The 60902-nt window shown below is 48.7% G+C and overlaps 3 protein-coding genes across 4 annotated transcripts; 1 reads left to right on the top strand and 2 right to left on the bottom strand.

Annotated features, from left to right (window-relative positions):
• The first annotated feature begins 2192 nt into the window (after positions 1-2192).
• On the top strand, positions 2193-13268 carry LOC123463398. Its single transcript, XM_045158474.1, has 6 exons — positions 2193-2496; positions 8598-8787; positions 9652-9847; positions 9941-10007; positions 12424-12541; positions 13115-13268. The coding sequence occupies exons 1-6, from the start codon at positions 2426-2428 to the stop codon at positions 13157-13159; spliced, it is 687 nt and encodes a 228-aa protein (XP_045014409.1). The 5' UTR covers positions 2193-2425; the 3' UTR covers positions 13160-13268.
• Positions 3572-10429, bottom strand: Vsig8 (V-set and immunoglobulin domain containing 8). The gene is made up of 7 exons (XM_004671102.2): positions 10334-10429; positions 7061-7236; positions 6420-6621; positions 6095-6316; positions 5234-5353; positions 4720-4921; positions 3572-3857 (listed from the first exon to the last, which is right to left on the bottom strand). The coding sequence occupies exons 1-7, from the start codon at positions 10380-10382 to the stop codon at positions 3572-3574; spliced, it is 1257 nt and encodes a 418-aa protein (XP_004671159.1). The 5' UTR covers positions 10383-10429.
• An 8410-nt stretch (positions 13269-21678) lies between the features above and the next one.
• Cfap45 (cilia and flagella associated protein 45) lies at positions 21679-56930 on the bottom strand. Of its 2 annotated transcripts, none has more exons than XM_045132543.1 (12): positions 56882-56930; positions 50091-50216; positions 47427-47569; positions 45104-45248; positions 44593-44763; positions 43335-43513; positions 40120-40249; positions 28845-28991; positions 26628-26741; positions 25891-26084; positions 22242-22466; positions 21679-21871 (listed from the first exon to the last, which is right to left on the bottom strand). In XM_045132543.1, the coding sequence occupies exons 1-12, from the start codon at positions 56882-56884 to the stop codon at positions 21793-21795; spliced, it is 1656 nt and encodes a 551-aa protein (XP_044988478.1). In that variant the 5' UTR covers positions 56885-56930; the 3' UTR covers positions 21679-21792. The 2 variants fall into 2 exon arrangements, with proteins under 2 accessions (XP_044988478.1, XP_012807313.1); XM_012951859.2 differs by lacking the exon at positions 56882-56930 and adding an exon at positions 56561-56825.
• Positions 56931-60902: the final 3972 nt, after the last annotated feature.

Raw genomic sequence — 60902 nt, 5'->3', positions numbered from 1 at the left:
TACCTCTGCAAGACCCAAAACTCCTTTGTTTCCAGTAAATGGAGGAAAAAGCCACTCCCTTGCCCTGCACCCAAAAAAAAAAAAAAAAGAGAGAGAGAGAGAGAGAGAGTTTATGCCTAGAGCAGAGGAGGCGCAATGGTCAGCATGCATGGTCAGGTCACTCTCAGAGGAAGATGCAGGAAAGTCATTAGGATTCTGCCTTACTCCTGGGCTTCAGAGTAGAGAGGATGACTTCCTCTAGGTTGAGGAGGGGAATCAGAGCTTCTGAGGCAGGGAGGACTTGGAAGTATTTCTAGAATAGATTCCCTACTGTCAGATGCACTGGGGGGCAAATTCATGAAAATCCTGTGCATGCCAACTTAGGTTTCTAATGGCTCAGAAGAATGGCCTTGGTTCCCAAGGAGATGTCACTTATGTAAATAATTTTTCCAGTGACTACAGGAGCTAGAATTCAGAACTGCGAAGCTGAGAAGAGGTGCAAAAGGCAGAACTAAGAAGAGGAACAGAGACAAGGGACTATTTGTGCTATTTGTGTCCCTGGTAAAAGACAGTAATCGGGACAATCTTGAGATTTCTGTCCTAAGGCAGCATTTATATCCAGCTTTCTGCTTGCCCGGCACTCTAGTTTGGATTAGTGTCTGCCAGAGTCCTGTGTGCTGATGGCTTTATTCTCACTCTGTGACAGTACTGGGAGATGGTGGGACCTTTAGGAGGTGAGGCTACTGATAGGAAGTTAGGTCATTTGGGGCATGCCCTTGAAAGGAACTTCTGGGACCCCAGACCTCCTCTTGCCTTTTCTCTTTGCTTCCCAGATGCCACATACACTGTCTTGCCAAAGGCTTAAAGGCAAGGAAGCTACGCAACCACGAACTGAAATCTCTGAAACCTCGAGCCAAAATAAACCTTTCCTCTTTTTAAATGTATTATCTCAGGAACTCTATCACAGTGATGCAGAGCTGACGAACACACCTGATGACACGGCCCACCTCAATTTTGCAAGCCAGCTATTCAGTGCAGCACACATTGGCAAGTAAATAAATTATATCAAAGCAAGTGTGTTTAGTATTAAAAGCTCACCACTTCTTGATGACCTTACTACAGATCTCTGTTTACTTACTTCTACTGGGACTGAATTGTGGAAATACTGCACAACGGTGTACCATCAAACATTGCTCCCAGCTCTATGCCACTAACTAACCTCATGTTGATAGGAGTATTTATGTTACAGAGCTTAAGAAAAATGCTACAAATAAGAGCTTCCCTGACCACCAGGGCGCCCCTCTCCCAAAGCCACAGTTCAACATTCATCAATCACTACAGGTGTCCTCCATCCCTGAGCAGGTTGCATGCCGGAGAAATGAACAAAAGAGACCCAAGTGTCCTTTCAGTGAAATCAATGGCTGAGGCAGAAGCTTCCCTCCCTTCTGGCCTGGGGATGGGGGTCAGGGATGGCTGCTGTCCCCGTTGTGCACTGAGGAACTTCCTTGGCATCCCAGTGACTCACATTATCAGGAAGCTGTTACAAGAGTCTCTCGGAGATCTCTCTTGCTGCTTTTTAATGGGCTTTTCTCGCCCAGAGCCTCGCTCTTCTCACCCATCAAGCGAAGGCTGAGTCTAAGAGTGGCTCCCTGGCTCCCAGACAGGGGAAGATGATGTCACTTGACACAACCTGTAAGCCAGCTGGCTGCCTCTGCCCCTCCCCACCTTGCAGGGGGCGGAGCTGCTGGGAGAACCTTCCCATCATCAGTCACCAGCCTTCAGGCGAAAGTGTGCCAGGCTCCAGGCCCTGCTCAAGATCTGTTAATAAGTCACCTGGGAGGCGCTCATTAACCAGACCAAGTAAATGAGATGATAGGTGGTTCCTGGGGCCCCCACTCCCCCCACCACACACACACACACACACATTTAACTCCCTTTCCTCTGAAACCCTCTCCAGCCCCCAGGCATCTCTGGTCTCCCTTGCCCCACCATTTTCTCTCATTTCTCCTCCCAAGCCCTGTCAAGGCAGAGTCAGCAATGCCACCACCCCTTTACAAATCCCACGTCATCTCAGGGGTTTCCCAGTTGTGTAGTATTACCAAGCAGGGTAATTTGATCCCTGGCCACACCCACTTCATGCTGCCCGAGTAGAGGCAGGAAGAATTCGGAAGGACAGCTTCTTCTCAAGAGAAGAAAACGGGAGACAGGTCTACACTCTCACCATACAGGAGGCTGAGAGAGGCAGACAGAACTATCTTGAAGGAGAATGCATGCCTGAAGACTCCTCTACCCCTAACACGGGACAGGTGTCCAGCTGTGTGCCTGTTACAACTGCCCTGCATGAAGGACAATCCAGCAGACGCAGCTGAATTGGAAAGGATGCTTGGGGCTCTCTCAAGTAGATCTTGGACCAAGAGATACTTGCTACACGTGTTCAACAGAAGATATGCTCTCTTCAATCGGCGGTGAGATGGAAGTGGACTATCTCTCACCACCAATGCTACAGGAAGAATTCAGGTATCACAGAAAGAGTCTGGTGCCCGGAAGTCAAATATTCCTAAGCTAAATCCTGAATTATTACCTTGGTTGTCTTGGTTAAGATACCTAATTCCCCCGAGCCTCATTTTCCCATCTGTACTGCCCAGCCTCACAGAGCTAAGTAAGAGAAGAATAGAATAGGGTACTTTAAAGCACCCAGCACTTGGTACCTAACAAAACAATTTCCTCATCAAAGGAGGGCTGAGGGGTTCTTTCCACCCCGCAGAGTCTGACTCTGGACCCAGAAGAAAGGCATACACCTGGGAGAAATAAAGAAGCCGAGATCAGGTAGATAGGGGAGAAGAAAGGTGGATTCAGAAACATTGGGAGGCCATCTGTAACAGCTCCCTTTTTCCTCCTATGGAATGAAAAGAAGTCGTGGTTTGGATTTTAAAGTCCAACCTGAGGGACCTCGGTTTCCCCATGTGTATTGTGGAAGGAGTAGGACTGGATGCCCCCTTCCAACTCTGACTTTCCGTTTAAGAAAAGGAAAGGTTACGGCAGGTTTAAGGCTGGGCAGCTGGGAGCAACCGTGGGGTCCCTGAACTGGGCCCTCCGCCTCATGCCCAACCCTCCCTGGAACCCCGGACAGTCACCTCGGTGTCGTCTTAAAGCTTCTTTATTGTGCTAACAGCGTTGCTTCGGAGCTCAGATCTTACACAGACAACAATTCAGTCCAGATCCCCCTACATACACACCCGCCCCGGGCTGGGAGCCCTCTGCCCTGGCTGGGGACACCAGGCCTGCGCCTCTGCTCAAATGGATACCGACCGGCCGCCTCCTCCTTCCTTCCTTCCTTCCTTCCCTCCCCTTGGCACTGGAGATTTGCAGTGCCCCCGAGGTGCGGGAGGGGTCAGACCCACCTTCCTTCCCCGCCCACCTCCCCCCTCCCCACTTTCGAGGAGGAGGCTCCGTCTCCCCGCACGGTCCCGAGGGACATCCCTGGGCACCCCCGAGCGGCGGGGCAGCGCGGAGGGAGCGAGGCCGGCGCCCGCCCCGCCCGTCCCCGGCTGCGGGCAGAGAGCTCCCACCCGCCCGCCGGCGCCGCGCGCGCTCACACCAGGAGCCCGTCCTTGCACGGCTGCTGCACCGGGCCACGGTCGTCGGCGCAGCCCGCCGGCTCGGCGCTCTTGACCTTGACGTAGACCGGGGAGGGGCCCGCTTCGCAGGCCGCGGAGGCGGCGCGGGGCACGAGGGCCACGTCCTCGGGGCCGCCGCAGGGCGGAGGCGCGTACTTGCGGCGCAGGGAGCGGCTGACGTTCTGCGTCGGGTACCCCAGGAGCTGGGTGACGCGGCTGCCGCGCCCGCTGGCCTTGCACCCGGGCGCCACGGCGTCCACTCTGCGGAAAACAACAGGCGGGCGGGTGAGCGGGCTCCTCCACGGCGCGGCGTTGGCACGGCCTGGGCAGAGCTGGGGGCTCTTGGCAACCTCTAGCGTCCCCGCGCCTCCCTCCTGCGGCCCCCTCGCCTCTCTCGGCCTCACACCTACTACTGTCCTCCCTGCACTTTCCAGGGCCACCACCCCGGCCCTCCAGTCGGGACTGGTCCCAGGCCGGCGCCCCCTCTCCCCCGTCCTTTTCCGGCGGCGTTTTCGCTGAACCTCCGCCTCCCACCTGGAGGGAGCCGTGCAGAACGGGGAACCGTCCATCCCCGCCCCCCATCTCCTTTCCAAAACTGACTCTGACCGTGCGTCCCTCGCCTCCTGCCTTCTCCATCGCTGCAAACTCTGTCCCCGAAGCATTGCAATCATTAGCACTGCTACACTTGGTCTACTTTTATTTCTAGTTTGTTTCTTCTAATATAAGTTATTAGCACTATCGGGTATCGTTAACTCTAATTCTTAAATACTCAAGTCGGAGTTCTCACCGGCGCAGTACAGGGAGGGGGAAGGGTGGGGAAACAATGGGCCCTGCCCTGCACGAGCTTACAGTCTAGGCCAGACAGACGGAGGGGCGCACAGATGGGAGGAGAAGGGAGGGCGGGGGAGCGGAGGTAAAGACCGGGAGTGGGGAGGGGAGGAGAGAGAAAAGCCATGCGGCGAGTGGCAGGTCGACATGCTGCGGTCCCAGCACTCCGTGGCGATGGCGGGCAGGTTTGGGGTGGGGTTCCCAGCCGGCCGGTGGCAGGCAGGGGTGAAGAGGGCAGGGCGCCGGTCCCCTGCCGCAGCAGCAGCAGCAGCATGCAGCATGCATCAGGTTTTACCTGATCTCACTAGACAAGTCGCCGCCGCAGGCCCCGCCGCCGACCCCGTCTCTGACCCCGTAGCCGAAGGCACCTCGGGAGCCGACAGTCCCGCTGCCTCCGCAGCATAAACAGACGAGACCCCAGATGCCCAACGCCAGGCAGGCCAGCATGAGCAAGGAGCCCAGCACGCCTCCGACGATCATGCCTACACGCTGGGAGTCTGCGGAGAGAAGTTAGAGGCGGCAGTCAGGCTTACAGCAGCCTGGGCCTGTGCCAAGGGAAAAGGTCTGTCTATGGGAAAGAGGGAGAGGAACCCAAGGGGATCTTGGCAACCTGGGACATCCAGTGAGGAAAGAAATGAACATGGGGAGAGGCAAGTGAACCATGTCTGCACAGGTGTTCCCCAGGAATTCCAGCAACCTTAGAGGCCTATACTCATAACCAGAGAGCTGAGGCTGCCTGCTGTGTAATCTTCCCAGCTTGTCCAACCTCCCTCCCCCCCGCCCCCCCCCCGGGGGGCTGCTGTATTTACCTGAGACCTTCACCTCCACCACACAGACGCTGTAGCCCACATGGTTGGCCACTGTGCACTGATACAACCCATTGTCCTCTCCAGAGACACTCTTCAACAACAGGTCCCCATTGTTCAGGCCTGAAATTGGAGGAGGGTCAGAGGGGCATGGTAAAGGAGCAAAATCTGGCCTCTGAGAGCTCCCACCCAGCCTCGGGCCCTTGGGGTGGGGAATGGGACCCCACTTTGAAAGGCAAGTCTACTCCACTCTCAGTTGAGTCACACTACCCCTTAAGACAGAGGGAGGCAGGGAAGGACCCCTCTCCCAACAACAAAACAGAGACACCATTCATTCGCCGGGCCCTCAGGGGGGTGTATGCCCCTTTCTGAACTTTGGTCTCCTCATTTGTACAGTGAAGACAGGACAGACCAGAGAAACTCTAAGGTACTGTCTAGCTCTGTTATTCTTTGATCGTGGATATTTATTATCCAGCTTCCCTATGTGCTTGGGGCCTCACACACCTCATCCATCCGATCCTCACAGGCCCATGAAAGACGGTGGTTATTAGTGTTCCCTTTTCATGTGGCACAGAGCTATTTGCATCAGGATTGCAACCAGTCAGTGTCTCCTCAAGGATTCAAGCCCAGCTCTACCTCAGACACCGGTTCTTTCCAAATTAAGCATGCTAGTTCTGGCTGATTCCCCCACTTACACAGGCTCTTCTTCCCTCAATAGCAGTTTCTGAGACACCCATCTCCCACAGAGGTTCCAGATTTGCCTTGGTACCACTGGTAAGACCAAGAAGTCCCCAATCCCAGCAGTCCCCCATAACCTCTGATGCTCCACTTATCTTCACCCTGTCCCGGCTGGAGCCTTCTCACCTTGACTAATGGAGCCGTGGAAGGATTCTTGGTAGGAGAGTTCTGAATGGAAACTGTGCTGGGAGTGGTAGGATCCAGCTCGGTAGGGGTGGGTATGCCCACTGATCTTGGCCCACTTGTAGGAGAGGGGCTGAGAACCTCCGTTGGCAAAGCACTTCAGCACCACGTCATTGCCCTTTGACATGTGGCCTTCAGCCCAGCACATGGGTACCGCAGGACGTGCTGCAACAAGGCAGACAGTTGTAAGCCAAGACCCAGAGGCAGAGCCAAGCTCCCAGGAGCCAAGCTGCTCTTGGCTCTGGAGCCCAGAGTAATCTGGTCATACCTTGGACAGTGACAATGACCTTCCGGGTGGCCATGGTGGTCTTCTTCACCCGGCACTCGTAAGTGGCCGTGTCAGATACCTGCAGGTTCATGAGGTTGATGGAAGCATCATACTGGCTGGGGTCCGAGGCTGCAAAGCGGACCCTCTGCTGCAGGTGGGGGAGGTTGCCGTGACTAATCCTCTTGTCCTGGTAACTAAGGAACTGTGAAGAGGGGGAAGCAGGTGGTGAGACAAGCTGAGCCAAGGAGGCACGTGTTTGGGGGTAATTTGCTAAACTTTTTCTGAGACAATTTGATCAGCTGAAAAAATGGGAATGATGACACCTGACTCCCTAGCCTCTTAGGCAGTGGGTGAAAGTTGGTGAAATTAGCACTTTGTAAAATACAATGGTCAGAGTGGAAGCTGCTAAAGGGCAAGGACCACACCTCATGTTCCCCCTGAAGTGGGGGAGAAGGGGTGGAATGACTGGCTTGATTCCCAGTGGAATTGCTCTAATCCCTGTTGCCTCATTCCCTGAGAGGCCTTAAGGTATGGGGGAGTTCAAAGTTTTGGTTCCTTATCTGCCTTTCTTCCATCTGAAGGCGTTGGCTTTTCAACAAGCAAGCATCATGAACTAGACAGAACCTGCACCCAGCACTCACCACATTCTCTCGATGCGAGGGTTCTGAGTTGACCTGCATCCACTCAATGTCCAGCCCATTGGGACCATAGTCCTCAGGGTCCAGTATGTAGGGGCAGCCTAGCCTCACATTGTCACCTTCTGCCAGATACATGACTTCCTGGCCATCCCCGTTGATCCTCACAGCAGACAGCAGTGCTGGAGAAAAGGGCGTGGGTGGGGGGACAGAACTTGAGTCATCAGTTTCTGCCTCCACCACTCTTTCAGCTGCCACCCAGGGCTCAGCGGGGCTTCCGTAGAGAGCAAGGGCTTCTCATGTGCATGTGTGTGTGTGTGTGTATGTGTGTGTGTGTGTGTGTGCGTGTTTTGCTAGTTTATTCATGTAGCACTGTCTGCATCATTGAGAACTCGTGTATAGTCTAGGATTGTGTGGGTGTACATCTGAACACTTTAATATTCACATAGTACTTATGTATGCTTGTACATCTCATGATTGTGTGTTTGCATATGTAAATATGCATCATGTGTTTATGAGGATTAGTAGCTGCAAAGGTATTCATGCACATGACCATATAGGAGATCTGCTTATATCTTATGAGCCTTGTATGAGAATACAGGTCATTGCAGACTGTGTGTCCTTCTCCTTTATGTGACTGCATCATGTCTCCGGTGTAACCACTCCTATGTGTTTGCTCCCACTGGGGCCCCTCCTGCCACTGAGTCAGAGGCAGGAGGCCAGGGTTTGAAGCCAGGATCAGGAAGCTCAGGACTGAGCTCCTCTCCCTCCCTACCCTGAAGCCTCAGGCAAACACTGGGCCCGACCGGTTAGACCTAGAGAAGGATAAGGGGGGATGAATGAAGGGCCTCACCCTAGACACTCAGCTCCCTGCCCCAGTCTCTTGCAGCACTCCTCCAGCCCCTCATCTTTCTCAGTCTTTTTGATTCAGCATGCCCTTTTGAGTTCCAGCTACAAATCTCAACAGTCATTGTTTTCTGCCCCGAAATTCAGGACCCCTTGCTGGCTTAGAGTCTCTATATTTCTCAGTCTCTCTCTTTCTCTCTCCCTCCTTCCCTCCCTCCCTCTCTCTCTGTCTCTCTCTCTCAAACATGCACACACAATTAAAGTGTCATGGGCAAAACAATCAGACACACAACACACTCAAGTCTTCAAATTGCAAATAAATACCAATGCAGCATGCCCGCAACACACACACACACACACACACACACACACACACACACACACACACACACACGTCGACTGTGAGATCTCTACAAACAGTACATACTAAACCAGAAGACACGCCCACTGCACGCTCCTATGGTTTCATGCGTGTCCATTCAAGACCAGACAGATCTACAGAAGCCCTGAGTGTCAGGTGTAGCCTGGCTCTCGAGAGGCCAGCAAGGGCTGTTTGGTTTCCTCTAACCTTTCAGAAATCACTGAACCCACCCCTCAGATCCTTGGCTAGGCCATCAGCTCCGTCCTAACCTGCTAGAACTTCAAGTTGGCTGGCTGGGACTCTTAACGGGACCTGACGATACCTCCTTCACCCCAGGCCAAGAGAAAGCAAGCTCATTCCCAAGATAAGGATCCTGATGCCATCTGCCAGATCCTGGGGCAGCAAGAAGCAAGCCAGGGATGAGCCAGCACTCCTAAGAGTGGAGGCTCCACCCTGGAAGCATCTCACAGCAGGGCGGAGACTCTTTGCTCACTGTGAGGAGGCCAGCCAGACGCCAGACGAGGGGGTAAGTATTCAGGGAAAGGGGCTTGAGGAGGAGAGAAAGGCTAGGAGAAAAGTGCCTCCACCCTGCGCTAGGCTGAGTTTCTGCAGTTGTCCTAAGCTGGGGAGCCTCACCCCAGCTTCTCAAATCTCCTCAGAAGCTTTCTCAGCCTCCTCCCAACCCTTTCACAGCTCCTCCCTCTCCTTGGGAAGTTGTTCCTGGCATTGCACTCCGGTTTATCTTGCTGTGGCACGAGGGAAGTACTTCCAGGGAATAGGAGAGGAAGACTAAAGAGAGGGAAGAACATCAGGGTGGAAGAGTTCTCGATGGAGAGAGGCTGGAGAAAGAGGGACACTGGGAAGTCAGGGGGCCTCTCCAAGAAGACTATAGTGATTGTCTCGTACAAGGTCACCGGGGCTGGCAAGCCAGTGGGGGGGTGGATGTCACCCCAAGTAATAGTGCCTGTTCTCAGCTGAGAAATCCATTTGGGATTTTCAGGCTGCCTTCAGACTGGAAGGTGAGAGAGGGAAGAGAAGAGAGAAAAGGTAGTGCAGAGAGAGTCTTGGTGCATAAACCCATTCAGCAGGCATGTGGCTCACACACCCTGGACACTGCACACATAGATGCCCCAGCTGCCCTAGCACGGCCAGGGCTTTCTGAGCAGCAAAGGATGGCTTCCCACCAGAAATACGCCCAGTCACACACACACATGAACACAGGTTAAAGCAGTCTCACCCCTGTTCCTAGGCTCCTTCTCACATCCTTCATCTGAAATCCAGACTGGACCCAAGAGCTATTTTCAGCAGTGCCCAACACAGTGCCCCTTGCTGAGACTTGCCCAACCTGGGCAGGCAACCACAGTATCCAAACCTGAGCTTTGCCTTCTAGGAGCGCCCCAGAGAGGTGAAGAGGCTCAGACAGTTTCCATCCATCCTGTGGCCACCACCACCTTCTCCAGCTTCATCCTGGAGGAGGTGTGACCCAGGAGCTCTCCCAGCACAGGGGACCCAGAGCAGAAATCTCAGGCCTGGGTTCTTCTCACGGGCCATGAGGAAGCCACCCCGCAGAATGAGCCCCTTTCAAGGCAAGCAACCCTTGTGCCCCACGCTCTGCCTCGGGAGAGCTGGCCCTCCCACTGGGAACAGCACCCAGACTGATGAAAATTGATCCTTTCCAGGCTCCTCCTCAGCCCCCACCCAGAGCTGCTGCTCACCTGGCTCCTACCCCACCCGCACCTCCTGCAGGTAACTCTGTATCTGCAAGCAATCCCTGTCTCCACAGGCAGGGCAGCTGCCTGTGTGTGTGCGCGCGCCCCGCAGGCTGTCCATCATTGTGAAGACCTGTTCCAGGACTTCTGCACACGACACCGTCCCGTGCTTTCAGGCACAGGGTCTCCTGGAGAAATCACCCTTGGTGACATCCATCTCTGGGTGACAGCAGGGTGAAGGGTGGGCAGGTCCTGCCAGGACCTCTCAGACCACCTTCGAGGCTCCTCTGTGAGCCTTCACTACCCTTTTCCCTGCCCGTGTAGCCTCATGCTGGGCATCCCTGCCCCTGCCCAGCCCCATACCTGGGCTCAGGCACACGAGTAGAAGGTGGAATGCTCCTGGAACTCCCATGTCTCTAGGCTTGGTGTTTCCTCCGCCTGGGTTGGGCTCCTGTGGGCTGCTGGTGGTGGGTGGAAGGGGCAGGTGGAGGGAGGGGGAGCGGAGGGCCCAGACGCTGCCCGGGGTGGCAGGAAGGTGCAGTGAGTGCCAGGCCGGGGAGCAGCCGGAGTTATTTCTACAGGAGGGAGGGGGCCTGGTCTCCGCCTTGGGGAGGAGCCCGAGTAGCCCTAATTAGCGGGGTGACAGGATAGCCTACCCAGGCATTACCCAGCCCTCACCCAAGCTCTTCCCTGTCCCAAGAGTGGTGCAGGGTGGCCAGCGGGACGTGTAATTAGGCACCTGTTAAACCTCCACTTCCTCCTGGCCACATCCTCAGGGTGACAACAGTCGCCCCATTTTACAGCGTCCACTGAGCTCCCCTCACCACTCATTTGTTGCCTCCTTCCCTGGGGGAAGTGGGGAAGAGGAAGAAGACACCAGGTTTGGTGAGGAAGGATGGGCAGTCCTTAAAGGGTTAACACTGACCCAGGTTGTGGGGGAACAGGAGCCTGACATACTCCCCTAGTACAAGCCCCAGGCTTTCAGATCTCAAATCCTCCAAGCATCCCTGGCCCTCCAGGGTAGTCCCTCCAGGTCGGCTCTGTGAGACTGTACACCAGAAAAGGGCCTTCTCCTTGTGTTGGAACCTGGGCCTGGAGGACGGACCCAGAAAACGGACCTAGGAATGCAGCTTTCCTTGGCCTTCCCAAGGAAGTGGGGCCTCCTGGGCTTAAGAAGGAGGGGAAAGACATGTGCCTGAACAGGGTCTTCTCCTTCTCTTGTTGAGGTAGTCATCTCCAGGTGCCATGCTGGGACCCCCTAAGAGCAGGAGGTGCTGGGGAATCCAGACCCCTACCTCCCACACAAATCTAAATCAATTAGTTCGGGCTGGAGAGATGGCTTAGTGGTTAAGGCACTTGCCTGCAAAGCGAAAGGACCCAGGTTCAATCCCCTAAGACCCATGCAAGCCAGCTGCACAAGGTGGCGCATGCATCTAGAGTTTGTTTGCAGGGACTGAAGGCCCTGGTGTGCCCATTCTTTCTCTCTCTCTCTCTCTGTCTCTCTCTCTCTCCCTCTGTAAGAAAGAGGAAAGAAAGAAAGAAAGAAAGAAAGAAAGAAAGAAAGAAAGAAAGAAAGAAGGGAGGGAGGGAGGGAGGGAGGGAGGGAGGGAGGGAGGGAGGGAGGGAGGGAGGAGGGAGGGAAGAGGGAGGGAGGGAGGATGGAGGGAGGGAGGGTGGAGGGAGGGAGGAAGAGGAGGAGGAAGAAGAGGAAAAAAGAAAGAAAAGAAAAAAGGAAAAGGAAAGACAGAAAGAAGTGGGAGGCATGGTGAGGTGAGGGACTGTTCTGGGCGAGGGAATGTTGGGGAGAGCAGGGCAGGGGGTCATACATGTGTGTACTCCCTCTCAGTCCCTCTGTGTACTTTCTTCATGGACTACTTGTGGTCCCGGTTGCTGTGGCTAGGCCTTAAAAGCGTTAATACAGATGCAGTATTAACAGGGGTCACTATCTCCTTGAGACCAAAGGATCCTCATAGCCTGGACTGTCTATGTGTGACTAGGGCACCAGTGACTAGGCCAGTACAGTTCTGGGCAGGCTGGAGCTGGGTTGGGAAGGTCCTGACCAGTAGGGAAAAGAGGAAGGCCAGCCCTTTTTGGTTGGTCCAGTGGGGAAAGAATAGTCCTTGAACCTCCCCTGGACTCCAGGGCTGCCTCACCAGCTAAACCCCTCCCCATCCCTGACCTGGGGCTCAGGAAAGGCAGAGGGGAAAGAGTCCTGGGGCTCAAAGATGCTGCCAGGACCCACCCTCTGGGCAGAATACGACAGAACAATAAGGAAGCAGAAGGAGAGCACGCGACTCTGTTCATAGCCCTCTACCCAAACTCATGACAATAACAGAGGCCTCTGGGGCCTACCAGATGTACACAGTAGATATCCTTATTTCCTTATTTATTACGTATTTATGGGATTGCCATATGCCCTCTGGAGAACAGGGGTTATTATCCCCATTTTACAGATGGGAAAACAAAGCCCAGAGAAACAGGGATTCAGCTCTGTTGCTGCTGCTGCTGGCTAAGAAGGGGATAGCCAGGCATCCTGACTCTCAGCTCACAGTGGTCCGAAGAAAGGGCTTGGTAAGTATATGGGTGACTAGGTTGACTCCTTAGAAAGAAACTTGGAACATCTACGTGATCAGAGAGGAAAACGGGTGGGACCAGGAAAAAAAGGAGATGAAAGCAAAGGAGTAGGGCTGTGGTGTACTAAACTGACGTGTGAGATGAAGGTTCAAGCTGGGCTCTGGAGTGGATCTAATATGCTGATTGTGAAGGTTGCAGCTGGAATTAAGTTTAAGGTTGAGGTCAGATTTGAGGTTGGGGTTAGAGTTAAGGTTTGCATTAGCATTAGAGCTACACTTGGAATGAAGGCTAGAGTTATATAGCTGGGTTTGTGTTGTAATAAGAAATAGGTTTCCAGTGCCACTTACAGATACGCTGAGGTACAGCATGAGCTAAATCAGAAGCTGGGCTGAGATTGATTTACATTAGTTACAACTGAGTTTGAATTAAGTTTGGGATTTGGGAAAGAATAGGCTATGGTTAGGGTTAAAACATGGGTTAAAGATATATGAGAAGAGGGATTCATGACAACGAAAAGTAAGATTTTATTTATGACTGAGAAAGACATCAGCCCCTATCTGCTCACTCCAGGTTTGGATCAGCTCTGGAAGAGCACTAGTGGGGGTAGGAAGGTAGCTCCATCAATGAAGTGTTTGCCATGCTCCTCCAGACACAAAATGGCCTGGATATCCATGACCTCGCAGTGCCCGACACTACCTACACAAGACCATCATGAGAGGAGGGAACGATCGCAACATCAAAATAAAAGAGAGACTGATTGAGATGGGGAGGGGATATGATGGAGAATGGAATTTCAAAGGGGAAAGTGGGGGGAGGGAGGGTATTACCATGGGATATTTTTTATAATCATGGAAAATGTTTTTAAAAATTGAGAAAAGAACAAAATAAAATAAAAATTTTTAAAAATGAAGTGTTTGCCTCACAAGAATGAGGGCTTGACTTTGATTCCCAGTATCCATGTTAAATGCCAAGAGCCTGTCATCTCAGCACTGGGGATTCAAAGATACTAGAATTTCTTCAGCTCACTGTCCAGCCTGTCTAGCCTACCAGGTGAGCTCCAGGCCAACGAGAGACCATGTCTCAAAAACATCTCAAAAATTTTACCTGAGAAATGACACCTGAGGTGGCCCTCTAGCCTCCACATGACATACGTGCAAACATGTGCTCAAAAATAATAACTAAGTACTTTTTAAAAAAAGAATACCAAGCCTGGTGGGTATGGTGGCTCACGCCTTTAATCCCAACACTTGGGAGGCAGAGGTAGGAGGATTGCCATGAGTTTGAGGCCACTCTGAGACTACATAGTAAATTCCTGTTTAGCCTGGGCTAGAGTAAGACCCTACCTTGAAAAAAAAAAAATACCAGGGCTGGACAGATAGATGGCTTAATGGTTAAGGAACTTGCCTGCAAAGCCAAATGACCCAGGTTCAATTCTCCAGGACCCACATAAGCCAGATGCACAAAGTGGCACATGTATCTGGACTTCATTTGCAGCAGCTGTAGGCCCTGGTATGCTCATTCTCTCTTTCAAATAAATAAATAATTTTTTTTTTTTAAAAAAAGCCAGGTGTGGTGGTGCATGCCTTTAATCCCAGCACTCTGGAGGCAGAAGTAGGAGGATCACAGTGAGTTCAAGGCCAAGCTGAGACTACATAGTGAATTCCAGGTCAGCCTGGGCCAGAGTGAGACCCACCTTGAAAAACCAAAGAAGAATACCAGTCATATGTATTGATTGGGATTCCAAGGCTTAGGGGAGGGATCCAAATGTGCACCCGCCCATCTGGGGTGATGAAGAATCAACCTACTAACAAATGGAACCTCTGATGTCCCGCCCAATTCACCACCTGCTCACAGCCTAGGGAAGCTCGAAGATGCAGGAAGCTATGAGTAACGAGTCAGGCTTTGTCACCAAACTGAACCAAAAGGTGAGGCCCTCAGAGTGATTTTCTGGGAGGGGATCTGGCTATGGAGCACAAGAGATGGGAGTCAAGAGAGAATGAGGACTTAGGTACTCCTGAGAAAGCAGCCACTTTTGAGGGGACCATAGGGCTTGCTCAAATCTTCAAGAGGCAGAACACTATCCTTGGTCCTCCTTGACCTACTGAAGGCTAATTGTCACCTCCTTGCAACTTGGGGCCTATAAAAGAAGTTGTCAGGCTTCATGCCCTGTGCCCTGAGCCCTGCAGGAGGTGGGAGATGGAAATGGAGTGAGGCAGCCAGGCATAGATCAAACCCAGGGCCTCTCTGAGCCTCAACATCAGCAGACAAAGAGGGCTCACTCCTGGGGAGGCCCTCTGCCCCAACTCCTCCCCAGCCTTGTCCCCCATCCATCTCCACCCCCAACAACCCATTTCCTTACCCACTTCCTTTTCAGGATCCATAAAGGTCCAGGCTGATCTCAGAGTCCAGTGGACTTCCCTGTGTGTTAAGGGGACATGGGGCAAGGGAGGCTGTAGAACACAGTGACCAGCCAAGGGGCAGAGGCCAAGGGACTCACCTGGCATGCTAATGGCCCATGCAAGGGTTAGAGGGAGGCCGCAGGCCCAAGATGTGGTCTGGAGCCCATTGGGCAATTCTAACAGGCCCTTTGGCTTCTCCTGAGAAATCCATTGCTTGGTGGGAAAGAATGACCCCCTCGTCTGAGCTTTCTCTAAGGAAGACGAGCTCCCACTTGGAGGTACTTGCTTCTATTCTAAGACAGAGGCTTAGAGAGGAGTGTGAACAGAGAGACATGGGGAAGGGAAGAGAAGCCCAAAGCAGCTTCTGAGATGGGATTCAGCCCAACCCCAGAGCCTCTGGGGAGGGCCAGGCAACCTACTCTGCCTCCAGAGCCGTCCTCACAATTCAGCAATTCCACACCACCCTCAGTCCTTCCCTCCTATCCAGACCACCCAACCCTTCCCCAGACTCCCCAGGTCCCGGCTTAAGCCCCTCAGCTGCCTTGGCTTGGCCCAGGACTGCAACCTGACCTCTTCTAGCCCTTCCTCTCAGGCCCCTCTTCCTTGTCCCCAGAGCTCACCCCAGGCTATCTAGACAGGAGTGAGCCAGCATAGAAAGTCTCTGAATAGGGTATGAAGGCAGGAGTGAGGAAGCGCCGCGGAGGCCCAGAGGCAGATAGCCACGGAGACCAGAGAAACCGAGGAGCCGCTGCAGCTGCTGACGTCCCGCCAGATTTCAGTGAATGTTTAGGAGCAGGGACTGACTACCAGGTGAGGCCACGGCTGGGTGAGAAGGACAAAGGTCTCAGATGGTACTGGTGGCATGAGAGAATCACTCTGCTTAGGCTGAGATGCAGAAACCGCAGTGGCTATCTATGCATAAACCGGCGTTGAGGGTGTGGCTTGAGGACGGAGGCTGAAATCAATGATGCAGACAAGAGCCTTACGTTTAGATCACCCGGGGATACTTTGAGGCCATGCTCTGGTGTCCCAGGCCTCAGTGATACCCCTGGCCCACCTGCAAATGAGGGGGACCCTAGTGGAGAACCTGGGTATACCCAACTCTCTCCCATCAAGCAATATCATCCTAAAGCTGAGCCAGACTCCTAAAGTAAGCAACACAAACTACAAAAGTAGTCCCCACTTCTAAAGGAGTGGCCTGACCCACCACTGTTTCAAGTTCGATGACAAAAAGTGATGGTCCGAATGTCACCAATTGAGATGTCATTAGGATAATGAGCAGAGGCAAGAAGAAATCCCTTGTAAAGAGTATGTCATCAGGATGACAAAGCCAGGAAGGAACCGAAAGCCCTTGAAGATAAAAGGTATTTTCACCTCACAGAGATCAGCCACATCCTGCAGAGCCTTCATCCTTTCCGTAACCGGCAGGACTCTGTGCAAGGCTCCTGGGGAACGTGAAAGCGGGTCGGTGGCTCTCCTCCCACAGCACCCCCTCAGATGCAGGACACAGCGGAGATACCTAGCCCACGTGTGATAAGCTATGTTAATATTCACAAGGTCCCACCTGGTGGCATAATGTTTAAACAGATGGACAAGGTAACTAATGATGGGCCAGAGAGAGCAGGAGGACCCCACAGGTGACCAAAGGAGTGTTGCAGTGCTTGGGAACTAAGCCAGGACTGTGCCACACAGCAGAGAAGAGTGAAACCAGGGTGACAGCCGATGATTATTTTGGACGGAGGTAAGGTCCTTGAGAACTAAACCTCTCGGAAACTCCTATACAAACCTCCAGAGCGCCTCACTGGGATGCAAGCCTTGCCCTCAGGAGAGATTCAGCAATCAAGATTGATGGGCCTAGGCCACATGTCCACATGTATGGAAACAGATTTTGTGATGAATTAATCCATATGTTCAGTGGGACTTTTGTAGAAATAAAATTTGCCTTTGCTTCGGCACCTGGGTTCTCCCATACATCTACAAAGGTCCCCCAGGGTGGTCCTAGGCCGGCCTTGCCTTGGACCACTGTCCAGGAGGGTGGTGGTAGAGAGGCAGCAGAAGGGAAACTACAGGTGTCTGGTTCAGAGCCTTCCAGGCTAAGCAGGACCTGGCTGGCCTGCACCCTGCCTTCCCTGTTTGTTTCCCGTTGCCTGGATACCAGGATAAGGGACTGAGCTAGAGAAGGTGGGGTTTAGAAGGAACTCAGCTTTGCCAGGGTGGATTGGAGAGGGTAGTGTGAAGCCCCGCCCAAGGGTCAAGGTGGAAGTTTCCCCACCTCCCCCAGTCTTCTCCCTCCTCTTGACAGTCTTGTGTTTCTATGGATATTAGTTTTCATACTAAGACTCATAGCAGCTGCTGCAGAAGGTAGCAAGAAGTTTCGGTTGTGTGTAAAGATCCTGGACTTATTTTGTGGGGCACCAAAGAATAGAACTAGGGCCGTGCATGCACGGAAAGATAGATAATGACTCAGTATTGTGAACTTTCTGAGAACCCAAGGGGCTGATCTGAGGTACTGTGTTCCCTTATGAAAAAGTCAATGTCCCACGTCTTAAGGTGTGCAAGCCAGACTGTCCAACCATCCGTCTTGAGTTTACAAAAAAAAGATTCAGCACCAGAAGGGCTTAAAGGTGTCCCTCCCAAACTTTAGACTATGATATGGTGCTCATCCCCATTATCCCAGAGACAGTCTTCCCCCAGAAGCCCATGTGGAAACGATCTCTAATTCTAAGTGGTTTCTTCCAGGTCTGGACCCTCTGCACTTCACTCCCTCCCACCGCCTTTCTGGGAGGCTTCTGAGAAAGCCACTACCTCAATCCTACTTATCCAAGTATCAAAGTATTCAGAGGGCATTGAGACATTACAGCTACCCCATCCCCAGAAAGACATGGGTGAGAACACAGGAGCTCACATCTCAAGAGCCATATCCCAGCTGACAGGGCCGGCAGCTGTGGGTGCCCACGGCAAGGGGAGGATTTGAGCTATGCAAGACCCAGCTAAGTCATGAATAACTTATACAATGTTGGAAACGTGGATATGCCAAGTAACCATAATATGATTTCCTGGAATGCATAGCAGAGTGTTGACAGGGAGGTGGGTCACCATGGCTGGCAGCCTTGGTTGGGAAGGGACCTCAGGTATCCAGTAAGCCGTCTCCTTTTTGGCAGCTCTCCCTCAGGCTCCCAGGCTATGCAGGAATACAGTAAGAGGGGTGTGACTGAGAAAACAGAAAGTGAGGTGCCCTCTGCTCATGACCTGCCATGCCTGTGCACCCACACTTCTCGTCTGAGACTCCAGCGTCTCCCCTCTTCCATCACTTAAGCAGCTACCACCCTTTCTCACCCCAAAAGCCCTGCTTGGCTTTGCACGCTGACAGCCCCTTTCATCCAAGTCTATTCAAAGTGCTTTTACTGAAACCAATTAATGCCAGCTGTGAGCCAGGTGAGGGTACTTAGGCTTTCAGGGACACTGGAGGACACCCCAGCACTCCACTGAGTCAGGGACTCTGCCTGGCTTGACCACCAGGACAGGCTGCTGAGTAAGGCCCAACTAGGATGCTTCTAAGAGCAGGTGCAAAGCTTCAGAGACCGCCCCCAAGCCACATCAGGGCATCATGTGGGCATACAGCCCAGGCAGGAGCCAGGCACATGTGCCCGGGAGGCAGCTGCTGGCAGATCGGATTCAATGATCCACCTGGGAACCCAGGCCCCAGGTTTCCTAGGCTGGACCAGCCCAGTGAAGACTGAAGGACCCCAAAAGCACAAGACAGAGACTAGGAAATCCTTAGGAGCTAGCACGCACCCTCATACATAAATAAATTAAAAAGAAGTGATTTAAGCATACAGGGGCCCGGCATGGTGGTGCACACCTCCGATCCCAGCCCTTGGGAGGCAGATAGGAGGATCACCATGCGTTCATGGCCACCCTGAGACTATTGAGTAAATTCCAGGTCAGGCTGGGCTAGAGTGAGACCCTATGTTGAAAAAACAAAAACAAAAAAGAATCCAGGGGCTGGGGAGGTGGATCAGTGGTTAAAAGCGCTTGCTCACAAAGCTAGTGACACAGGTCTAAGTCCCCAGTGCCCACGTAAAGCCAGATGCACAAAGTGGTACAAATGTCTGGGATTTTTTGCAGTGGCAAGAGGCCCTGGTGCACCTATACTTTCTTCTTTCTCTCTCAAATAAATTAATTTTACTTAAAAAAGAATCCACTACCCATTCAACAAGGTCAATAATAGTGTCAGCATTCAGCAAGGGACATCTTTACCTTAACAAAGACACTACATCAACTCCCCCTCCTGCTTATCTCCAGAGCTCCCACTGTACCCCTTTGCAGCCTCCCAAGTAGCCCAAGGCTGATTCAGTGGTTTAGAGGGGTACACAAAGCCATTTCTACTACTCAGCCTGAGCTGGCTGGATCAGCTGAGGCCTCCCTAGCAGAAAGCATCCCTCAACAAAGGGCAGCAAGACTGAGGCTGGTCATTCCTGATTCCTGAGCCTGGGGCCCTCTGCAGTCCTCAGCGCCACACCCATTCTCCCTGGTCCCCAGGCCCTCTCCTACCCTGTAGGCTGCACTTACCCAGCCTTCTGCTCGCTCAACCAGGCTGCCACAGACTCACCCCACATAAGCCAGGTGACTCCTCTGGTACTAGTCTCTCCCCCGGTCCCCCATCTAGAGGTGTAGAGGACTTATAAAAGATGCCCACATTGGAGCTGGCCTAAGACGCTAACTGCACTCAGGACTGTCCAACTTCCGGAACTGTGCTGATGAGCGAGGTGATTCTGGAGGCGATGGAAGCCAGTGTGGGGCTTCTCAGGAATACAGAGAGAAGAATAAAATCTCACTTCCATGCCTTTCTCAGATAAGAAAATAATTCCTCACGATGCTCAGTGAGCATCCTCCTTAGGGGCTGAGAGTCTCTCCCAAAGCAACTCCGCCTGCTCACAGTCTGGTGTGCAGTCCCTTCCGTAAAGCCAGGCCTTTGATGCATGTAACCTGTTACTGCCCTGTGTCTAGACCCTGACCAGACACTGTCACTTTGGGGTCTTGGGATCGGTGGGCCTCAAAGACCTGTTTCCACCAGCAACAGCCCCCGTCAAATACCAGGATTCTTTCTACCTGTGAACTTGGCCCATGGTTTTCTCTACATGGACCCAGGAACTGGCAGAGGGTATGGAACCCCCCTCTCTTTAGCCTGCACTCCACGAGGACCCATTCTTCCCAGGCCTTAGAGGGACAACAGGTGTGAAGCTGGCCAAACTCCAGGTCCCCAAGGCTGTGTCTGACTCGTCCTGCGGTCGCTGCAGGTGAGCAAGGTGATGCTAGTACCAGCTACAGAAGGGGGTTAGGCTCCTCGGTGGCACTGGCACGTGTCCCTGCTCTCCTGAGCCGGGCACCACATCTCCCAAGCCCTTTCAGAAGAGATCCACTCCCCTAGGTAGGAGGGCACTGTATTAGGAGTGCTGAGCAGGGAAGTAAGAAAGTCTTCTCTCCGAGCAGCCAGTGGGGCTGCCCACCTGGCTGCGTGGGGCAGCAGTCTTCTTGGTGAGGAAGGTGGAGAGGGTGCCTGGGGTAGCTGCTCTGGGGCCAAGGAAACTGGAAGCAAAGGAAGCAGCTTGCTGACTCTCACAGGCCCTATGAAAAGAGGACTCTTGCCCGAGGCCCTTGTAACCCAGCGTCGTAAACACCCAGGACGCACCCAGCAGCTGTCCGCTCCTCCTATGGTGCAGGAGGCACATGGGAAGGCAAAACTGGGCTCTGGGTCTTAGAGGTGGAGTAAGCCCTGCAGGTGGGGGAGACGGAGGGGTACCACAATGAGGGTGCTCGTGGAAGCACTTCCCTCCACCCCCCAGAAGTGTCTCCACCATTGAAAGGTAGCACTCCAGTCCAAAAATGGATGGCTGATAGTCGAGCCATCAAGTCCACTTTGAAAGTATATGAAGTAGAGGGTGGGCAGCTGAGGGGAGGGTAAGGAACACAAGTAAGAGGATTCCAGAAGACAGGACCAGGTCTGCTATTGTCATTGAGTGCCTACAGGGTACTTGGCACATGACAGGTACTCAGTGTGCAGCTGAATGAGTGAATGAAAGAAGTAGATTAGGGGAAAGTTGAAACGGACAGAAATGGCTTTTAGGAGCCCCACTAATGGGAACAAGGTGAGCTGAGGAGAGCTGGGCCACGCCGGTGAGGGTCAGCTGCATCTGCGTGAAGAGCTGCCTGAGTGTGCCTGACAGGGCTGGGACGGATGTCTTTTATAGTGCGGCCTGGGTTGAAAGGGCTCTGGCAGAAGAGACCTGGGGCAGGAACAGCGAGGGCCGGTTCACACACCGCCCCCTCCATAGCTGCGGTCTGAGTCATGGTTGGGGGCCTGGAAAGCGCCCAGCCCCGGCCCGGCCCGGCCCCTCCTGCGCCTCCCTGTCCGGCTCCGCCCCCACACAGCCCTGGGCCAGAGCTCCCTGCTCTGCCTCAGTGCCCAGAATGGGCCTCTGAAGTTGGCGTAGGGCCAGCGAAGAGATAAGAATGCACCGAAAGTAGACACCCGACGTGATTACCAAAAGGCCATGAGACCCTCAGGGGAAAAGGAGGACTTTCAAGTACCAGAGGGACAAGCAAAATGCAACATTTTCTCATTTAAGCCCCTGAGCGTCAAGGAGCTCACCTCCGTCCCCGTGACTTATTTATTCCACACCTTCAGTGCTCAGCAGCAGCTCTCTACCCACGACAGTAAAGTCAAGTTGCTCCTTAGAGGAACAGAATGGATTTAATCTGTAACTATGAAATGTCTAGCTTAGTAACAACTGTGGACACCCAGAGACTGGGCAGAATCTGTCTCCCAAAGGCCACCGAGGTTCCCTCTCAGTTCACAGAGGTGGCTGGCAGGATATTAGCCTTGCGCTCGGCTTCTATGCAGTACTTCTCAGGAAGGCCGGTGGCTCTGCCAAGGAAAACGGGCACAGGTATAAGGAAGGTGCTAGATCAAGGGCGAGACAGGACAAAGTAGGTTCTGGGTTTCCAGAACCTGAGGACCTGTACCCCACCCTGATCCCACCACATACCTCCCCCCCATGAACATTCATGCCAAGGTCCCAACACACTGCCAACAAGCTCCCAGAGAGCCAGGAAAACCAAGTCCCAGAACCTTCTGCTGGAGTCCCCTTAAAGGGTAAGCCTTAAGTCAGGAGAGGGCCTCCCACCAAACACCCCTGACAGCTCCTCCTGAACGGAGCCCATGCTTCCAGCTGCCACACCACTTCTTTGGGGAAGACGAGAGGAGTGGGGGGGGGGTATAAAGGACCCCAGTGCACCTCAGCTCTTCGAGCTTTTTCTTCTTGATGTCATCAATGCGCTCACGACGCTTCTGGGCCTCCTCCTTGAGGCGCCGGCCTTCTTCAAAGATGGCGAGCCGGCTCTGCACCTCCTTCTGCTGGTTCTCACGCACCTGCCGTCGGAGCTCGTTGGCATGTTGTAGGTACCCTGCGGCCTTTTTCTCCTGCTCCAGCCTCTCCTTCTCAATCTGCTCTCTTTGAGCCCTAGGGGAGGAGTAGAATGGGGTGAGCTCCTGGGTGACCCTTCGGTGGTCAGCTTCAAACACCACAGCCCCCCGACCTCCAGCCCCCTTCTACAGGCCAGGGACTAGCCCAGTGCTCCCTTCCCATCTGCCAGGACCAGCCTCGTGATCATGCAACTGTATGCCATGGGCATGCTTTACAGGGCCCCGGGCTTGGATTAATGCTCTACTATCACAGTGTTGAAATTCTTAATACTTTTTTAACAAGAAATTCCACAGTCTAGTTTTTCACTGGGCTCTGAAAAATATGTAGCTGGTCCTATAGTCCCATAAACTAGAGATTTTACCCACTAGGAGCATAACTTTTTCCAGCTTCTAAGTTATCTCTTTCCCTTCCCTTCCCTTTCTTCTCTTTCCTTTTTGATGATAATAACATTGACAAAACCAAACAAGAAAGTGATAGTGTAGTCTGTAATGTCACTGCCACTTGGATTCTAAAAGAAGGAAGGAGCCTGTCTAATATCCTATGGATCCATGTCTTCTAATTCCTTTTAGAAGCCTCTTCCATAAGAACACTTCATGGACTCAGATACAGGGAAGGAAATCACTAGTGGCAATCCAAGAGGTTCAGAAAAAAAAACTCAAAACAAGAACATATTCACATCTTAGAGAATATTCAGTCAGAGGCCATCTGAGCTAACAATCCAATTTATTCTCAACGTAATCAAAAACAAGATTCAAAACCATCTGAGGCATGGACCTCTCCCCTGCTCTTTTCCCGTAGGCTCTCTCATACCCCAACAAAGATTCCCAAAACACTACTTCACTTGTTCATTTCCTTCTCACCATCTTGCAAAATCTACCAACCATGGGAAGTCTTCTCAACTTCTAACAACTCTTCCCACTATACAAACATCTCCCAAAACTCCACACCTTTCGGGAGCCTTCCTAGTGAATGGGGAGGGAACTACTGCCCCTGATTGCCCCTCTGTAACCGCACACCAAATGCCCACTGCTCAGACACATCTATGACGGCAGATACAGCCCCTCCTCTGCCTTGCTCTTCTGAGTGTAGACTGGTTTCCTGTTGCTTCACATTCTTCTCAATGGAGGGAGAATTATGGAAAGGAGGGATCTATGTATGTCACTAGCATGTCTCCCCCCACAGGTATTGTATCACAGCAATGAGAAAAGTAACTAATATATGATCATTCCACAGCATTAGGACAGTTATCATAGGGCCTGACTGCGAATTAGAAAACTCCTAGACAATTTCAAAAGATGTTTACCTTACACCTTTTAGATTGGAACCTGTGGGAGTGGGATCTTACCACTAGTACTTTCCAAAAAGTTCTAGGCATTTCTAAGCCCCACATGGGAGGTTAGGGAGCCCACTTCAGCTTAGTCAACAGACTGAAAGTCCAAGGCGCCCCTCTGTCCAGAACATGGAAGTCCATGTACAGGCTATGCAGCAGGCCATGCTTTTAAAGTAAGAAAATTTGTGTCACTGACTGTGGCAGAGGCATTCTTAGTAAAGATACTCAGTGTGGAGGTCACATGACGTAGAGACACAGGTCTGGATGATAACCTAGGACAGCAGGTGAAGTTGAACTTCTCCAAAGGACTGGCCAAGCTTTAATAACTGGCTACCGTGTATGCTTCGGGCAAGCAAGGCAGAGACAAATGGGTCAGCAGCAAAAGTAGGACTTTAATTTAATTCCATTAATATTTATTAGTGTCTACTAAAGGCACACAGATGTCCAAGGGCATGGAGGCCAGGGAGGAGGGGGGAGACATCTGGAAGGCAAGCCGGAGCCCAAGGGCAGGCTCCCAAGGGGCTTTAAGGGATTGCCTTCTTTACCAGGTACCCAGTGACCAGCACACAACCCTGAGGGCTGAGAAAACGACAGAGCCAAAAGGTATCATAGCCAGTGGGAACAGGCTGGGGCCCATGATCCTATAAAAAGCCCAGGAATCTGACTGGCAGGACAGAGATCCCTTCAGATCTGCTCTGCCTCTGCCTGGGTAGCCTGGCTGGCCTGTCACTAACTGAGGCAGTTCCAAGAGGAAGGACCTAGAACACAGACCCAAGGACACTGGTCACTGCTGCCCAGTCTCTGCTCATTCTAGCATAACTTCTGTAATGTCACATTCTCCAAATAGTGTCTGGTATCTTTCCTTGTGAAAACTTCTGAGCTAATGAGGTTGAACAAGAAGGAGCGAGGAATTGTTCCTGATCAGGCCAGGTCCAGGTCTAGTGGTGGCCGAGAGGGAAGCCTAGGACACCTGTGATGCCACACTGCTCTGAGAGAGGTCAGAAGAGCATGCAGAAGCATGCTTAGCCTTCACACACGTGGGAATTAACAATGAGCCCAAAGAACAAAAATAAAAGGATAAACCAGGCATTGTGGCACACACCTTTAATCCCAGCACTCAGGAGGCAGAGGTAGGAGGACTGTGATTTTGAGGCCATGAATTCCAGGTCAGCCTGGGCTAGTGAGAGACCCTACTTCAAAAGAACCAAAAAACATAAAATATAAAATTAAATAAAATGATAAAGTAAAAAGCTGCCACCCAGCGGAGATGGGGTAAATACAGTGAGGGCCCCAAACATGAGCCTCTAACATCCTTCCTAAGGAATAGGCAAGCATGACGTCCACTCATTTCTAGTGTTTTCCATGATACCCACCTCACAGACTTGAGCACATCTGCTTAGTACACAGTGTTCAAATCAAGGCAAAGACTCCCTCAGAGTCCCGCTCCAGGGGCACAGCCCTGGGCGGCTAATGCTCTCCTCCCCGCCCTCCCCTCCCCTCTTCTCCTCTCCTCTCCTCTCCTCTCCTCTCCTCTCCTCTCCTCTCCTCTCCTCTCCTCTCTCCTCTCCCCTCTTCTCCTCTCCTCTCCTCTCTCCTCTTTTCCTCTTCTCCTCTCCTCCTCTTCCTCCTCCTTCTCCTCCTCCTCCCCTTTCCTCTTCCCTCCCCTACCCTTCCTTCCCCTTCCCTCCTCTCACCTCCCCTCTCCTCCCTTCCCTCCTCTCCCCTCCCCTCTCCTCCCTTCTCTCTCCTCCCCTCTCCTCTCCTCTCCTCCCGCAGCTTCTTCCACAGTTTGCCAAAGAATATGGGAGGGGCAGAACGGGCCGGGCCAGATGTCTATCTTCACTTACACCTCTTCCCACCCAGGATAAACAATCCCCAATTCCTTAAACCTTGCAGATGCTATTTTCCAATTCTCTAATTATAAGCTTCGTGGCCCAGGCACCTCTGAAGTATCTACCCAGCCATGCGGCTAGTGACTGCTGCAACATGATCAAGATGGATGCTCTTAACCAGCCAGAAAGCTCCTCTCCATCCAACACAGGCCGGATACCCATGTTGTCCACACAACTTTCCTTCCATTACTCCATCACAGGCAGGGAAAGGAAATCAAGGTTCTCAAGCCTCTCCTACCGGAGGATCCTCTCGAATTCATCCCGGTCCCGTTGCACCTGAACGGCCAGGGCGTGCTCCTTGAAAGCCACCTGCTCCAGCCTGGTCTGGCGCATCCTGGCCTCGGTCTCCATCTTCTTCTGCGCGTTCTCCTTCTCCTTGCGGCGCCATTCCCGGTCGGCTACTTCTTGGTTGCGCTTGGCCCGCAAGGCATCCTGGGACAGCGGGCGGTGGGTTGGGGGTGACAGTGTGGATCGGCCATCTGTGGGCAAACCCCTACCTACAGACCCCCACCTGCTTTTAGGAGCACCGTGCATTTCTCTGGCAGCAAGTTATTCCAGGGAAGAATAAATGGGACTCTGGCATAGAACTGCGAGGTCAGAAGATACCCTGAGGGGTCACCTTGCCCTTCTCCTCTCGCCCATTTCTTTCCCCTGTTCCTCAACCGCCTCCAGGCACCCCCTGAAATTGTTTCTAATTTTAAAAAGTGCTAGTGACAGAAGAGCCACATTTTCCTCTGGTGACATGTTATTTCACTGCTCAGATCTTTATATAGCAACCAGAAACTTTCAAACCTAAGCACATGCTGCTGCCCAGTCCCTTGCTGCCACAAGCAGGTCCACCCTTCCTCCTCGGGCTACTAAATACTGGACATCAGGCCCCCTCTTTCTCTGTCTTCAGCCTTTACAAGCTGCCCGGGGAACCGGGAAGGGCGTGGGAGAGGCAGGGAGAAGCCACGGGTCAGAGTAAGTGAGCACCTGCTCGGCCTGGTAGTCCTGCGCCCTCTCCTGCATGGCCCTCAGGCGGGCGATCTCCTTCTCCTTCTCCCTCCGGATCCGCTCCTGCTCGGCCTCAAACTCCGCTTCTCGAGCCTGCCAGAAGGAAAAGCTCTTAGGGATCAGCCCTCACTGTCTCAGCCTTGCTCAGAGAAAGAGTCTCTGCAACAGAGACATTTTCCAATACCTCCCCTACCACTTCTTGACTGCTTTTAAAATGGGGAGGGGGATACAGAGACCTTAGCCATGCACAAGCATAAAACCAGCCAGCCTCTGTTAAAAGTTTTGTTGTTAAAGATGATGATGTCAACATAAAAGAGAGACTGACTGAGAGGGGGAGGGGATATGATGGAGAATGAAGTTTCAAAGGGGAAAGTGGGGGGAGGGAGGGCATTACCATAGGATATTTTTTATAATCATGGAAGTTGTTAATAAAAAAATAATTTGAGGTGGGTGTGGTGGCGCACGCCTTTAATCCCAGCACTTGGGAGGCAGAGGTAGGAGGATCACCATGAGTTCAAGGCTACCCTGAGAGTAGAGAGTGAATTCCAGGTCAGCCTGGGCTAGAGTGAGACCCTACCTCGAAAAACCAAAAAAAAAAAAAAAAAGGTTTATTGTTTACAATGGGATTCCCCAGGAAGTATCCTAAAGAACTCTCAGAACATCTCATGAGACAGATATCATAAATGAGGAAACTGACATGGACACAGGCGTCCTGAGTCCAGATCTCATACTCCTTCCACTGCATGGTAAGTAGTTTCAAGATGCAGAGCCACTGGACCAAGGAACAAGTGTGGCTCCCGCCTCGTCTTGTACAGCGCAGCTGCTGGAGGCTATCTCATCAGTCCGTGGGCAAGCAGCCAGCCATGCTTTGGGCAATCCCACAGTGAGTAGGAGATGCCGGAAAAGGGAACCAACAAAATTAGTTTCTTCCGCCACCACTCTTAAGAACAGGAATATCCTTAAAGCTTCCTAACAAGTATTTTTCAAGCAGCCATAAGACTAAGGTCACGTATTAAGTGGAAATGTGGTCTTCCTATGAACAATTTAGTTTTAGCCTTCATTCTACCTGTCCAGACTTCCAGTGAGCTTAGTAAGTTGCCTGCTTGGAAGTCATGTTCCACTAGGTCAAGCTGATTTCTCTGCCTTACCTTCCAGGGCAAGGAATTCTGACTGCAATAAGAGACGCCACTGGGAAGGGAAGGACTAGTGACATACAGGCATATGCCAGAGACAGATGTTTTAGTCAAAAGATGGACCACATATATGATGATGGCCCCAGAATATTATGTTGCCCAGTGACACTGTAGCCATCTTAGTTTATATCAGCATACTCTGTTACCAACAGCAGTATCAATCAGCCCCTGACACATTTCTTTGAATGTGTCATTGAGTCACATGTGACTGCACTTAGATGCTTATGGGGACAGTGGACATGTCCAGGGGTCTGGTCTTCTCCCAGTCTCCAGCCTTTCCCAGCTCCGCCTAGTCCATATCCTTTCCATGAGTGAAAACAAGACATTCCTCTCTGCTCAAAATAACTGTGATGTTCGAGGCCATCCTGAGACTACATAGTGAGTTTCAGGTCAGCCTGGGCTACAGCAAGACCCTACCAAAATAAAAATAAAAAGGCTATGGTGATGCCCCATCACACCACCCTCCCAGCTCTGTTCAAGGTCTGAGTCCTCAGCAACAGCCCTCAGCTCTCCACCATCATCTCACCATCCTCCTTTCTCATCACGACCCCCACGGACTCTGCTCAGCCAGCAAACCTGACCTGGTCACCAACTCCTACACGTAGCTCACTCAGCACCACCACTTTCTCCGTGGACAGAAATGACTGCTGAGTTCCACGCGTGGTTTTGTGTTAAGCACTCAGCCTAGTGCTGAGCACACGCTGAAGCATTCGGTATATTTGTAAATCTGTCAGTGACCACTTCACACTATTGCAAAAATGAAGAGAGCTCATGCAAAACATTCAGCACAGAGCCTATGCACAGTCTAATGCCCAAAAAATGGACATTATAGAACCACGATTATGTCAAAGCCATCTGCACCCCAATCTTGCCCTTGAACTAAGGACATGTGGTTTAGAATGAAGACATGACTGTCTTCTGCTGGAGTTCCCTTGTTGCCCAGGCCTGTTACAGACACGCCGTTCCTGGACACAGGCCCTGGCCTTCAAAAGTGGGTCCCTACCATCTTCTTCTTGGTGAACTCCATCACCATCTGGTCTGCCAGCTTCTCCTGAGCCAGCCGCTCTGCTTTCTGCCTCTGGTTTTCATCATTGATACGTTTAATCTCAGCCTGCATCTTCAGTTTTTCCTGGTGCCTTCGTTCCATGTCCTACCAGCAAAAAGAAGACAGCCTTAAGCAAAGAGAGACAAGACAAAAAGCCACTGACATGCTGGGATAGAGGGGGGCAGGGGAGGCGGGAGGCGGTCCAGCTATCGTCACTAGCCCTTGTTAAAGCTGCTCTTTAAGGGTGACTGCTACCAGATGTGCTCTTTCCAGCCGACCTCCAACTTCACTCTGTGACAGACCCTGACACCGCTGATCTCTATACACTTTCAGGAGGTGAAGGCTCAGTGCCCACCCCCCCCACCCATGTATCATGCTAAAGTCTACTCTTGTAACTACATGAGTTAAATCCTCCAGCCTCCAGTTTCCTTCTCTTGAAACTCAGGATTTCAATTCTCATTTAGTATTGACGAATATAAAAGTAAACACTGTGGTCTTGGGAGATGGTTCCATGGATAAAGCACCTAAATACTCGCATTCAGAACCCCAGGCCCTCCTTTACATCAGGAAGTTGTGGTGGGCTTCTGTAATCCCACCATGCCGACAGCAAAATAGGAGGCAGAAACACCAAAATTCCCCAGCAAGCCTAGCAAATGCAGCAATGACTAACCATAAGAATAAGAGACCCTGCTTCAAAACAAGATGGAAGGTGGGAACTCACCCAAAATTTGTTCTTTGACCTTCACTATGGTAGGTGCACGCAGGTGGACACACACACACACACACCCAAAAACATACCAAAAATAAAAAATAAATAATCAAACATTTTTTTCTAATTGAATAGTTTCCACTCACTGGGCACGTAACAAAACCTCTCTAAAGAAGTGAGGTCCAGCAGTTAAGTGACTTGCCCAAGGTCACATAGGTAATAAACTAGAGGCAGAGTTTTGAAACACGCTCTACTTCAAGTTTCAGCCTTCTCTGGATGCCTTACTTGACTCTTCCAACTTCCGTGTCTTTCCATTTCTGAACGTTCTTCGTTCATGATTGATGTCATACCTCTTAGAAGGTGACCAAATCCTGCCTTGTAGGGCCCCCGTTCATTTCACATGTGTTCACTCTGTCTTTTCCGGGTAGAAGACAGAAACTAATGTCACTGCCTTCTCTCCCCCCAAAACAAGTAGCCAAACATGAGGAAACAGCCAATACCCAGTAAACTACTACAAAATGGACCAAAGTGACTGACATATGAGAAAGAAAGAAGAAAGAAAGAAAGGAAGAAAGAAAGAAAGAAAGAAAGAAAGAAAGAAAGAAAGAAAGAAAGCCTGAGACAGAAAAACATGTTTCTCTGGTTCTCAGTGATGGAAAACACAGTACCAATGTGACCCCAAGTGACATGATCCTTTCTAAGGAAGGAGCCTCTCTTTCCTGCACCAAACCTCCAAAGTCTACCACTGCTGAGCCAAGGTACATGCTTGAGTCACAATATGGAGGCATTGGAATTCTGTGCAGCTTGCCTCCCTCACCTCCCATCCACCTCAGAGCCCTTGCTTCACACTCTTTCACCCACCCACCCATGCACCCTGCTTGCCACACTTTTCCAGCTTCATTTCTTCAAAGGCTGAATCTCTGCCTAGCCTCATGGCAACTCTTCAGCCCAACTTCACCCTGATTCACCAGCCAAGACCACACGGCTGTGCATCCTCCTCCGGGGCTGGCTTTCTGCCAGTTTGGCTCACTGCTTTTTCTTCCAGGAAGCCTCCCTCCCAAGCCAGGTGATGCCAAGGCTGTCTGCCTCTCTGGGCCATGTGGTGCATGTGGCAGAATGGCATGCATCCCTCACTCTCACTATCCTTACTTCTTTGCACACCTCACCTTTCCCCTTCTGTCCCTCCGGCTCTTATGATCTCTCTCAGGCTCGCTCTCTCTCCCCCTTCTCCATTTCTTTTTTCCTTTCCAATCTTTTCTCACCTGGGACTGTCATTGGTGCCCCAGGCAGTACTGAATCACACTGACGCACAAAGTAAAACAAGCTGAGGGCCTCTGGTCCAGGCCGTCTGTATAATCATGTATTGATTTGATTACTTCTTTGCCTATATGTTTGCTGTTTGGTTTGTTGTTTTTGTTCGCTCATTTCATTTCCAAGGAATCAGAGTATTTTCCCTGCCTTTTGTCTTTGAAGCTTTTTAAAACAAACTAGAAAAACTCCCTTCATTCTTCTCCAACTTGCTAGCAAGGTGGGCAGAGCTGCCCTGTTCCCCAGAAATAATGATACAGCAGTTCTGAGGCTGGTAGAGCACAGGATTCTACCTAAACTTACCTAATAATATTCCCTGAAGACTCAGGGAGTGTCTTTTTGAAGGACATCCAAAGGACAATGACACAACCTCAATGGAGAGGTTGAGTCACTGGAAACATCCCAATGAACCCACCAATTTCCATTGCCCACAATCTAGTTGAATTCTCTAACCTTGGTTTCCCTCTCGATTCTCCGAGTATCTGCTTCATACCTCTCCTTCCTGGCCTTTCCCAGTGTCTCTCCCCTGAGGCAGGAACTGAAGTACCTCGGCCATATCTCTCTGTCTTCTGGATGTCCTTGGGTCCCTTTCTCAAGCAGTTCACATGACTACATGCCCTAACTTCTACCCTAACCTGGGTGATCTTCAATCTTCTCCTCACATCATTCCTCACAAGTGCACAGGGGTTCTGAGGACCTTCAGATCACGTGTGGGACCCTTCATGGCCCCCAGTTACTCACTAGCATCAGATATACTGGCTAATGACAATTCAATCATCCAAACACATGGGGGAAAAGGAAAAAAAAAAGGATATGTGTTTTGTGAGTTAAGTGGCACTATGAAGAAAGAATCAGGCCAGTATCAATGCAGAACATTCATTAAGGCACCTGGCCTGGATCAGTGTTATCAAAACAAGTGTGTGAGGGGAGGGGTTGTTAAAAAGAACAGGGTTGCAAATGGATGGAAGGAATAACTTCTAATGCTCTGTAGCATAATGAGATCACTATCATTGACAATAATTAATTGTATATTTTAAAATAGCTAGTGGAACAGATTTTGAGTATTCCCAATACAAAGAAATGTCAAATGTTTAAGGTCCAATATATATATATATAAAGTATCTTGGAATAAACCTAGCCAAGAAAGTTAAGGATCTCCCATTCAACTACTAACCAGGCCCAACCATGCTTAGCTTCTGAACTCAGACAAGATTGGACATAATCAGGGAAGTATGGCCATAGACAAAGTGAAGGATCTCTACAATGAAACTTTAAAACAATTAAGACAGAAATGGAATAATACACTAGCAAGTGGAAAGACATCCATGCTCATGAATTGACACAATCAGTATTGTCAAAATGTTTATCTTTTTTAACTTTTATTGACCACTTCCATAATTATAGATAATAAACTATGATAATTCTCTCCTCACCCCCGCTATGCCACTCACAAATCCACCCTCCATCATACCCCCTCCCCCTCTCAATTAATCTCTCTTTTGTTTTGATGTCATCTTCTTTTCCTCCACTTATGAGGGTTTTGTATGGTCAAAATATCTATCTTACCAAAAGGAATCTATAGATTTAATGCAATCCCCATCAAAATTCCAGTAGCATTCTTCATTGAAATAGAAGAAACGATCCTAAAATTCATTTAGAAGCACAAAAAAAAAAACATTGAATAGCAGAAACATTTGTGAGCAACAACAGTGAGACAGATGGTATCACCATAGCTAATTCTAAGATATACTACAGAGCCATAGTAACAACAAATAGCATGGTACTGGCACAAAACAGACACACAGATCAATGGACAGAATAGAGGACCCAGATGTAAACTGAGGCAGCTACAGCTAACTTATTTTTTACAAAAAATGAAAAAATATTCACTGGAGAAAAGACAGCCTCTCTAATGTATAGTGCTGGGGAAACTGGGTATCCATATGTAAACGGATAAAAACAGATACTTAACCTCTCTACATGCACAAGAATCAAGTTTAAATAGATCAAAGACCTTCATATCAGACCTGAACCTCTTAAACTGCTAGAGGAAAGAGTGGGGAGAGCACTTCAACATACAGGCATAGGAAAAGGCTTTCTGAATAGAACTCCAGTGGCTCAAGGAGTATGACAATGAATTAACCACTGGGACATCATTAAAGTAAAAGCTTCTGCATAGCAAATGACGCTGTGAATAAAGCAAAAAGGCAACCTACAGAATGGGAAACCTTGGCCAGCTATGCATTTGACAGAGGACTAATATCAAGGATTTACAAAGAACTCAAAAAACTAAATAATAAGAAATAAGGGCTGGAGAGATGGCTTAGCAGTTAAGCACTTGCCTGTGAAGCCTAAGGACCCTGGTTTGAGGCTTGATTCCCCAGGACCCACGTAAGCCAGATGTACAAGGTGGCACCTGCATCTGGTGTTTGTTTACAGTGGCTGGAGGCCCTGGCACGCCTATTCTCTCCCTCTCTCTCTCTCCCCCTCCCTCTTTCTCTCTGTGTCTGCCAAATAAAGAAACTATTTAAAAAAAAGAAATAAAACAACCCAATTAAAAAATGGGCTAGGAGCCAGGCACAGTGGCACATGCCTTTAATCCCAGCACTCAGGAGGCAGAGGTAGGAGGATTGCCAAGAGTTCAAGGCCACCCTGAGACTATACAGTGAATTCCAGGTTAGCCTGAGCCAAAGTGAGACCCTGCCTTGGAAAACCAAAAAAGGGGGGGGGGCTATAGAACTGAATAGAGTTCTCAAAAGAAGAAACGCAAATGGTCAAAAAACATCCAAAAATATGTTCTACATCCTTAGCCATCAGAGAAATAAATTAACACTACTATTTCACTCCTGTCAGAATGGCTACCATCAAGCAATCAAATGACAGCTGGGCACGATGGCACACACACTCAGGAGGCAGAGGTAGGAGGATTGCTATGAGTTTGAGGGCATCCTGAGACTACTTAGTGAGGCCAGCTGTGGCTAGAGCCAGACCCTACCTCAAAAAAAAAAAAAAAAAAAGAAAGAAAGAAAGGAGGGAGGGAGGGATGGAAGGAAGAAGGAAGGAAGGGAGGAAAGAAATCATATGACAATAAATGCTGGCAAGGATGTGTGGAAAGAGAACCCTTCTCCATTGTTTGTGGGAATGCAAACTTAGTCAACCATTGTGAAGGTTTCTGAGACAACAAAACAGATTTACCATATAATGCAGCTATACCATTCCTTAGTGTAAGACTTATGTACCCTAAGAACACTATTCATTACTACAGTGATACTTGCTAAACCATGTTTATTGCTGTTCTAGTCACAATAGCCAGGAAATAGAACCAGCCTAGATGCCCTTCAACTGATGAAGGAATAATGAAGATATATCATATCTATATAATGGAGTTGAAACTTAGGAGGAAATGGATAAATCTGCAAAATATTATAAGTGTGGTAACCCAGGCTCAGAAAATCAAATGCACATGTTCTCTTGCATATGTGGATTCTAGATCCAAATGCTTAGATTTTTGTCTGTGAGTTGGAATAAAAGTTAGTAGTAGAGACCAGGAAGCTAAAAAAGGGTAATGAGAGAGGGAAGAGAGCGGATGGCTTAAGGGGAGAGTGTAGATAAGTCAGTAGTGGGGCAGAACACTGGGGAAGACACGGTCTAAATAGAGGGGGTAGGGGAGGGCTGAGAAGAGGGATAATCAGTTTAAAATTTATGAATAAGCCATATGGAAACCTGGTTTTTCACTAGCTAATAATATATGTGTTTAAAAGAGTTTGGGCAAAAGTATCTCGTAGAAGATAATGTTGTACCCAGAAGCCATGACTGTTATTAGAAAAAACTTCAGTGCCAGGGGTGGGATACCTTCCAGCAAGTTATTGGCCAGGGGAGTCCTGATGCCCCTAAAACATTACAGGTGATTGCCAAGTTTCTTGGTTACCCATCAGAACTAAGATTCTATTGCTCTAGACTCCATATGCTTAGGTTGCAGGTCGCTGAGAAATTAAGCTGGAGCTGAGCTAGAAGCCTCCTTCCCTGTTGACTAGCTGTTAGGATGCTAGAAAGAGCTATGCAGGTTGTTGGGGGAGAAAAGTTATCAATGGTGTTCATCAACAATAGACCCTGCAAGCTTTATGGCTCGCCACCCATGCCAAATGTACCAACTGGTGTGATGGTGGCATGTGCTATAGGGGAAACCAACTGCTTTCTGATTGGACTTGAGGTCTGCTCCATGAGGGAATTCATGCCTGGTCCTGAAAACCTAATGAAAGGGGTTGGGAGGTAATAACCCCTAGTCAGGGAACTATTACTGTTATCTGGATAAATGGATATATATTATGCCCACAAAACTACCCTCTAAATACTTATGTTAATGACCATATTTTAATGCTACTCTCACTTTTGATTAGAGAAGCTTCTCTTTCAGATGGCAGCGACAACTGAGGTGACTCAAAATTCAGCAAAGTTCTGAGAAGTGGCAGTGAAAAGTTCAGCATTAAGTAAGATATCTCTGTCACACCTTCCAAGGCCTGGCGACCATTGCAGAAGAGGTGCAGAAAGAATGTAAGAGTCGCCCACTGGGCGTGGCGGCACACACCTTTAATCCCAGCACTTGGGAGGCAGAGGTAGGAGGATCTCTGTGAGTTCAAGGCCAGGCTGAGACTACATAGTGAATTCCGGGTCATCCTGAAATAAAGTGAAACCCTAACTCAAAAAAGAAAAAAAAAAAAGTCAAAAGGAAGGGGAGAAGGAGAGGAGTGCTGACAGTACAAAGTGGCTGGTGGTATTCATGTGTGGGCCTCACTACTAACACAAGGCCTTTAACACAAGACCCTCTTACACAAGGCCTGTATGATAGGAAGAAAAAAAGTGATGCCAAAATAGGAAACTAGTTGGAAAGAAGTGATTCAGTGGAGGGGGGGATTTGATAGGAGAAAAGAGAGGATGGTAGGAGGGGATTATGATCATGGTATATTGTCTGTATTTATGGAAGTTATCAATAAAAGATGTTTGAGGTGATGGATATACCAATTACTCTGATATGGCCATTACCATTTATTCATACTGATCGATCATATTATAACCCCATAAATATGCACAATTACTATGTATCAATTAAAAATCAAAATGGTCCCCATATAGTGGTGAATGCCTTTAATCCCAGCACTTGGGAGGCAGAGGTAGGAGGATCACCATGGGTTCAAGGCCATCCTGAGACTATGTAGTGAATTCCAGGTCAGCCTAGACTAGAGTGAAACCTCACCTCAAAAAAACCATAAATAAATAAATAAATAATAATGGCTAAGATGCCTGGGGAAATAGCTTGGTAGTCAAGGCATTTGCCTATGAAGTCTAAGGACTCTGGTTTGATTTGCCAGGTCCCACGTAAGTCAGATGTACAAGGGGGCACATGTGTCTGGAGTTCGTTTGCAGTGGCTAGAGGTCCTGGTATGCCCATTCTCTTTCTCTCTATCTGCCCCTTTCTCTCTCTCTCTCTCTCTCTCTCTCTCTCTCTCTCTCTCATAAATATTTTTGAAAAATTTCAAGGCTAAGAAATAAATAGTGATTTGAGGAACTGTCACAAGGCTTAAAGTGTTTGCTTCACAAACCTTATGACCAAGGCTTTTGTACAACAAAGGACACTGTGAATAGAGAAAAGAGACAATCTACAGAATGGGAGAAAATCTTTGCCAGCTACACATCTGACAGAGGATTAATGTCCAGAATATACAAAGAACTCAAAAAAACAGAATAATAAGAAATCAAACAACCCAATCAAAAAAAAAAAAAAGGTCTATGGAACTAAATAGAGAGCTCTCACCAGAAGAAATACAGATGGCATATAAACATCTGAAAAAAAGTGTTCTAAATCCTTAGCCATCAGGGAAATGCAAATTAAAACTCCCTTGAGATTCCACCTCTCTCCAGCTACCATCAAGAAAACAAATGACAATAAATGTTGGCGAGGATATGGTAAAAGAGGAACCCTATTGCACTGTTGTAAGGAACGTAATCTGGTACAGCCATTGTGAAAATCAGTGTGGAGGTTCTTGGGAGAGCTAAAAATAGATTTGTCGTATGATCCAGCTATAGCACTCCTAGGCATATATCCTAATGACTCTTCTCACTACCTTAGAGATACTTGCTCAACCATGTTTTTACTGCTGCTCTATTCACAATAGCTAAGAACTGGAACCAGCCTAGATATCCATCCACAGATGAATGGATAATAAAGATGTTGTGCATCTACACAATGGAGTTCTATTAAGCACTAAAGAAAAATGAAATTTGCAGGGAAATGGCTGGATCTTGAAAGGATTATACTAAGTGAGGTAACCCAGGCCCAGAAAGCCAAACGTCACAGTTCTCTCTTATATATGGATCCTGGCTACAAATGTACAGACATGTGTCTGATCTAGAACCAAAAATCAGTAGCAGAGGCTCATAAACGAGAAAAAGGCTATAAGCGAGGGAGGAAAGGGAAGGTCTTAAGAGGATAGTATTGTATATATGTAAGTCGAAGAACAGATTACAGGAAGGGGAAAGGCCTAACCGAGGTCAGGGGAAGAGATTGTGTAAAAGAAAGGTCGGGGGGGAGGTCAATCAAAATTCAAGATATTCTGAATAAGACATATGAAAATCTACTTTCTTAAATAATGGCACATCCAGAAGTCATAGATTGTTACTAGAAAATTTTCAGTGCCTGGTATAGGATACCTTCCAGTGAGTTATTGGCCAGGAAGGTTCCTGTTGCCTCCAAAACATTATAGGCTATTGCCAAGGCCCTTGGTTCCCCATGAGAAAGAGATGGTAAGACCCTATTGCTGAAGACTTCACATGCATGAGCGGCAAAGTCGCTGAGAAATCAAGTTGGTGTTAAGCAGAAAACCTTCTCCCTGTAGACCAGCCAACTGAAAGCTGGAAAAAGCTGTACCGCATTCAGCCTTATGGGAGACAGAAGTCATCAGTGGTGAAAACAGTGGACACCGGAAACCTCAAGTTTGGCCAGACAGGCCAAATGACTGAACGAGTGCAGTAGTGTCATGTCTGCTCTGGGGGAAACCAACTGCTCTCTAATTGGACGGAAGGCCCACTCTATGGGAAGGAATATGTGCCTAGTACTGAAAACCTAACCAAAAGCCTATGGCAGGGGAGGTCATGATCCTTACAGGTATAAAGCCTGTTCTTGTCTGGATAAATGCATATATGACTCTTACCAAATTGCCCTGATAGCACTACACTTAATGTTCATACTCATATATTAATGCTACTCTCACTTCTGGTTAGAGAAGCTTCTCTTTTCAGATGGCAATGACCACTGGGATGACCCAAAAGGCAACATAGTGCTGAGAAGGGATGGAGGAGTGACCAGCACTGAAACATCTCACACCCTCCAAGGCTCAGGGTCCATTGTGGAAGAGGTGGTAGAAAGAATGTAAGAGCCAAAGGAAGGGTAACACTCCTTACATACAGCTGTCCAGACAGAATTTGACCTCAATATCCAAGACCTCACAGTACCTAGCAATACCCACACAAGACCCTCATAATAGGAGAAAAAGATGGTGACATCAAATTAAAAGAGAGACTAATGGAGAGAGGGAGGGAATATGATGGAGAGCAGAGTTATGAAGGGGAAAGTGGGAGAGGGGAGGGGAGGGGAGGGAAATGCATGATTTGTTGCCTGTAAATATAGAAGTTGTCTATATATATATATTTTAGTTTAAAGCCTAAGAAATAAAGAGTGGGTTGGGGAGCTGGCTCAAGGCTTAAAGTGTTTGTCACACAAGCCTTATGACCAGAATTCAGATCCTTGGAACCACATAAAGCCAGATATAGTGACGCAGGAATCTGAAATACCAGAGAGCCTATATCCATGGGAGGCAGAGTCAGGAAACTCCTGAGGCTCACCAGCCTGCTACTTTGGCACTCACAGCAGTAAACAATGAGAGAGACCCTGTCTCAAACAAGGTGGAAGATGAGGAATGACTCTCGGAGGCTGTCATCTGATCTCCACATGCACACCATGGCACGCACATGCCCACACACACACACACACACAACAAGAATATTTAAATGTGGAAACTCTTCTAGATCAAAACAGACTAAAGAGATAAGCCATAAAATAACTGAAAATACACTTTCGGAACAATTGAGAAAATTTGAATATTGATTACATATTAGGTATATATATGATGAAACCACTAGCTGGACGGTTTGAGGGAAGATGTCGTAATGGTGTTGCAGACATGTGAGAGGACCCATGTTCTGAGATGGGCACTGAAGAAGCATTCACTGGCAAAGTGACAAGACGTCAACAACTAAAACTAGCTTAACAAAAATAATCTTATAGCCAGGCGTGGTGGCACTCGGGAGGCAGAGGAAGGAGGATCGCTGTGAGTTTGAGGCCATCCTGAGATTACATAGTGAATTTCAGGTCAGTTTGGGCTAGAGTGAGACCTTATCAAAAAAAAAAGTAATAATAATCTTATAGCTAGGAAAATGGCTAATTAATAATCGTTAAGTCTAAGTGAAGAATTTACAGTATAATTCAATTCTTTCTATGTCCCTCTGGGTGTAAAATTTTCAAACTAAAAAAAAATCAAGAACTAGAAAGAATAAATGCTCAAGTGTCTGTTGTATCCTCACTGTGCTATAAGTTTGTACATTGCAACAGACCAGATAAGGAAAATAAATGACAATCTTTTCAACTTTATATAATGTGGGCAGGTATGTCATTAGGCTTTTGTTTTGTTTTATTTTTGCAATAAATATGCTTACTAATTTTATTTAGGCTAATAAGAAGAAAAGGTTTGGCTTCACAGCACAATTAATGACAATGGGATGTTATGTACTTTGAATGAGGTAACAGCAGGGGAGCCTGAAACAAGGCAATACTGTTCATCCACAAAGTGTGTAATACTTCTCGATAATTGAGGGAAGGCTGTAAAGCGTCCCTATGTTTGCTTGTACAAGCATGCAGCTATATATTTCCTTTATGTGTGTGCTCACACCGATAAATCCGTCTCAGACCCCAGGTCCCTGGGAGCCAGGGACAATAGCTATCCAAATCAATGCTCATCACCAGCAGGACACCATGGCCCAGTCAATGTTTAAAACAGCAATAAAAAGTTGACTGCAATGATGTTGTGAATTGAACGAGTGCATCTATTCTTAGAGGGTTCTGCTGCTGGAGCTGGAGAACTCAGCACGCTCTGGCGACCCCGTTACCCGCAGATCCTCCTCCTGGAGCTGCTCTATGTACTCCAGCATCTGCTCCTTCTCCTGCTCCCGCTGCTCCGCAAGCAGTGAGCGCTCCTCCTGGTTCTTTTCCATTTGCTCCACAATCTGTCGTTTTCCCCTAGAAAGAGACAGGGCCACACCGGTTCAGAAACCAAGGGACTAGGGCCTGAGAAGATGGATAAGTGAGCAAAGTGCTCACCACACAAGCATGAGGACCTGAGTTCAGGTCCCCAGCGCATACAAGCTGAGAGTGGTGGTGCCCACCTATCATCTTTATGCTGGGGAGACAGAGACAAGGGATTCCCTAGGGCTTGCTGACTAGCTAGTCTAGCTGAACCAGTGAGTTCTAAGTTCAGTGTGAGATTCTATGTCAAGAAATAAGATGGAGGGCTGGAGAGATGGCTTAGCAGTTAAAGCATGTGCCTGTGAAGCCGAAGGACCCATGTTCAACTCTCCAGGTCCCACATAAGTCAGGCACACAAGGTGACACAGCATGCAAGTTCACACATGTGCACAAGACAGTGCACGTGTCTGGAGTTTAACTACCATGGCTAGAGACCCTGGCATGACAATTCTCACTCTTGCTTCTAAAACCAATAATAATAAGGGCTGGAGAGATGGCTTAGTGGTTAAGCGCTTGCCTGTGAAGCCTAAGGACCCTGGTTCGAGGCTCAATTCCCCAGGACCCATGTAAGCCAGATGCACAAGGTGGAGCATGCATCTGGAGTTCGTTTTCAGTGGCTAGAAGCCCTGGCGTGCCCATTCTCACTCTCTCTCCTCTCTCTGCCTCTTTCTCTCTCTGTCTGTTGCTCTCAAATAAATAAATAAAAATAAACAAAAAATTAAAATAATAGTATAATAATAAGATACAGCCAGGTGTGGTGAGGCATGCCTTTAATCCCAGCACTTCAGAGGCAGAAGTAGGAGGATCACTGTGAGTCTGAGGCCACCCTGAGACTACACAGTGAATTCCAGGTCAGCCCAGTCAAAAAAAAAAAACAAAAAAACCCAAAATTAATAAATAAGACAGAGAGTAATTCAGTAAGACACCCAATGTTGACCTCTGGCTTCCATGAACGCATACACACGTGTGCCCACATACATCACACCTCACCATGTACCTACACATATGGAAGAAGGGAAGGAAGGAAGGAACTGATGGAGGGACTGAGGGATGGACAAATCAAGGGTCAAGTCTCTTCTCCCAGCTATACTCAAATAGCCCCATGATTAGAAGGTTCACAGGTACCATTTGGCAGGTGCCCCTTTGACAAGATGCTTCATGCATCCGAACCAAAGTCCTTCCCCAGGGTGTTGGGGATGAAACCCCACTTTGCTGTGCTCAGGTTCTGGGTCGTCACCTTTCTGGGGTTCTTTGTTTGTCTTCCCAGGATTTACTCCCACATCTGAACCTGCCTTCTCCCTACCAGAGTGTAACAAGCTCTAAAACCCAACTTCCTCTCACTTCTTCTCACAGGGAGGGAGGATAACTTCCCAGGGCAGCTTCACAAGAGCTTTGCAAATTTAAAAAGCCAGGTGCTCTAATTCTATCACCCGATTTTGATTGTCTTCCCGCCTAGGATGGCAGCTGTCTTTCTTAAGCCCATGCTCACACTGGATTCTCAGCTGCTGACAGACAAAGCTGGGCCTGAAAGTGACACAGCAAAGCTCTCTTTTCAGTGGGGAAGGTCGGGGGACTGAGTCGCACAGTCAGGGCTGCTAGATCCCCGGTTGTCACAAGCATGTCAGTAAACAGAAGCATCTGGACCCCATGGCATGAGTAAAGACTGAAAGAATGGGAGAAGACAAGGCAGGTAAGACTCAAGAGGCACAAACATGCGACCCGCATCCAGACAGGACACTTGTACGCTTCACAGTCCGCATAAAATAAGCAGGAGTGGTGACTAAGAAGTCAGTTTGAACTCAATACAAAGGACCAGGACTTGTATGTGAGTTGAAATAAAACTCAGATCAATAAAAACAAATAAATAAAAATCACTAGAGCTGCTTCAGGAGGCAGTTTTCCTCAGAGGTGCACAGCTACTTAGGGACCTTGGGGCCGTGTGCTGGGTACCCACTCAAAGCACGGAGATGCGTGGTTCAAGAGAACAAAACACAGATGGGGAAATAAAACTGCCATCCAGTGTGTTCCACAGACTAGTTACAGAGGTAATTCTTAGAGAAGCATTATGTGATTGATGTTCTGGCTCTAGGAAACCGAGTCCACAGTGCGCCTGCTCAAGGACTTGCCCCTTTGCAAAATGAAGAGCAGGATGAATGTATTCATTCTATAGTGGGCGCTCAACTCATATTAGCGAATGACAGGATCGCTGTCCTAGTGAGGGCCAGGGAATCCCAGCACTGGAAGCGTGTGGGGTGGGGGTGAAAGGAGAGTAAAAAGGCGGAGGGACGGGAACATGCCTGGTGAAATCAGGGACGTGGCAACAAGGCTGCACAGAAAAAGAAGCAAAAAGCATATTCCAAGAGGAAAACGAAAGACAAGGGCATTCACACAAGAGAGGGAACAACAGTAATCAAGAACTTGTGACAAGCCTTGGTACTTGGGGGAGGTGTATAGAGTGGTGAAGTGGCACTGCGTACACAAGACCATCATAACAGGCGGGAAAGGCCATGACATCAAGACAAAGAAAGAGAGCTGGAGGGATGGCTTCGTGGTTAAGGCGTTTGCCTGCAAAGCCACAAAGGACCCAGGTTCAACTCCCCAGGACCCATGTAAGCCAGATACACAAGGAGGCACACGCATCTGGAGTTCATTTGCAGTGGCTGGAGGCCCTGGCGTGCCCATTCTCTCCCTCCCTCCCTCTCTCTCTCTTCTTTCTCTGTCAGATAAATAAATAAAAATAAAATATTTTAAGAAATAAAAGAGAAACTGATTGAGAGGGGGAGGGGATATGATGTAGAGTAGAGTTTCAAAGGAGACAGTAGGGGCAGGGAGGGAATTACCATGGGATATTGTTTACAATTATGGAAATTGTCAATAAAAAAAAGAAAGAAATGAAACTGGACTGTGAAACTGGTTATAATCCTAGAAAAGAGCTTTAAGGTTGCATGGTTCTCTGTATAACTTCATAAAGAATGACAGACATGGCAACCATGTCCATATCTCCCCTCTTTGCTAGGCTACAAAGACCATAGGACATATAGAAATGGCAAAAAGGAAAATGTCAAAATTACATCTTTACCGTAATCTTTCCTCCAGCCGCTTCCTCTCCCTTTCGACCTGCCTTTGAAGGGATTTCTGCCGATCCACTTCCATCATCTGATCCAACCGTTTCTCCTCTTCATCCAATTCTTTTTTTATCTGCTGCTTCTCCAGTATTTGAGCATCCCGGATGGCATGGCATTTGGCATTTAGGATAATCTAGGGAGGGGAGAGAAAGTTGTGGCAGTGGGACTGGCAATAAAGACAAGGAGAGTGTGTATGGGTATATGGAAGATTAAGGGAAACGAAATGGGAGCAGAATCCCACTGAAAGTGTTGAAGATGTGCATGACTCCTCACAAATCCAAAGAAACTAGAGGGTTTTGATATCTGCCTTCCCCATGGTACAGTGCAATTCAAACATTTACCAAGTTCTTACTAGGTGCTAGGGTTTCTTCAAGGAGAGACCCAGAAGAGCACTGCTCATGGTACCATAGTGGCTGAGAGTAATAGATCACCTTCAGAGACTATGATGAATGTCATGAGCTCCCTCTTCCATTACATAAATGTTCACAGAATTTCCATAACACTTCAGAGCTTCATTAGGGACCCATGAACACCACGTTAAGTTCAGGGAAGATAAGACATTCTAGTAGAGATCAAGCCAGTCGATGTTTCATCTGAAAAAGGCCAGCATGACATAAAAAGAAATGGAAGACCATGGCTCCATCATTAAGAACCAGAAAACAAAACCTCTGGAAAATAAAAGGAGAGAGAAGTAGAGATTTTACTTGAGAGATGGAAATCAGAGATGAAGGGGTTGGAGACTCAGCATTTTTCACTGGGTCAAGAAGCAAACACATGCAAATAAATTACAAAACAGAATTTCAAATGAGCCCCGGTCTTTATGCTCTGCTGAAGGAAGGAAGTATTGTGGGCACTCTAAAACAAACCCTAGTGTCTCCTGCCGCCATGGCCAGGCTCAAGCTAACAGGGTAAAAACAAGAACAGGATCCTCCTATCTATCTACCAGTCACAGTTCACAAAGGCTCTCGCACATCTCAGCTTATTCAATGGTGCCAACAATTCTAGGTGGAGTTACCATCCACATTTTGCAGACAGAGGAAACGACTTGCTCTGGGTCACACAGTGATCATGTCACAGCAGCCACCAGCAGGCACAACTCTCCCTCTCCTCCATGCAGCACTGGTCCCACCAGTCCTTCACTTTGCCCAGAGCATGAATAAGAGCAAGGAAGAGAGAGTGACAAGGAGGGGGAGGAAGGGACAGGAGCCCCACCTTGCTTATGTCCTTGAGCTCCTCCTCCTGCTCCATCCGTAGTTTGTTGGCTCTCTGCAGAAGGTTCTGGGAACGCTCCTTGGCCACCTCCTCCAGGTCACTGAGCTTCTTGTTGTTATTCCTCACCATCTCCTTATGTTTCATCGTCTTCTTGCGTATTGTCGCTGCTTCCTAAGGGAGACCAGCCTGGATTGGGGCAGGCCATTCCCTGCACACTAGTTTGCCACCACTGCCTGAGGTGACCCAGTAGGATTTTGCCTCAGCTTGTCATGCCACTGAGGTTTCACAGCCTAGCTGCATCTTAGACCCTTCTCAGGGACCCAAGTACCTCCCATATCTCAGGATTTTCTCCCTGGTCTTCATTCTCCAACATTCCTTCATTAAGTACAAGCCTTATTCCAGCATCCCCTGTCGAGAGTCCATCCCTACCGTTGTGAGAAGCTAGCTCTCCCCTGCATATTTCTACTCTGCTGCCCATCTGGGGAGGACATGACTTAAGGAGGTCAAATACCAAGACAGCTTCTTTCTCCTTCTTGAAGGCCTGCTCCCTGGCTTCCAGTTCTTCTTTGGTCAGGACATGGGATGCCCATTTGATCCGCTCAAACTCCTCTGGGCTGATGATTAGGGATTCCCCGGAGGGGTCCTCTGTGGGAATACTGACATAGGAAAAAGCAGAGTTAGGTAAGGAGAGGACTGAGGAGAGCCCTGGGCACTCTGCTCCCAGCTCCAGGGCGCTCCCGCCCTGTAACTGTATCAGGCACTGGAGGGAAGGGCTCCAGAGGAGAGTCGAGGGGCACTGAAGAGTAGAGACGTCTGAAGACCTTTCTCTCTAAAGTCCAGCTTATACGTCACCTTCTCTATGTGGCTATCTAAGGTCCTCCTCTGTGTGTCCGAATCCCCCCCAACCCTGCGTCCAGGCCCCACAGATTACATCCTCTTCTGAGTCCCACCACACTGTGACTCTGTTCATAAGGCCTGCATCAGGACCAGTGGTGCAGGGACCATTTCCTTTCAAGCTCCTTCAGGATCAGACTCTACATTGGTGGTATAATCTCAGGCACAGCGCTTGGCGCTGAGTAAGCATGCTTTACAAAGCTGTTGGATTGAACTTTAAAAATAGATTATTCCTGATGCAGACGAATGGCAATGGGACACCAGACAAGGTTGAAATGGATGCTAGTGAAAAACCTAAACATCCCCATCCAGCCAGCCTAGACAGAAGCTTTGAACTCTAAATATTAATTAAATCTCTGATTGACAATTGTTGGAAACATGTCTATAGCCCTCTCCTTGTAGCTGCCCAACGCATTCAACAAACCTATAGCTAATTATAATGATTACAAACAAATGACATACATTAAAGATGGGGGAGGGAGGAGGTGAGGGGTAGGAATAAAGCTGCTTCTGGGTGAGGCAATTTAACAGGTGCACAGCAACAAGACGCAGACAGTCTGAGACAGGAAGTGAAATCTCATCTAATAAAACTGTGTGTGTATTTGGGGGAGGGGTGTGGAATTCCCAAGAGGTAGGCAGAATCAGTGGGTATATTTAGGACTTAGTCAAGGTCTTGTACTGTACCAAACAGGCTAGACCAAACAGCTTAGGGTGTAGAGCAACCAGGAGAGATCTGACTCTAAGAGGGTGGCTCTGAAACACACCAGTGTGTCTGCAAAAGGAGCCCACTCCAAGAAGTGGGCCTTCCTGTGGCTGCAGGACCGCTGTCCATGTCTAGCCATTTGACATGGGGCCTAGCCCGCCTCAGGTTAGCAAGGGCTGTATTTAAGCCAAGCTCGGGGTTCTAGCTGCGCCTCCGCCAGCTGCAGCCACGGCCTTCATTTTCTGGGAAGTCATGCAGCTATGGAGCCCCAGTGGGAAGACTGGCTACAGCGAACGAAGCCCTCACCCACAGCCCTGGCTAGCTCCTTGTTCTTCACTGAGCTGGACCTGGGCCCCTGTAGGAGGGGCCTGAGGGCGCTGCTCCAATTCGAAAGCAAGGCTGGGCTGACCCCTCAACAACCAGAGGAGCCCCTGTGAATCTCCAGTGGTAGCCTGGGAGTCTGGAAAGCAGAAGCCACAAGGCTAATTAGGCATCTGGTCAGTTTCCCTTTGCTCCAGATTCTTAATGCTGCTGAAAGGAAGTGACTCATCTGGCCACTCCTCTTCACCAAGTGCACTAATGGGGGCCTAGAAGGACCCACTACATGTTGCCCCTCTACCAGCTCCTTTCAGCTCCCACAGCCAGCTAAAAGAAAGAGGAAAGAGGAAAAAAGGTGGGAGTCAGGAGCAATGGCAACGATAGCTCCCACAAGGAGAAAAGAAGGCCAAGATAGAGAAGAAATAGCTCTGAAACAAAAATGGGGAAATATTGCATATTTTCACTCATTTTCAGAATCAATATTTGTGTTGGGGGGACATGAATATAGAAAGGGCTTTATGAGAAGGAGGAGATCTAAAGGGGGGTCAACAACAGAAGATAATGGAACATGTGTGTCATGAAAACAGCAGGGGGAACCATTCAGGAAGGAAGAGGACCAGAAAGAGGGGCAGGAAAAATACAGAGGAGGGCAGTGGGAAAGGGGTAAATGAGAACAAAGTATAATGACATCTATGTGTGAAATTGGCATAACAATGTAACATTTCTTTGTATGCTAACCAATAAATTAAGAAGTCTATGCAGCAAACACAATGAGAGAGACAGACAGAGAAAGAGAAAGAGAGATGGTGACCAGGAAAGAATGGGAAAGGCACCAACAGGATGAAACCAAACTAGCTTCCATCATCCTGCACAGACCCCATCCCCCCAGAGCAGTGTGGGCTGAGCCCTGGGGACTCACATGAGTTCTCGGATCAGGTCCCGGGTGATGTGCTGGATGGTCTCTGGCTTGTGTTCCTGACCCAGGGCAGAGAGATTTTTGTGGATGGTATGCTTGTCCCGGAGCAGCACAATGGGACTGTCGCTCTTGCCCTGGGCCTGGGGCTATAAGGTTAGAAAAAGAAAATCAGCTTAGAAGCTGGTCATCTCATTCCCTGATAGTCAGTCTTAACTTCAAGGCAAGCTTCTCTGGGTCTTCTGACCCACCCAGTGGCAAGGACAGCCCACCCTAGAACAGATTCCAGGACAGAAAGCCCAAGGCACTGGGAAGGCAGGGTGGCGCTTCTCTTTACCAGAACATGGTTGGGTGCGCCTGTATAGGCCAGCTCTTCTGAGAGCAAAGTGTCTTGTTCCCAGGCAGATATTCCTCCAGGATAGAGGGACAGTGGAGAGGGGAGAGAAGGCAAGGAAGTAAGAGTGTCTAACTACCCCTACTTTAAAATCATCAGAAATTAAAAGCAAATTTTTGAGGGCTAGGCATGATGGCGCACACCTTTAATCCCAGCACTCAGAGGCAGAGGTAGAAGGATCACCAAGAGTTCAAGCCCAGCCTGAGACTACATAGTGAATTCCAGGTCAGCCTGGGCTGGAGCGAGAGACACTATCTAAAAAAAAACTTGAAAGAAAGAAAAGAAAGAGAGAAAGAGGCAAATTTTTAGTTTCTAGGTTCTCTCTCCATGAAAATTTCTTCTGTGTGAAAGAAGGAATAATCATTCCTCCTGGACCACACTGGAAATTCAAAGCAATACAATGTGTTACTCTATGATGTTAGCAATTTTTAATCCTTTTAATGTGCTTTGAGCCCTCAAAAAAGACATATCGAGGGAGTAAGACATAGCTAAATAGTCTGTAATTCTAGCATTTGGGAGGCAGAAGCAACAAGTTTGAGATCAGACTGGAATACAGAGTGAGATCTAATGTGGTAAGGAGGTTAGCAAGTTAGAATTCAGTGGAGTCAAGCAGAATGTGTTTTTCTTTGTAATGTTTTTAAATTTTTTTTTCTGACTGTAAAAGAGACAGAAAACAAGAAAATACAACCACATCTGTCAGGGAACTTCTGGACACAGGAAGAATGCATGTGCCATACATGCCGTGACTGGGCCCTGCCTGGAGGCCAGGCAAGGGGTGGCCTTGCTCGTCCTGAGGTTTACTCTGTACTGTCCCCTGAGTGCTGCTGCCACCTGGTGCCCATCGCTGCTTCCAGACAGACATGACTTATTCATGCCACAGGCCACTTCTGCCCCCTACTGCCAGTTTCCTGGACTCGTCCACCCATAAGGCTCACGAAACTGGCCAGGACATTCTTCTGACTGATCTTTCATTTCTTTCCTTTTTTTTTTTTTTTTGTGGTAGAGTCTCACTCTAGCCCAGACTGACCTGGAATTCACTGGAAGCAGCTTAGTGTCAGGCTAGGCTCAAACTCACAGCGATCCTCCTACCTCTGCCTCCCCAGTGCTGGGATTAAAGGTGCACGCCACCACGCCTGGCTGAGACAGCCCAGAGGACTCCCGGAACCCTTGGCCATTCCCCAACCTCTCTGACTTAAATGCTCCACCTGAACCCAAAACCAGCCTCTCAACCCAACCAAGAAAAGTCTGTAAGTAAAACTGCCTTCCTTTAATTCTTTCCCTTGCCAATAGAAAAGGTGCTGCTGAGGAGGGGATATTCTAAACGGGACAGGTTCCCACCTTGAACCCTTACGGAAGTCCTCTTCCGTTCACAATAAGAGCAGTGAGGGGCAAAGACAGACATAAATTCTCTCCTAATCTGCCCCACTATCAGAAATATTCTTTCTTCTCTTTCCTCTCTCCTTCTTCCTGCCTTACTCTCCACGCTTCATTCTCTTTCTTGTGTTGTTCTAATTACCTGCTCACTACTGTGACAAAGCCCCCAACCAAAAGCAGCTGAATAAAGGAAAGGTTTTATTTTGGCCTACAGTCTTGAGAGGAAGCATCATGTTGGCAGGGGACAGCATGGCACGGGCAGAGGCTCAACATCACCTCTGCCACAGCAGGTGGAAAACAGCAGTAGGAGAGTGACCCAAACTAACACTAGCAAACTAGGGGCTAACAAACCTCAAGGTCCACCCCCAGTGACACACCTCCTCCAGCAAGGCTCCACCTCCCAAGTTACCATTACCTGGGAACCAAGAATTCAAAAACACATGAGTTTATAGGGGACATCTGATTCCAACCACCACACGTGAACCAAAATTTTTCACAGCAACTCTCCAGCTTTCCATTTCTACATTAAAGGAATTGTCCATTTCTTAGTCTCAACAAGACTTACAAATGAAAACCTGGTCATTTGCCAAAGCTAAATAATTGTTTTAGCCAAGCAACTGGGAACTCAGGGCAGGAGGCAGCCTGTGTTATGTTGTACTTTGACACTGTGAAGATATGGGAATTTCAGGGGTGCAGAAAGCTGGCCACCCCTGTTTACCTAAGACACACTAAAAGTCAGAACTCTTGGCTAGGGTCTCAGAACTCCCCTTTGTCTTTGGTCTGAAACCGATGTGTGAGAGCTCATCAACTTGGCCAGTGCAAGCTTTGTCCTGAGCAGCGCTGGGTTGGATCGGTGCTTCCAGGTGACAGCTACCTGGAGGGGCTCACTGAGCATTAGTTACCTTGACAACTCCAAAGAGGCTCTCATCCACCTCAGAGCTCATGGCTTTGGTTCGGTAGCGGGTCCGATTCCGCGACCTGTTGGAAGCAGTTGAAGCAGAACTCGAGGCACCAGCTGTGCTTAGTGGCTGCAGGAAGAGACAGAAAGGATCCACTCAGACCCTCGGTGCCAAACCCTTCTCCAGCGCATGCTGGAGACAGAACAATGGCCATGTGGAAGAACCACCCAGGAAAAGTCCTGAGATGTATAGGGATGTTATAGTAGTTACCGTCTTGTTGCTGGGTCAAAACACCTGGCCAGAAACAGCTTATGGAAGGAAAGGGATTGTTTAGGTTTCAAGTTCTGAGGGGAAGTTTCTATCACAGCAGGTAAAGTGTGGCGGGAGCCATCAGCTGTAGCAGTTTCCTTCTCATTGCCGGGACAAAACACCCAACCAGAAGCAGCTTATGGAATGAACGTGTTCAGTTCCAGCTTACTTTTCAGAGGGCAAGTTTCATGGTGTCAGGGAAAGCATGGCAGGCCAGGCTAGGCAACCCACGTCACATCTTCATATCAGCAGGAGGAGAGTAGGCTATTCACTGGGCTTGGGGCTCAGCTATATCACCCCAAAGTCCACCTCCAGTGAAACAACTCCTCCAGCAAGTCTCTACAACCCTCCCACACACATACACAAATGCCCCACATCTTCCCCAATTGTCACCAGCTGGGGACCAAGTAGTCAAACTACATGAGCCTATGGGGAACACCTGGCATCATAGCTTCACATCAGCAGGGGAGGAGGAGAGAGAGTGAACTCGGGGCAGCAAGCAGAGCTGGACTGTAAAACCCCAAGGCCTGCCCCCAGTGACACACTTCCTCCAGCAAATCACCCACCTGCCACAGGTGCCACAGCCTTCCTGAACAGTGTCACAAACTGAGGATTAAGTGTTCAAACACATGAGGCCATGGCAGACATTTTACATTCAAACCACCACAGATAGCATCCCCACAGGGAGATCCTTTGGTAAGGGAAAGACAATGCTAGCTCTGCAAAGAGGAACATAGTCCCAGGACCCAAAGCAGGCCAAGTCAGTCTGCCATGCAGTGCAGATGAAAGGATGAAGAAAACACAAATGGCAAGAGGAACAGAGTGATACTTCACCTCATTGCCCCTGGTTTCCCACAAGAACAGAGGACCTCTTGCAAGGAGATATAAGCTGGCTCCCCAAGAATGTATACTGTCCTCTCCACCTCCAATCTTCTCAGTCTGAGACCCAAATGACCTGACCTCCTCCATGCCTTGTGGTCTCACCCTTAAGTTCAGGGTAGGGACCAGAGGGCATAAAATGTAAAAGCACCATAGCCCACTGCTCAGCATGTAATGGCCAATAAACTTTAGGTCAGGGGTGAATGATAGATAAGTTAACCAGGTCACAGTGTCCACTACGTGGCCTTTCCTCTGGAATCTTTTAGTGTACATTAGTCAGTCGATGCCCTGGCATCTTCCTGAGTTCAGCACATTTCACTATCTAATGATTGTGGGAGACAGGGTTCATCTCCAACAACAAAAGCTAAAAACATGAGGCAATGCCTTCCTAGTCAAGCAAGGAACCCCTAGTCTGAGCCCATGAGATCACCCGACCTGACAGTAACCAGGGAACCAGCGATGCAAGCACAGAACAAGGAAAGCCTTTCTGACCCAGGCAGCCTTATCCAGTGTCTGGAGCAATGCTGATAAGGAGAGCAGCCACAGCAACTGCATTCAAAGCCAGCAGTGTTGGGAAGCAATGGGGCATCAAAAGGCCATGCTAGATCAGTTCTCAGTTTTGATTTTGGCTGGTTCTAGCTGCAGAGATTCCCTCTGTTCCTATTCACCAAGCCTAGTTTCCCACCTTGGTACAACTGTGGGCTCTCTAAAACCCTCTCAGTGTAAAGCCGGGTGTGGTGGATCATGCCTTTAATCCCAGCATTCTAGAGGCAGAAGTAGAAGGAATGCCATGAGTTGGAGGCCAGCCTGAAACTACATAGTGAATTCCAGGCCAGCTTGGGCTAGAGAAAAACCTTACCTTGAAAACAAAACAAAACAAAGATCCTCTCAATGTATTTCCTCCTGCTAATGGACTGGCTACTTGCAGCCAAGAACCCAGCTAAGACAGCCTCCTTTCTCAAAGGTCAGCATGTACCGAAGAGTACTTCATTGTCCCGGAAGGAGTTTCTACAAAGACATTTGGACAACTCTAAGCTTAATCTAAAGCTGATTCAAAACTCACTTTGAAGTAGCCCACAGCTGTCCCTGCCCCCAAAGCTGAGCTCTCTTGGGGAAATGGGCTAGACATACTGGATCTCCTCATGTCTCAGAGTCGACAGCCGTCAAGGGGACAGAGTAAACAGAGGAACGCACCATACTGTATGGTGTTTTTCAAACTTGCTCTCTCTGATCTGCCAACACCAACCAGGCCTCCTCCACAGCATCTGTTCCACCTGTAGCAGGTTTTCACATTCAGTTGGACAATGGTTGCCCAGCTGGCTCTCTCCCAAACAATGAGTGGTGCTGTATGCCTGCCCCTCGCTGCCTGGTATTGCCAGCAAAAGGGTTACAGGGAGAGCCTCCCTCTACATCTCCAGGCATCCCAAGACAATGGAGCAAAAAAAGCCTGGATTTATTAAAAGGTAAATATAGCAGCCCAAACAATGAGAGCCTCTGAAGGGTTGTTATATGGTGGGTGGTGAGTAACTGCTCCCCTTTACACTGAAAATAGAATAGGGAAATGACAGAAACCACAGTAGGTGGGACAGAGGCTATGCATAGGGAATAACTAGAAAAGATGTAAAGTTTTGGATCATAAGGGATGGTGTGAGCTCTGTATATAATTAAGAGAAAGGTAAACCAGGCATGGTGATACACACCTTTAATCCCAGCGTTTGGGAAGCAGAGGCAGGAGGTTTGCTATAAGTTCGATGTCACCCTGAGACTACATAGCAAAATCCAGGTCAGCCTGAGCTAGAGCAAGACCCTACTTTGAAAAAAGAGGAGGGGGCACAGTGCCTGGCCCATAGTGCAAACCCAACATGCACTGGATGCAAAAGAAAGAATGGAATTAAACAAGATGATCTTTCACACGGACTCCAGACCAGACTGAGATGAGCGTCTCCGGAGCCTCCTCTGCTGCACTTCAACTCATCCCACCAGTCCACATTTTCCAGATCGCGTATGTGGTCTGCTCTGGGGACGATGCATGTGAAAGGGCTTTGGAGTGCAGATGGAAGGTATTATTGTTTTGCATTTGTTTTCCTGTTTCTCTTCAAGGACTCCTACAGGTTTTCCCTTGTGTGTGGTGACCAGACTGCAGGTTCCTCCACGCTGAGACTGACTCCTCCTTCCTGTGCCCTAGGTACCCAGGTCAGGAGGAAGTCACCACAGGAAATAATCTACTGCCTGAGCCTAGAAGTCAGAACAGAGGAAGGAAAACAGATGACCGCAGGAAAGTGGTCACTGAGCCAGCCAGAGGGAAGCTCTGAGCTCTAAGGTTGGGTATCTAAGAAAACCTCATTTGAGAACTGCTGACTTTGAAGCCACAAGCCTTCCCCCAGGGTTAGAATAACCAATCCTGCCAAGAGTAACAAGAAGAACTAGAGAGGTCACTGTGTAAACATAGTAGAAGAAAATGACGAACCAAGCAGAAACGGAAAGCTGGATCACTCGCTCTGGGCAGGAGACAGTAGCCAAGGGTTCTTTTAGGAGGTGAATAGTTGGTTTGATTTCTTGCATGACCAAATAAATATCCCTAAGAAGCTGAGCAGCGGCTTGAGAGAAGCCCGCCCAGTTCTGCTTGGGAAGAAAAGAGCGATGGAAGGGAAGAGGAGGCAAGGAGGATTAGAGACGATGATGGGCTGGGGACAGATAAAGATGCCAGCTCATCTTGGTGACCCGGTTTGGCTGATTCCTTCTCCCTTCATGCACCATCTCACTCTGGGAGCACACGAATTTGGCAAGAAGAAGGGGCTCCAAAGAGATTCTGGGGTTAGGAAGTTAGTCAAATGTATGGTGATATGACTTGAGATAGGGCAATCACCATAACATAACATATTTTTCAGAAGACATTGTCTAAGAAATATATAAGTATTCCTGTAAGAATGTTTGTATGGACAGTATGTACCTAGAATGGATCACAGAATAATCACAAGAACATCTAATAGGGACTGGGGAGATGTCTCAGCAGTTAAGGATGCTTGATTGCCAAATCTGCCAGGCAGGGTTTGATTCTCCAGTACCCACATAAAGTCAGATGCACAAAGTGACACATGCATCTGGAGTTCGTTTGCAGCAGCAAGAGAGCCTGGCATGCACATATCCTTTCCTCTCTTTCTCTCTCTCTTTCTCTCTCTCCTTGCCTTAAATAAGTAAATAAAAATATTTTTAGATGCCTAATAGTAACTTTAGGTGAGCTTTACCATCTTAAGAGGTTTCTTATTCTAAGTAATTTTTCTCCCATGAATAGGTAAAGTACTTTATTGCCAGGAAAAATAATCAAACTATTTTTACTGAAAGCAAAATATAACAGTGGGCTCTGAAGGCAAGAGAGTGTAGCCTGTAAAAAAAACCACAGGATGGTGTATGCCAGGATCCAGGGTATTTAGCTCAAACACAGCAAGACAAAGCCGGCAGGGCTGGAATGGGTCGGTGTGGAATTTCCCTGACGTAACTGTAACACCTGTCAACAGGACAAAGACAAAGGCTTGTTCTCTCCTAGATGGCCTTCCTGTATCTAGTTCCTTTTCTACACGTGAAGTCACCACAAGCTGGCAAGTTCAGGCCTCAAACCTTTGACCTGGGTCTACTTCCCTTTCCATACATTTGCTGCTAAGAAAGTGGAAATTCCCAATCATCAGGCCTCTTGCCTTACTCTGAGCCATACAGCTGGTTCTTCAAATGGACCAGCTTGCCCACCTGTGGGACGCCGCCTGAGCATGACACCAGAGTCAGTACCAAGGTCCCCGTCCCTCCTTTTTGGAGGATGATAATAGTCTTTTTTTTTTTTTCCAAGGTAGAGTCTTACTCTAGCCCAGGCTGACCTGGGACTCACTGTGTAGTCTCAGGGTGGCCACGAACTCATGGCCATCCTCCTACCTCTGCCTCCCGAGTGCTGGGATTAAAGATGTGCGCCACCCCGCTCAGCTTCATTAGTCATTTTATTTATTTATTTATTTATTTATTTATTTATTTATTTATTTATTTATTTATTTATTTGAGAAGCGACAGACACAGACAGAAAGACAGATAGAGGGGGAGAGAGAGAATGGCCACGCCAGGGCTTCCAGCCTCTGCAAACGAACTCCAGACGCGTGCGCCCCTTAGTGCATCTGGCTAACGTGGGACCCGGGCAACCGAGCCTCGAACCGGGGTCCTTAGGCTTCACAGGCAAGCGCTTAACCGCTAAGCCATCTCTCCAGCCCTATTAGTCATTTTTTAAAAGCCTAGCAACTCTGCCTGTGTGACTCCCCACCACTGCCACCTCTTGTTCATCCTCTGTGCTCTCTCAAAAGCCAATGAGTAGCTCTGTAGACACGCATGTGCACAAACACACAGCCCCCTGGCCTGCCGCGAATCACTCAGACACAACGCTCTCCAAGGAGTCTGTATGTCCAATCCTACCCAAGGGATTTCATAAGGAGTGACTTGGACAAACCTTTGCCCTCAGTGGCCCTTGGATGGGAATCCCCAATCTGGAGCTTTGCAGACCTCCAGTGTAATCTAGCTGCAGCCTACGGATTCATGAATGCTTAGAAATAAGAAAATTTTTAAATAGGAAAAGGGGGGAGCTAACATTTACCGTGTGCCCTCAGATGCCAGGCTCCATGCCAGACCCTCACGTTCATACATACACTACTGTGCTGAGGGGAAAGGAAACAGGGAATCAAATAAAATGCATAGCCAAAGAGGGATGCCATTGCTACACCTCAGGAAGTCCTCAAAAGTTGGAAACGGCTTTGTTGGAGACTTATTTATTTCATAATTAACAAAGTTTTTCTGAAATCCACTGTGCCCCAGAAAAACAAGGCAACCTCTGAGCCTGCAGCATGCCCACAGCACAACACAGGTAGCCACCTGCCCCACGCTGTGTACCAGACATTCTACAGTAAGTTCCATTAACTGTGGGCTCTAATTCCTGTCCTGGGGGCTCCCTCAATGCCTCTGGGCCAGCACACTCAGGTCCAGGTACCCCGTCATGGCTCCTCCCAGGCCTTGCTGGGCTTGCCAATCTTGGTAACTCTGACGATCCTGCCCAGTCCGTGGAATCCCCATGACTGACAAATTTGTCTCAGTCATTCCCCCAGGGATTTTTCAAACCCGGAGCCCTCCTCGTTCGTTCGTTCATTCATTCATTCAATCGTTCAACCACAAATGCTGATGGAGTACCCAGTGAGTGATCCAAAACCCTGCTAAGGAAAGTGAAGAGTGAGGCTCAGGCTCAGGTACATTAGGTGACTTACCCATGATCATTTTGCTAGTTAACTGCAGAGACAGGTATTGAAACCCCTCAACCGGTCTTCTCTCACCATTCTTCACAACACATCCCATAACCCGCCCCCTCTCCACCCCCGGGGACCAGCCCCGGGCGGCGGGGAACCGGGCGGAACCTCCTTCTCAACTGCTCCTCCCTCTCTCCTCTTGGTGAACCCCTCTCCTGACTTCCTTTACTTTGGCTCCACAGTCCTCCCCGCTCCCTGGCCTTCTGGACCCTTCGGCCCTCCCCGGCCCCGCGGCCACAGTCCACCGCAGGACTCCTGGACGGCAGCTGCCCAGCGCCTCACCATCTCCGCAGCCGCCTCTGCAGCGGGCACCTCCACCAGCTCCCGGGGAGCGGACGCGTTGCCGCAGCAACCAAGAGCCCGCGTCGGCGCCGGCCCCGCCCCGCCCCGCCCCGCCCGGCTGCAGGGAGCCGTCCCCGCCGACTGGGGCGCTTCCGAACCCGAACGCCGCCCCGCAACCTCTCCCTCCTGATGACAAGGGGTCTGAAGCCTTGAGCCGCTCGGATACGAGCTCTGCTCTTCACTTGGACTCAATTTCAGTCGAGCCCTAAGGGGCCTGCCATGGGCCCAGGAGGACCTAACTGCCGGCGACCCCAAGAGTCAGAGACCCCCCCCACACACACACACACACACAACCTAGGTTACCATGGTTACTGCTACCCGGCGCCCAGGAGGATCCAAACCAAACCTGAGGGAGAGTTCAAGTCAGCATGGAAACCTGCTGCATTACACCACATTTCACAATAGGGGGGAGGCCAGCTAGAGCAAAGTGCTCTGGCCCCAAAAATACATGTACTATCACCGGAGCAGTCCCTCAAAGGTGAGCCTCACACCAGCTGTGAGGTCTGCGAGAGTTTATTTTAAAGTAGGAGAGGACTGGGGATGTAATAACATTGACAGCGTTCCTGCCTGGCATGCATGAGGCCTTGGGTTCAATCCCCAGTACTGCACAAATATATGTATATATATATGTATAGTTGAGAGAGAAAGAGGCAGAGAGAGAGAGAGAGAGAGAGAGTGAGACAGGGCACAGACGCTCCAGGGCCTCCAGCCACTGCAAATGAATTCCAGACACACGCGCCACCTTGTGCAGCTGACTGATGTGGGTCTTGGGGAATCGAACCTGAGTCCTTACGCTCTGCAGGTAAGCGCCTTAACTGCTAAACCATCTTTCCAGCCCCACTGCGCGCGCGCACACACACACACACACACACACACAAGAAAGAAAGAAAGAAAGAAAGAGAGAGAGAGAGAGAGAGAGAGAGAGAGAGAGAAAGAAAGAAAGAAAGAAAGAAAGAAAGAAAGAAAGAAAGAAAGAAAGAAAGAAAGAAAGAAAGAAAGAAAGAAAGAAAGAAAGAAAGACCGGCCTGGACAACATAACCAGATCAGTCTCAATAAATAACTCAATAAACTAAAAACTTGTAAATCCTAGTTAGATTGTCAAAATCTGTGGAACTGGCTTTGAGGAGCCTGCCTTCAACACTTTCTAGTTTGTATGTTTTCAGGAGCTTTGATTTTCCAGTTCTATACCTCCCAACCTGCAGGGACAGAATTGAGCTGTCCTGAAAACCCTGCTTGCACACAAGTGCCCGTGATTCTGTGAGCTGCGGTCCCACTCCCTTTGGATTCTCTCCGCAAACTCCCGTCTTTCTGAACCTCACTGTAACCTAAGCGTAGAGAACTGTTGAGGAGCCCTGGGGGAAGGAACGCGGTTCCACCTCCCCCGCTGTTTTCACCCCAGCAGGCTGCGTAATCCTCCCTGAACTCCGCTGCCCTTTCCTCCTGGGATCCAGTTCTCCGCCTCTTCCCTCTGAGATAGTAATTAGCCCCACAAGCAAAGAGGAAACTGAGGCGGAGAGAGACAGCCATATAAAGTCAAAGACTGCACTCCTTTTCTGACTCAGACCGTCTCAATGAAGTAAAGGCGTAAAGTTGAGACAGTGAGGGAAGGGTGACACATTGCAGGAGTAGGGAATTGCCTCCCAGCAATCTGTCTAAATTTACCTCAAATCGAACAGCACCTAAGCTCCAGGTCGCCTGTTTATGTGAGCCACGCTAAGGCTCGCAGCAAGGCCCTGAACAATGTGACTGCTTAGTCATATCTTTGTGTAACTTTGCAAACCTAAGTTGATGTAGTGAAACATTTATTTTGGGTTTTAGTGGAACATGTTGGTATTGGTTCCATCGCTTACATGTATAGCCAAGTTGCTTCCAACTGTCCTGGTGTAGGAATGGCTTCTTGGAACAATCCTCCCTCCAGACTACTATGTCAGCTCGGGCGTCCAGGCACCAAATTACCAGCCATATTCTCCATACAACTATGTGCCATGATCCCAACACAAAAAGGATCCTGTGAATAGACAAAACAAGGTTTGAAATGTACAAAGCAAAAAGCCAGTCTGTGAATACACACACACACACACACACACACACACACACACACATATGTGTGTATATATATATATATATATATATATATATATACTCTAGTTATCAATGGTGTAAAATTGTAAATGGGGATTCTTTTTTCTATCAATGGCTAGTAAAACTAAAGCTCTCTGTGGCTAAAAAGAAATAAAGAACTACAATACCACATACATAATTATAAACTCACCAGAAAGAAGCTGCCTCCATTGTACTTAAAGTGGTTGCTTTCATTGTTCCAACACAGATGTTTCCATTTTACATTCCTTTACATGTGTATCTTAAACACACATGTAGTTGAACTTTCCTAAGTAAAATGACAAGACTATTCAATCCGTATTAGTTTTCTACTGCTGCTGTGACAAATTACCACAAAGTTAGGAGCGTAAGAAACAAATTTATTACAGTTCTAGCATTCACAAGGTCTGAGGATGGACATTTGGACATTGAGGTTGGTAGTGTGTGTTTTATTCTGTATACCAGTCTATGGAACATGATAAGGATTCTTTAAATTTTTGTTTATAAGAGACTGGGGTGGGGAGAATGGGCATGCTGAGGTCTCTAGCCACTGAAAATGAACTCCAGACGCATGCTCCACCTTGTGCATCTGGCTTACATGGATACTGGAGAATCGAACCTGGGTCCTTAGGCTTCACAAGCAAGTGCCTTAACCACTAAGCCATCCTTCCAGCCCTTCAGAGATATTTTGAGAGCACTGTTATAGTATTTTCTGAGACCTGAAAGATAAAACACACAAAATGCAAAAAAAAAAAAAAAAAGTTATTGAAAAAGTTGTTACAACTGAGTATGCCCTTCTAAACTACACGTTAGAAGTCTCTGCTGAGAGTCACACTCAAGGGCTTGGGCCTGCTAGGAAAGTGCTCTGCTGCTGAGCCAAATCCAAAGTCACCTGCTCTGGAGACTCCAATAATGCAAGGTCAGTTTAACAGATTCTGATTTGAACATATATCAACAATACGCTTTCTTCTTTTGTTGTCTTTACATGTCTGCATTAAAGGACAAAAGAAATTAACTGAAAATTCCTGGTTCACGGAACAAAGTGGTAAAGGCAAGCCATGAAATCGGAGAAATGACTTTGAAATTGAGAAGCAAGTTGGAGCAATTTTTAGATTATACCAAAAGAAGGCAACTCAGGGCTGGAGAGATGGCTTAGCGGTTCAGGCATTTGCCTGCAAAGCCAAAGGACCCAGGTTCGATTCCCCAGGACCCAAAAGCCAGATGCACAAGGTGGTGGTGCATGCATCCGGAGTTCATTTGCAGCCACTGAAGGCTGTGGTGCACCCGTTCTCCATCTCTCTCACTCTATCTCTCTGCCTCTCTCTCTAACAAATAAATAATTTTTTAAAAAAAGAAGGCAATTCAATAAAACAGACAGACAAATTTTCAATAGAATAAGTAAGCATTTAGATTGTTTGGTAATCCACTTAACAAGAAGAAAAAATGAACCTTGGGAGACTGTTAAGTTTCTAGTTGATTGAACATAAAACATTGATAGAGAGTGCATGAAACTCATATTAGCACACTAAAAGGAGGACTTTTGACAAGCTGATTAATGAGTGCCATCAACTCAAAGAACACTTAAGATTAATTACTGAATGATGCTCAGAAATCCTATAACTCATATAAGAAGTTTAATATAGATTTTCCCCAATTTGACAACAATAATCAAAACTGACATGATTTTGCCCACAAGAAGCTGAAATGAAACATTCTAATCTATCAATAATAATAAAAGTATTGATCAATCTGTGTCACAGAAGACAGATCCATCTTTCTGTTCTCTCCTTTAAAAATAGTAAAATCATTGTCATTTGAGGAAACAAAGAATAAGCAACCAAAGAGAGGCAGAAAAATCTAT

The sequence above is a fragment of the Jaculus jaculus genome, chromosome 1, assembly GCF_020740685.1.
Source record: "Jaculus jaculus isolate mJacJac1 chromosome 1, mJacJac1.mat.Y.cur, whole genome shotgun sequence".
Classification (NCBI taxonomy): Eukaryota; Metazoa; Chordata; class Mammalia; order Rodentia; family Dipodidae; genus Jaculus; species Jaculus jaculus.
This window is presented reverse-complemented; position numbering and strand designations above follow the sequence as displayed.

Coding starts and splice junctions, on each gene's coding strand:
- LOC123463398 (XM_045158474.1), top strand. CDS start 2,426: ATGCTCTCTTCAATCGGCGGTGAGATGGAAGTGGACTATCTCTCACCA. Junction 2,497..8,597: donor ATGCTACAGGAAGAATTCAG/GTATCACAGAAA, acceptor CCTTCACCCCAG/GCCAAGAGAAAGCAAGCTCA. Junction 9,848..9,940: donor CAGAATGAGCCCCTTTCAAG/GCAAGCAACCCT, acceptor GATCCTTTCCAG/GCTCCTCCTCAGCCCCCACC.
- Vsig8 (XM_004671102.2), bottom strand. CDS start 10,382: ATGGGAGTTCCAGGAGCATTCCACCTTCTACTCGTGTGCCTGAGCCCA. Junction 6,622..7,060: donor CCTCGCATCGAGAGAATGTG/GTGAGTGCTGGG, acceptor CCCTCTTCACAG/TTCCTTAGTTACCAGGACAA. Junction 3,858..4,719: donor GACTTGTCTAGTGAGATCAG/GTAAAACCTGAT, acceptor TGTTTTCCGCAG/AGTGGACGCCGTGGCGCCCG.
- Cfap45 (XM_045132543.1), bottom strand. Junction 26,742..28,844: donor AGTTCACCAAGAAGAAGATG/GTAGGGACCCAC, acceptor TCCTTCTGGCAG/GCTCGAGAAGCGGAGTTTGA. Junction 22,467..25,890: donor GAATTCGAGAGGATCCTCCG/GTAGGAGAGGCT, acceptor CTCCTCCCCTAG/GGCTCAAAGAGAGCAGATTG.